The 70,403-nt window shown below is 48.6% G+C and overlaps 2 protein-coding genes and 1 long non-coding RNA gene across 6 annotated transcripts; all 3 read left to right on the top strand.

The window, feature by feature from the left end:
• The first annotated feature begins 9,477 nt into the window (after positions 1-9,477).
• LOC128418326 (uncharacterized) lies at positions 9,478-17,097 on the top strand. Its single transcript, XR_008331691.1, has 3 exons — positions 9,478-10,542; positions 13,858-13,938; positions 16,668-17,097. It is a non-coding gene; the product is annotated as an uncharacterized LOC128418326 (long non-coding RNA).
• A 6,040-nt stretch (positions 17,098-23,137) lies between these two features.
• LIPE (lipase E, hormone sensitive type) lies at positions 23,138-50,769 on the top strand. 4 transcript variants are annotated; one of them, XM_053397857.1, is made up of 11 exons: positions 31,417-31,625; positions 32,671-32,753; positions 32,910-33,442; positions 35,935-36,025; positions 37,177-37,322; positions 38,064-38,249; positions 39,850-40,144; positions 41,631-41,858; positions 43,332-43,502; positions 47,861-48,246; positions 49,417-50,769. In XM_053397857.1, the coding sequence occupies exons 2-11, from the start codon at positions 32,696-32,698 to the stop codon at positions 49,945-49,947; spliced, it is 2,625 nt and encodes an 874-aa protein (XP_053253832.1). In that variant the 5' UTR covers positions 31,417-31,625; positions 32,671-32,695; the 3' UTR covers positions 49,948-50,769. The 4 variants fall into 4 exon arrangements, with proteins under 4 accessions (XP_053253831.1, XP_053253830.1, XP_053253832.1 ...); XM_053397856.1 differs by lacking the exons at positions 31,417-31,625; positions 32,671-32,753 and adding an exon at positions 23,138-23,262; XM_053397855.1 differs by lacking the exons at positions 31,417-31,625; positions 32,671-32,753 and adding an exon at positions 23,439-23,781.
• Positions 50,770-60,356: 9,587 nt separating this feature from the next.
• LOC128418322 (zinc finger and BTB domain-containing protein 26-like) lies at positions 60,357-64,919 on the top strand. The gene is made up of 2 exons (XM_053397862.1): positions 60,357-60,558; positions 62,867-64,919. Exon 2 carries the CDS (start codon positions 62,878-62,880, stop codon positions 64,057-64,059), a length of 1,182 nt encoding a protein of 393 aa, XP_053253837.1. The 5' UTR covers positions 60,357-60,558; positions 62,867-62,877; the 3' UTR covers positions 64,060-64,919.
• The last annotated feature ends 5,484 nt before the right edge of the window (positions 64,920-70,403 follow it).

Raw genomic sequence — 70,403 nt, forward strand, 5'->3', positions numbered from 1 at the left:
CCTGAACTTCCCTCCTCATCTTAGAAACCTGTTTTTACTTTGCCACAGCTCCCCATCACTGCATGTGAGTGGACCAGTCAAGGCTTAAAACCGGGGGGGGGGGCCTCAGGCTCAGGCCGTGGTGTCATGGCCTGGGGTTGAGGGGTGGGGGTCAAAGACCCCTTACTATTTCCGCAGCAGGGTCCCTGTCTCCAGAGTCCTAGGTCAGCAATGTCTAGGCAACACGATGACCATGTACATATGCAATAGACAATCTTTTATAGAATTCCAAATGAAACAAGTCCAAAATGAAATCTTTAGTCTCCAAGTCTCTGAAAATCTTTAAATGAAGCGAGGTACCAGACTTTGTACGATGAAAGACAAGCTGTGAAGCTTTGTGTATTCAGCAAATATGATGTCCAACACTGAACAGTGATTCCGGATATTGACTACTGTTTCGGAGAATTCTTCATCGGCGTGGTGGGAGGATATAGAATTGCTTCATCAACCCATCTTATTTCGAATGAATGTATGTAAATGAAAATATCAAAAGCTGTGGAACAGTGCTCATGTAATAATGTAGTCACACTGTCTCCAGAGTCCTAGGGCCACCTGATCAGCATGAATGGGAAGCTTTTTAGCCCCTGTGAAGGAGTCTCTTCCCCCATTTTGTTGACTGGAGCCAATCTGAGGGGAAGGAGGTGAGACTGCCGCTGAGGACGGGCTCCTAGAGTCATTCTGGAGAAGGAGTGCAAGAGCAACACTCAGGATCCATCCTCCAACTGCCTAGAGACGGATATGGGAGAGACATGTTTTGTTGCAGCTGGGGCAGAGGAAGGCGTCCAGTTGTGCAGCTGCAGATGCACCCTAGCATTTCTTCTCTCTGTGCTCCTCCCAGAGGTCATTGCTCCTCTGGTTCACTGCTACAAACATATCCACAGTGAGCTTTGCTCTAAGTGGCTCACCACTTATTCTTAAAACAGGGCGGTTAGGGGGTGCAGATATAGACGCACAGAATCATAAAAATGTCGGGTTGCAATGCAATGCAAGAATATTGGACGCGCAATGCAAGAATATTGGACATGAATATGTTTAAATGTTAGAAAACTGGGCTCCGCGTTGGTGGTTTGGTTGGTGTGAAAGTGAAGAGCCTTTGGCTGTAAAAAGTTGATGACAACTGCCGTGGGCTGCAAGCCAGATGAAGGAAACTGATCGCCAAGCACTCCTCTCTCTCCCTAACTGTTACTCATTAGATCTGTCAGCCATCCTGTATCTCTGAAACGGTGTGTCTAGACCGGTGGAATCTGAACTTGGCGTGGCAGGTATTCCTTACTAGGCTGGTATTGAATGTTGCTGCTCACTGGGTCCCCCGCAGAGAAAGCGGGAGACACAGGCCAGGTAAGGCGATCGTTTCCTTGGAAGTTGGCACAGAACAGGGTATTGCCTTACCCAATCCCAACGTTGCATACTAGCTTTTCATTAACAGCTTGGAGCATTTTATGACCTTTTGAAGAATAGCTAGAAAGCTGCCGCTCCTTTTTGCCAATATTACAGGAGTGACGCACTCATGATTCTTCAGAGAGAGAGGTGGTGATTGTCAGTGCAATGGCACCATGAAATCTGACCGCAGAAGCAAGGAGGCAAATTCCAAAGTGTGGCAAGGCGACCCAAGTCTTTATAGCCACACCCTTCCTAATGTTACAGACACACCTAGCATTTTAAGGACATTTGTGTCCCTCCAAATAGTTTGTTAAGGGTATGGGGGAATTGTAGTTTGGTGAGGGGTGAACTACGGTCCTCAAGATTCTTGAGTGTGGGATGTCATGTGGATGGTGTGGCTGTGACCTTTGGCTATAATGCCAAAAAGAACTTTTGACCCATGTAAACATCATGGCTTTAATACCAAGGCAGTTTTTCCCTGCTGATTGCTGAACATTCAGTCTGATGAAGAGTTTTGGTCTCAAAAGCTCTTGATCTCTTTCAAATTAAGGGTGGCCGTTTAACCCTTTGCCATGGGTGCCAGTTTAATTTACGACTTAGAAACGTAGAATCGTAACCACAGCGGCTCGTATACTTGTGGCCAAGGGATGGAAAGAACACAAGGCTCCAAAAATAACAGATTGGCAAATCAAATTACAGGAATTGGTGGAGACGGCTCAATTGACTAGTAAACTCAGAGGAAACTCAGCAAAAATTTGTGGGAAAATGGGATGGTTATAGAAGATATGTTCAAAAATACAATAATAGTTTTGACTCCGTGCTAGCATTCGAGTGATAAAGGAACTAAAAGGAGGTGGATAGCAATTAAGGATTTATTATGTTTTCAGAATGTATTAGAAAAATATATAAAGGTTTATTGTTTTGTGTACATTCAAATGTAAGATAAAATATATGCAATGGGACTTGACAGGAAGTCAAAGTTGAAGAAAATATTTTGGAAGATAAAAGGGAAAAAATATTTACTTTCATTATTATCATTTTGTGTGCAGGTGTGGGTGTGTGGGTGTCTGCACATATGTGTGTTGTTGTATGCAATGTTTGGGAGGAAATAAGACGGTAAATAACAAATAACAAACTAAATATCGATGTATGTAATTTTTATTTCTTAATTATATTTAGTGGTAGTATGGCCGTATTGTTTTTTGTAACATAAAATCATTCAATAAAAAAAAAGTTTAAAGGGGAAAAAAGAAACGTAGAACCATAGTTTGAAGGGACCCATGGCTCATTCCTGAAATGTAGGAATCCCAAGAAGTCTTCCTTCCTTGACGGTGTATTAGGTGGGTTCCTCTTTGAGAAAACCTGATTTATTTAGCATACAAAGGATTGGAAAATAGCAGACCAGGAGATGATGGCATTACCTCTTCTGTGAAATAGGTGGTATCACTCTTTGTCCCTGCCCAGCCACACCACTACTCAGAATCTGGTGGCTACGTAGAATTGTGATAATCTTGGCTTTATTGTGATTAATAAAGAGCAAGTTCCTAGACCTCATTGATACATAGATGACAAAGGCCTAGAAAAATAAAAGTACCTGGGAGAGTTGAAAGGGACGACAAGGGTCATCTAGTCCTACCCCCTGCAATGCAGGAATGTTTCACCCCACCATGGGGTTCAAACGCACGATCCTAAGATTACATGCACAACTGAGCTATCTGATGGGGGCATTTGCAAAATTCCAAGAACCTGACAATCGTTTTAGTAGACCTAATATAGAAATAGACAAGGCATAGTTGTGGTTTTGCTAATTCCTGCTTTCTGGAAATGGCAGAAACACTGACCCATCTACACATAGTTTCCAAGTCCACTCTAGACCTATAACTCTATGAATAGCAGAAAAACATTTCTGGGTTAGTTTGAAAACACAAGCGAAGACGTTTCCTATGTATTGCCTTTGATGTTAGGTTGCCACGAAGTGGCTACATTTGGAACTGCAGCCTCCCAAATCACCTTGCATTAGATTATTGCATCTTGGCAGGTAAGATGGTTATTTTAAAAAGGGGAAGAAAAAAACTTTGAATGTTGCGAAACCTGATGTTTTGTTTCCACAGCAAAGGAACAGGACTCCAAGGTATCAGGAAGAGGAAATAATAAAAATTAAAACTGTCATGTCTCACCCAATTACTTGGAAAGAAGCTTCACGTTAATGAAGGGAAATTGCTTCAAAGTAAACAGGAGCGTTGGGCTGAATCATGCCTAGATTATGATTCAGGCATAAGGCAAAAGGCCAGGAACTACCCACAATGCATTTCTAAGGCTGAGTGCACACCATAGATTTAAAGCACGTTTAAATCTGATTATACATTATACCCCTTCTCCCTCCCTCCCTCCCAAAAAAAGAATCACGGGAACTATAGTTTGCTAAGGATGCTGGGGCTTGTGGCTTTGGGAGGGGTAAACTACAGATCCCAGGATTCTTTGGGAGGGGGGAAATTAGATAGTCTGCACATCTGATAAGATCCAATTCAGTGGGTATATCAGATTTTCGTAAGGCACAGCTGCAGAACGATGAGAAAAGCTCTCAGACGCAGTGGAATTGATTGGTGCACAATACAATCAAAATAAGGGTCAAGTGAAAATATGGGAAAGCCCGTAATCTAAACTTCGTGTAAGTTTTGTGCAAGCAAATGTGCCCAATTCATCACCCTTCATCACCCCTGACCATTGGCCATGCTGGCTGGGACTGATGGGAGATGGAGTCCAAGAATCGTAGAATCTTAGAATTGGAAGAGAGCCCAATGATCATCTAGTCCAACCCCCTACAATGCAGGAACATTGTCAAACTACAACTTCCACCATCCCTGACCATTGGCCATGCTGGCTGATGGGAGTTGAAATCAGACAACATCAGGGGGGGGCAGAGCTTCCCCACCCCTTCTCTCCTTCATGGGAAAATAGTGAGAGCACAACTGGATTCTATAGCAAGGGTGACAAGATGAATAGATATCCTGGGAGCAGCTGGGTGCTCTTTTAGTTAAGGAAAGAAGCAAGCATCCGATTCCATTATTATAAGCCTCAAAATTCTATAGCGTGTCAAAATTAACAATCACGCCATTCTTTTGCTTGTTTGGGCAGGCATCTCCCACGAAACAGGATGTTTTGTCCTCAAAGAGGATCTCGGCAACACTAACAAAACAATAATAATCCCCATACCAGGAAACTGGCCCAGGGGTGAGTGCCATCAAAGTCTTGTTGACACTGGTGGGGCATCGTGCTTGGCTGGTTTGCCAGATGGGCACCAAAAGGGAAGGGGGGAATATGTGGGTCCCAGCCAGGGGACGGATCCGCAGCTGAGATCCAGTCAGGTCCTGCTTCCAAGCATTTGGTTGGCCGCTGTGAGAACAGGGTGCTGGACTTAGATAGGCCACAAGCCGGATCCATCAGCCAGGAACTTCGTAGGTTCTTAATTACCCAATCAGCTTCTTGCCCTGGGAAGGGACACCATTTTGCCCTCTGCCTCGGGCAGCAAAACAACTCGGCTCAGGCTATTGGGTTGTCAACTTGCAACCTGACCACTCCACCTGCGCCTTTACATTTCCAGCTGTGGTGAGATATGGCAGCCGCCACTTCCCTGCCTGTCCTCCCTCCCCAGTCTTTTTGTCTACCCCCTCCCTCTTTGCTATAGCAGGATTTCTAGATAGGCTGTCCAAGCGGGGAGGAGGAGGAGAATGAAAGGACCGGGACAGCGAGTGAAGAAGCCACCACCAGCATCTTGCGAAAACTCTACACAACTGGTTGTACCAGTGGCAACACACAAAGTTGTCTTTCCCAGCCTCCTCCTCCTCCTCTTTATTAATTTCTTCAAAATAATAATCTGTTATACTATACTATGATGTTGTTACACACTAGCCCAGTCTCTGGGCGGTGCGAGATCCCAGGGGTTCCAGGCCAGGGTTCATGGTTCCTTTTGGGAATAAGGCACAGAGGAGACTGTAGTGTCTTTAGGATATATGGTTTATTTACCCGTATGTACCATCTGAACCTGCGTTGGAGGGGTTCACAGCACCAACACCCCTAAAAGGGTCTTTGTTCTCCTATAACCGCAGCCTTGGATTCAAGCAGAAACCAAAATCTTGCTCTCAAGCATTGCTTTGACTCTCTCCAGCTTGCTCCTTTTCCTATCACCGGCAAACTCTAAACTCTGCTTTGTCCTTCTAACTAACTGCAAGCTAGAGGAGGGGCCCAGGTGAGTAGCGGGGAGGGGCAGTGGGGCAGTGGCCCCGGGCACAAAATTCTGAAAGGGTGCAACCAGGTACAACAGCTGTTTGCCCTGCCCTCGGACTGGCCAAGCTGGGAGGTGGTGGAGCAGCCAAACTGAGAATGTGCACAGCCACAGCCACCACCAGAAGATGTGCCAGCAGCCATGTGCCTCGCGGGCTCTGCACACACACCCGGCACGTGCCTCCACCCCAGCTGCCTGGTCCACCAGGGGGTGCAACACTTGCCCTGCCCCGGGCCCACAACCCACGCTACACCACTGGAGGGTCCCCACACGGAGTCTCTTTACTTTGTTCTCCTCGGTGGCCCATCAACCAGGATATCACCTCATCAATCATAGACTCAGTGGAGATTGCACATTACGGCTGACTGTGGCCCCACCCTGGGAGAATTCTATGCCCCCACACTGCCGCCTGCCCTCCGTTTTGCTTCCATATAGAAATGTCACTCTCCAACTGCAGACCCTCCAAATCTCCCTATTTTTCAGGGACGTCCCTGATTCAGAGAAGCCGTCCCAGTTTCTGATTTGATCCTGGAATGTCCCGCTTTCTCTTAGGGCATCCTTATTTTCATCAGAGAAATGTTGGAGGGTATGGATTTTTCCAACCCCTGAGCCGTCTGAAGGCAATCCTGTATAGGGAAGTTTTTAAAATGTTTTATTATGTTTTTGTATGTGTCAGAGGCTGCCCAGAGTGGCTGGGGCAACCCAGTGAGTTGTGTGGGGTATAAAGAGTAAAAATTATCATTATGGTACGGGACCTCCCTCTTTTCATCGGAGAAATGTTGGAGGGTATGCAATTGGTTTCTGTCAATCATGTCAAACCAGCCAATCCACTCTTAAACTACAGCCCCATCCTTGAATTTCAAAGGATGGCTGAGCTCCTCTTTGTGTACTGAAAGTGCAAATTAGGTAACTTGGCCTTTCGATGCAGACTGAATTGAATGACTTCCCCATCTGTACTTGGGACTTGCCGCAGGGCATCAAGTGCTTTTTGCCTGGCTGGAATATGTCCTTGAATGCCTCTTGCCTGCTTCGGTGGAATGGGGTGTGTGTATGCTTGGAAACCTCTTCGTTCCTGAAGTATAGTCCATTGTACAAAGCAAAGACTCACATTTCTTGCCCCGTCCACTTTTCCTTTTGGCCCCACCTCTTGGCCCCAGGTGAGGGTGGGGGTCGGCCTTGGACTGGGGGGGAGAGGAGAAAGGTACCCTCCCCTCTTCTTTTGTATTTTTATCCTCTGATAGCTTTGCTTTCGTTTGAAAAATTCCCCGAGCTGAAACTCGAAGCCCAAAAGTCCGGGAAGTAATATGATCTACTCTTTTTTATTTGTGTCTGTCGCTCTGATCTGAATTTGGCAAGCCGCGCTATTTGCCAACTGCCAGGTACAAAAGCTGTATGTGTATACAGGTTGAGGGGAGATTTCCCTCTCCACAAAATATGCATCTCGAAACTTCCAGGAGCTTTTGAAAGCTGCTCTCTCCAAATAAACAAACGTGTTACAGGAGAGCGTTTCTGCTCCAGTGATCCAGGGCCTGCCCCGAAATAATCCCTTTCTTCCCCAACTCTTCCCGTAAATGACATCAAGCAAAAAGGGAGTTGACTCAAAAAGCGGCGCAAGCGGAGAGATTCCCTCATCGCTACAAATTTGTGCCTTGCAGACTTTTGCAGACACTGCTCTTTGCCATGGGCCGATTCCTAGCTTTGACTCTCCTGCTCCTGTCGCTCAGCATCCTTTGCTGCATGGCCAAGGATAAAGGTGAGAGGGGAGGATGGAAACTGGGAGGTGGAGGAATCGCTACTTCGATTCTGCCTGGGCACTGAGGTCCAGTTCTGAGGGCCTTCTGGCGGTTCCCTCACTGCGAGAAGCTAAGTTACAGGAAACCAGGCAGAAGGCCTTCTCGGTAGTGGCACACACCCTGTGGAACACCCTCCCACCAGATGTCAAAGAGAAAAATAATTACCAAACTTTTAGAAGACATATGAAGGCAGCCCTGTTTAGGGAAGCTTTTAATGTTTAATAGGTTATTGTATTTTAGTGTTTTGTTGGAAGCTGCCCAGAGTAGCTGGGGAAACCCAGCCAGATGGGCAGGGTATAAATAATAAATTATTATTATTATTATTATTATTATTATTATTATTATTATTATTCCCCCTTTGGTGGGTGCAGGTGAACTGCGGAATCCGCTGCTGCAGGACGCAGCGACGGCCACCAATTTGCATGGCTTCGGAAAAGGATTGGACAGATTTGTGGAGGAGAAGTCTGCTGGTGGCTACTAGCCATGATGGCTGTGCTCTGTCTCAACAACTGGAGGCAGTAATGCAGGGGCGGATCCTGGTAATAGGCTGCCCTGTGCGAGGCCATTTGACGCCCTCCCTCCAGCCCTCTGTGGCACCGGCTTAAGGCAGGTTTTGAGAAGGACGCATGAGGTTCTGGCAAGGTCCTAGAACCCTCCTACCTCTTTCCCCAAGCCCGGTAAGGGCTTTGCTTGCCTCTCTTTGGGAAGGAGGCAGGAGCCCTTACTGGGCTTGGAGAAGGCACCTTCCTTGGCTGCATGCCCGGTGTGATGGCAGCGTTTGTGCTGCTGTAAATCTGCCTCTGTAGTAATGTTCCTGAACGCCAGTTGCTGGGAGGCGCAGCAGGGGGAGAGTATTTTTGTGTTTGGATCCTGCTTGTCGGATTCCCACAGGCATCTGGGAACAGGATGCTGGACTAGGTGGGCCATTGGCCTGATCCTGCAGGAACCAGTGGCGTAGCGTGGGTTGCCAGTGCCCCGGGCCGCATGGAGGGAGGAAAATGGATGGAGTACACATGTGTATTCAGCTGCGTCACAAAGGAGACTGCAGCCACAGAGATAAGAAAAGAAGAGTCATTCCATTGTCTAGGGAGGTCACTTCTTGGTTCTCATGGAAAGGGGTCAGCATGGCGCAGAACATCCTGCTTTGCCAGCCAAAGGTGCCAGGCTCAATCCCTTGCCCTTCCCAGCTCAGGGTGGTCCTGGGTTGGGAGGGCTTGAGGTTTGCCGCTGCTGGAGAAACGCTGTTAGAATAAACTAGCCTTCCCCAGTCTAGGGCTCTCCATGTAGAACCACAGAGTTTCCACTTCACGGGCGAGGTGGGATTCAAACCCAGATCCTAGTCTGACATTCCAACTATTACACCACACTGGCTGAAAGACACATGCCAGCTAGGAAAAAACAGTCAAGGAAGGCACTGAGCAGGACCGGTAAGGGGCATGGTCTGGCAAAATGTAATAACCAAGGAGAATCCTGGGGGCCGGATAGAGATGTCTGGGGGCCGCATAAGGCCGCCAAGCCACCCCACCCATGATATATGAGGTGGAAAGATAAGAAACAAGTTTCCCGTCCCCTTCTCCCCCAGGACCATCCTTCGATGGCCATCTGTCGTGGATGCTTTAGTTGAGATTCCTGCATTGCAGAGGGTTGGACTAGATGACCCCTGGGACCCTTTCCGATTCTATGATTCTTCTCCCCTCTCCAGACACCTGCGCCCCTCCCAAAACCTTTCCAGAGGGTGGTGGGCTCCTTCTCAATGAAAAATGCAACAGGAGCGGGCAGAGACTGCTGCGAGAGGGAAGAGTCACTCAGAATATCTTAATTGTTTTAATGTTTCAATATTGTATTTTAATCTTGTTCTTAAGTTGTATTCATTCAACTTGTTTTTATTATTGGTTGTTAGCCACCCTGAGCCCGGCCTTGGCTGGGGAGGGCAGGGTATAAATAATAAATTATTATTATTATTATTATTATTATTATTATTATTATTATTATTATTATTATGTCTTGGGACGCAAGGAAGTTCATGGCAGCAAAAAATCCCCCATCTTCTTTCCTCCAGCATCATTCAGGAGAGGGCCATGATTCTCCTGAGTGGCTTTGCAGAGGGCACAGTGCGGAGGAGCAGGCGGAAACTTATCCTTCTGTGTCTCAAAATCTAACTTGTTGCTCCGTATAAATAACCCGCCCTTGTTCTCAGAGTAGCTGTCTTGCTGTTCGGAGTTGTGATAGGAATTTTGAGGTCTTAGATATATGGTAATGTTCATAAGCGTACCAACCAAGCACGTACATAGATCAGCACAGGAAGACCGACCTGGAACCATTTTGATTCCTCAACTGAGCAAATGTTTTCTCTGCAAGGTCAAAGTGGGAAACCTCCCCATTGTCTCTTTCCTCACAAATCCTGTCTTAAGGGCACATTTAAGATATGAATAGGGTGTGAGCCTGTGACCTGGCCCAGGAACTAAGTATTTATCATTACAAAAGACTGGCCAGGCTCCCCAGGCAATCCAATCAAGTAACCTGCCAGACAGGAGATAAACAAGGACAGGAGAAAAACAACATTCAAATTTTCTGTTTTAGACCGCCTTTTTTGTGATGTAGGTGTGATGTATCTGAGGGGTGGTCTTAGGTTACACCCCTTCTGCGATGTATGTATGGTGTTTCTGGGGGTGGTCTTGATCTACAGGGTGGCAATTTCAAAAGTCTTTATAAGGCCTTGCACACCATTGTTCTGGGTTCCTCCGCCTTTCCTGCGAGTGAGGGGAGCACCCTGTTGCAACAGATCAATAAAGATCAAGCTTACTAGCTGCTTTGCTTCTCAATATTCTCTGGTTGGCCTCTGTTATTCTCTCCTACCAATAGGGAACCTATGTAAGGACTCTATATGGGCTCTTGGATACCCCATAAGGGAAAAGGGCAATTTTTGTTTACAACAGAGTTTACCCAATTGACCATCTTTCCCCTTTTCTCTGCCAGGTAGAAGATTCCCTTCAGGCCACAAGGGTGGAGAGCCAGCCCAGGAGGGCCACCAACCCTGCAGCTGTTCCGGTGAGTTTCTTGCACCACCATCCCTGACAGTTGAGAATATGGAAACTCTCTACCCCAAGTTCCTCTTTCGGTTTCCTCTACAACAGCTGGCCTGGCCTGTTTGTTGCTGAGGTGTGGCATTCAAAAAAGATCTGACCTGTAACCTCTTGCAGAAATCACTCAGGCTCATCGCTTGGTTTGAGAGCTCCACAAACCAAACCCGAGTCCCCCCACTGTAATCGGACTCTGAAATTTCCCAGTGTGAAAAAATTGAGATGGATGATGGTCATCGTTCGTTAATTAAGAACAATTAATGTTGACGGTTAATAATGCAGCAAGATGCCGCCGAACGCCAAATTAGGCTTCGAAGAGGTCTTATTAAAAAAACCAACCAATTACGCAAGCATTTAAATATAAAGCACCCATAATTAAAATGCACAGACAATCCCATTAAAAATTAAAATGTGAGCATCCGTAGTTAAAATGTGCAATCAAGCAAACCGATGCAGTGCCATATTTTTTGCTCTATAACACGCATCTGACCATAACACGCACGTAGTTTTTAGAGGAGGAAAACGAGGAAAAAATATTCTAAACGAAACAGTGGATGTATGATTTTTATGGTTCATGCTGTGGCCACAGACATGTGATCTGACAGTGAGTTTGGGGTAGCCCAATGCAAAAATCCTGAGGATCCATGTGGATACATGCTTTGTTACCACGTTTTTGCGCCATTGCGGCCCCATGAAACAGTGGGTGCGTGTGTGTTTTTTGGTGCAGGCTATAGCCATGGAAATGCTATGTGATCTGATGGTGAATTTGGGGTGACCCAGTGCAAAAATCCTGAGGATCCATGTGGATCCGTGCTTTGTAACCACGTTTTAAGTGGGGAGGGAAGGAAAAGAACTCCAGGGACAAGGAGCACGCGTGGGGTGTGTGGAGAAGGAGCTTTTCTGCGAGCTGAGCGGGGAGGAGGGAGGGAAAGAGCACTGTTGCTTTAAAGGTATACTTAAGGTATTTGCCCTGTGCCTGGGTTTTTTTCCATTTAACAGTTTGCAGCCTTTTCCTTCCGCTCCTTGTTTTGAGGCAGAATAGATTTGAGCAAGTGAGGAGGACTTGGATTGCAGGGGATTCGCCATTAGCTGTGTAAAAGCGCTCCTCCTTGCAGCCTGAATGATAAGCAGCCACCAGCAGCAATAGAATGGAGCACAAAAAAGCGGTAGGGGCACTAGGACCCAGACAATGCTCAAATCTATCCTGCCTGAAAACAAGCTGCTCCGTCCCAAGGGGGATTTGCGAAGTTTTCCCCTCTCTCCCATGCCCTCCCCAGCCATTTTTTTTACTTCCTGGTTTTCACTGCGCTGGCTCAGAGCTCGAGGTTGGTTTTATTTTGCTGCTGGTTGCTTAAATTTTATCTTTCCTGCCATCCCTCTGCAGCCTCATTGCTCTGTTTAGAGAGCACAGACTTTTGCTAGCGTCTGTCCCTCCTCCCGTGTAAGCGGCTGCTGCTGGCTTTGCTGCCATGACTCTCCTTCCCTCCCTCCTCCCCGGCTCCAGGTCGCTTTAAAGCAAGCAAAGCGAGAGCCTCGTAGAGTGTGTAAGCAGCTCCCGCTTTGCTTGACTGACGGCAGCCATGGCTCCGATCCGTGCATTCGCTCCGTAACACGCACAGGCATTTTCCCTTACTTTCTAGGAGCAAAAAAAGTGCGTGTTTTGGAGCGAAAATTACGAAGCAGGGAAATCCTGCTGGAGAGGTGAAGGAAATGTCTGTGTGAAGAGCCGGTGAATTATACTGGGGGTTTTCTCGTCATCAGTGAGTGAGGCTGGGACTCAGCATGGTCTCCTATGGATTAATTCAGAACATAACAGTGGAACCTCATCTATGAAGAATGGGGGAAACTGTGTGACCAATCTATGGCCCTCCAGATGTCATTTATGGCCCTCCAGCTCCTATCATCCCCGACCATTGGCTATGCTGGCTGGAGCTGATGGGAGTTGAAGAACATCTGGAGAACCACCCCTGGCTCACTCCCACAATGGAGAATTGGAAGAGGATGGGGCAGCGGAGGAGGAATTGCACATGGTCTGGCTCGCTTTCATGAGACATCTCTGCAGTCAACACCCCTAACATAGGAACCTAAGAGCCAATGGCCTATTTAGTCCAATACCCTTCTTCTCACGCCCAGAGGCCTATGTGAAACCCTCAGTCAGGACCCAAGCACAAGACCACCCTCCCCTCTCATGGTTTTCGGCAACTCATATTCAGAAGTGTTCCTGGTTCCAACTGTGGAAGCAGAGCCGAGCCACAAGGACCAGTAGCCATTGCCTGCCCTCTCCCTGAATTTGTCCAGCCCTCCTTTAAAGCCATCTAAGTTGGTGGCTCAGGGACGCAGGTGGTGCTGTGGGTTAAACCACTGTGAGCTCCCGTTGCTCGGTCCCAGCTCCTGCCAACCTAGCAGTTCGAAAGCACACAGTGCAAGTAGATAAATAGGTACCGCTCCGGCAGGAAGGTAAATGGCGTTTCCGTGCACTGCTCTGGTTTCGCCAGAAGCAGCTTAGTCATGCTGGCCACATGACCCTAAACGGCCTTGGTCTTGTATACCTGAAGGAGCATCTCCACCCCCATTATTCTGCCTGGACACTGAGGTCCAGTGCTGAGTGCCTTCTGGCGGTTCCCTCACTGCGAGAAGGCAAGTTACAGGGAACCAGGCAGAGGGCCTTCTCGGTAGTGGCGCCCGCCCTGTGGAACGCCCTCCCACCAGATGTCAAAGAGAAAAACAGCTACCACACTTTTAGAAGACATCTGAAGGCAGCTCTGTTCAGGGAAGCTTTTAATGTTTAATAGGTTTTTGTATTTTAATATAATGTTTGAAGCTGCCCAGAGTGGCTGGGGAAACCCAGCCAGATGGGCGGGGTATAAATAACAAATTATTATTATTATGACCCGAAAAAAACTGTCTGCGGAAGTGGACAAACGCTTACTCCCTCGGCCTGTAGAGCAAGATGAGCGCTGCAACCCCAGAGTCGTTCACGACTGGACTTAATTGTCAGGGGTCCCTTTACCTTTACCTTTTAAGTTGGTGGCTATGATTGCATCCTGTGGCAAGGAGTTCTACAGTTTAACAATGTGCATACAGTTTCTTTGGATGTCCACAAGTTCTAGGGTTAGGAGCAGTCTGCGATATTCTGCTTGCGTGCCCTAACCCTTTCTGCTTATGAGGGGTGGGTGGGGAGGACCATAATTTCACTCCTCCATCCCAAATCTTGCATTTGCCTCTTCCCGCTGCCAGTTACCATACCTAATTACTCATCCTTTGTTGTCTTATGTTGTTTTAGACCTGCGTGGGCCCCGGAATCCAAAGAAACATGGACGGCTGTGTCCTTGCGATGGCATCCTTACCGGTTTGTCTCTGCCAGGTAACAAAATACCTTTAGACAGGGCTGGTGGTGGAGATAAGATGAATGGGAAACATTTCTCCTCCCTCCCCCCAAAAAAAGAGTTTAAAGGGGAGGAGAGATAATTTATTGTGTATCCTATGCAACTAGAATCTCATTGATGGGAAGGAGAGAGTCGTAGTCAACACCTGGGTCCCCTAACCAGATCAGTTTCAACTCTGTATGGTTTGTGTTTGTATCTATTTGTGGCCCTGTAAGCTTAAATTGGGATGTGGGTGGCGCTGTGGGTTAAACCACAGAGCCTAGGACTTGCTGATCAGAAGGTCGGCGGTTCGAATCCCCACAACGGGGTGAGCTCCCATTTCTCGGTCCCTGCTCCTGCCAACCTAGCAGTTTGAAAGCACGTCAAAGTGCAAGTAGATAAATAGGTACCACTCCAGCAGGAAGGTAAACGGTGTTTCCGTGTACTGCTATGGTTTGCCAGAAGCGGCTTAGTCATGCTGGCCACATGGCCCGGAAGCTGTACGCCGGCTCCCTCGGCCAATAAAGCGAGATGAGCGCCGCAACCCCAGATTCGGTCACAACTGAACCTAATGGTCAGGGGTCCCTTAACCTTTAAGCTTAAATCAGCCATGCCTAACCATTGGGAAAGGGTTGTAGCTCCAAGTTACAGCATCTGCTTTGAATGCAGAAGATCCCAGGTTCAATCCAGGGCTGGGAGCAACCTTGTTGTGAATGAGCTTTATGTGACCCCTGTAAAAAGTGTTTGTTCTACAGATCAAAGCGACAGAAAGCATACATTGGGCAGGGGCTAAACTAGGCTTTATTTCACCTGGGTCAAAGATCCAGTTTGGCACACTGGCCCCAAGCGCATTTGTGTAAACACAAACACAAACACAGAGGCTGGGAGCCTTAAGGGCGCCCCTCTGGAGGCTTCATGGGGGGGGCAGCTGGCCCCCTCCCCTAGCTACAGCACTGCATCAGGTAAGGTCAACTGCTCCCTAATTGTTAAGGGATTAATATACTAATAGTAAGACCTTGATTTTGGCCCAGTAGCAATTCAGCAATTCAGATCTCTGAGCAGAGGTGTTTTACGTGGGGGGGGGGAGGCGGGGGCTCGTACACACTTCCACTTCTTCCACTTGCCTATAAGACAAGTGTCCAAATGGTTTCCCCTTTGATCCGCTCCTTTCCCAGGGAAAACCTGCTCTTTACAGCTTGTTGTTGTTTAATCGTTTAGTCGTGTCCGACTCTTCGTGACCCCATGGTCCAGAGCACGCCAGGCACTCCTGTCTTCCACTGCCTCCCGCAGTTTGGTCAAACTCATGCTGGTAGCTTCGAGAACACTGTCCAACCATCTCGTCCTCTGCCGTCCCCTTCTAGATCGGAGAAAACGTCAATTTGGAGAAAACCCAAATTGCCATTTGCTCCCGTTGAGCACTAAAGAGTGGTCCCCCCCCCCCGGAGGAAAGCAGCAGGACAAGAGGAAGTTTGGATCAACCCAGTGTTTTTCTCCTGCCAGCAGCATTCAGTGCTAGCTGCAGCATCCAGATCAAATGCGAGGGAAGCCCCACACAGAGTGCATAGCAGTTAAAGAGGGGTAATCTGTGTAAAAGGGGCAGGAACATAGGAATGTGTCTTATACTGACCGCTGGTCTATCTAGCTCAGTGTTTCTCAAACTTGGGTCTCCAGCTGTTTTTTTAGGGGGACTACAATTCCCATCCCTTTGTCCATGGAGTTTTCTTGGCAGGAATACTGGAGTGGCTTGCCGGTTCCTCCTCCAGGTGGATCACGTTTGGTCAAAACTCTCCACTATGACCTGTCCATCTTGGGTGGCCCTGCACAGCATAGCTCATAGCTTCTCTGAGTTATTCAAGCCCCTTCACCATGGTAAGGCAGTGATCCATGAAGGCTCCAATACTTTGGCCACCTCATGAGAAGAGAAGACTCCCTGGAAAAGACCCTGATGTCGGGAAAGATTGAGGGCACAAAGAGAAGGGGACGACAGAGGACAAGATGGTGGGACAGTGTTCTCGAAGCTACAAACATGAGTCTGACCAAACTGCAGGAGGCAGTGGAAGACAGAAGTGCCTGGCGTGCTCTGGTCCATGGGGTCATGAAGAGTCGGACACGACTAAACGACTAAACAACAACAACAACTCCCATCATCCGTAGCTAGCAGGACCAGTGGTCAGGGATGATGGGAACTGTAATCCAAAAGCTACAGCTCTCCAGGTTTCCAGACAGGCCATTCCCAACCCTCCTTGGAGATGCCAGATGTTGAACTGAGCAACTGAATTACCGTATTTTTCGCTCTATAACACGCACCAGACCATAACACGCACGTAGTTTTTAGAGGAGGAAAACAAGAAAAAAAATATTCTAAACGAAATAGTAGATATATGATTTTTGTGGTTCATGCTGTGGCCACAGACATGTGATCTGACAGTGAGTTTGGAGTAGCCCAATGCAGAAATCCTGAGGATCCATGTGGATCCATGCTTTGTAACCACGGAGGAGGGAAGGAAGGGGAACCATGGATCCTCTGCTCACGACTGCAGCAGATCCCCCCGCCACCCGCAGGCATTCGCTCCATAACACGCACAGACATTTCCCCTTACTTTCTAGGAGGAAAAAAGTGAGTGTTATGGTGCAAAAAATACGGTATGCAAAACAGATGCTTGATCACTAAGCAAGAGCATCAGAAGGGAAGATATAAACTGTCCCCCCCCTTCTTCTTCTTTTGCAGAACAGCTCCATCACCACCACCGTGGCATGTCCAAGCGGCATTTGCACCAGAGAAGGCATCGGTGCCAGGCGTTTGTGAATAAGTGCCACATGATGCGGGTGGCCATACCCTTGTAGCTTTCTCTCTTTTTTTACGTAAATTTTTATTAGTTTTTTAACATATCATTTTCAACAGTAATTAAACATACTTTTACATCTTATTCCATTTTTTTGGACTTCCATCAGTCCTGTCTGAAAATTTTCCAATCTAATCTCTCAGTGTGCATTTCTTATCTTCCCTATTACATTTCAAACTCATAACCAATATCTCTATCTTTTTCTAACACTTCGTATATTTCTCCTTACAAAACTTATTGTAGTCCTACTAGCGTAATTTGTTGATGACAGTTGCTCTTCAAATAATTCATATACTTCTTCCAATCTTCTGTAAATCTCTGGTCGAATCCTTCCTGTCATTTTGTCCAACTCTGCATAGTCCATCAATTTTGTCTGCCGTTCTTCTTTCATCAGAATTTCTTCTTGCTTCCATTTCTGGGCTAACAATATGCTTGCCACTGTTGTTGCATATAAAAACAATTTAACATCTTGTCTATTAATGTCTTGGCCTATAATACCAAGTAAAAATGCTTCTGGTTTTTTAAAGAAGGTATATTTGAAATATTAAATACCCTTGTAGTTTTCTCTGTCCCGACAAGCACACAGCTTAATTCTTTGTGTTAACCATAAAACAAATCCCTCTTCGGTACTGGCTGTTCTTACTTTGTTCGTTTCTCTACAACTGTCCTGCGAGGTAGGTGAGGCTGAGAGGCAGCGACCGGCCTACGTTTACCCAGGGAGCTTCATAGACAAGAAGGGGATTGAACCCTGGTCTCGCAGGTCCTAATCCAACACACCAGCCACTACCATACCCTCCAAGTATCCTGATTCCCCAGGGACGGGTTTGTGAATTACAGAAGCCATCCCAGTTTCTGATTTGATCCCAGAATGTCCTGGTTTTCCCGTTTTCCTCTCCTCCACACAGGGCCTTATTTAGGTTTGATGAGGCCCTCAGCTACTGAAGGTAATTAGGCCCTTTTATATCCAGCCGTCCTTTGTCAACAACAAATTGTTGCTGTTTTTTTTGTGTTGAATACATGCTATAAGGTAATTTATGGACCTAATAGGTATCTAAAGCCATTTGCATATGTTACCATGCAACCAATCCATGCAGAATGTAGGCACCCTATATATAGAAATGAGCAAACCAGTGATATTTTAGGGAGCAGGCTAGCAGGCGGGGCCCATAACTTACACATAGGAGCCTACACAACACAAAACACTGTTGCTGTATGTAGGTTTTATTTTATTTGTTTTTTATCTTATATTTTGGAAATGTACATCCAGTTGTTTTTTTTCCTTTAATTTTTTGGGGGGTCCCCAAGAGAGTGGGGCCCTAAGCTACAGCTTGTTTAGCTTATACGTAAATCTGGAACTGCCTCCACATCTTGGAGAGCAATTTAAAGTGGCAGAAAGATCAGACCACCCCACTCCTGTCCCTCTTGGAAACAAGAGTCATTGCTGTGTGTTTGTGTGCGTGTGTGCATGTGTGCATGTGGAGGCACAAAAACAGAGTCCTGTTTATATTGAAAATAAAATACCTGCACCAAATGAAGGAACAGAGAGGACCAGTCACCGCTGCAGTGCTGGCGTGGCAGAGGTAAGGCGGCAGCCGGCGGCACAGTGGCGGAAGGCAGAGGCCGGGCACCTGTTGAGAAAATTTTGTGAGTGCTCATGCCCCCAGGGCCCTCTGGAGTTGGTGCCAGTGGCTCGCAAGAAGCCCCAAAGCAGGGCCTAAGCACAGCACCTCTCTCTATGTACTTGTGATTCCCAGCAAACCAGTATGCAGACCTTTTACTCTGACCCAGAAAAGCTTCCTTTCCGTGCTGCGTGGCAGCCGTGTGTCATCCGAGGGGCAACATGATAAAATCTGGCAGCAAAGCATTTTGCCTCCGTTTAAGGACAGCTCACAAATGATTAAAAGTTGTCCTCGACCCACAAAAAAAGCAAAGGTTACAACTTAGGTTTGCAAACCACAACCACGTGACTTAACCACAGGAAATTGTGAAGTCGTAAAACTGGAGCTGCAAGCATTAGGTGATTTTGTTGGTTGATTAACAGAATGGTGGGCAAAAAGAGGTAAACGTTGAGGAGCCAGAATCTAGTACGAAAAGAGTATTAGAACTGATTCAAGAATTTGGTCATGTGGCAGGATTTAAGCTGAACAAGTCAAAAACTAAAGTTCTTGAGAAAAACTTAACACCGATTGAGAAAGAGAGGTTTCAGAAGGAGACTGGTTTAACATTAGTTAAGAAAGTAAAATATTTGGGGGTTAATATGACTGCTAAGAACTTAAACTTATTTAAAGATAACTATGAGAAATGCTGGACAGAAGTGAAAAAAGACTTAGAAATATGGTCAAAGTTGAAGCTTTCCTTGTTGGGTCGAATTGTGGCTATAAAGATGAATGTATTGCCAAAAATGTTATTTTTATTTCAATCATTGCAAATCTTGGACAAGATGGACTGTTTCAAGAAGTGGCAGAGAGATATTTCTAGATTTGTCTGGCAGGGCAAGAAGCCCAGAATAAAATTTAAAATATTAACTGACGCAAAGGAAAGAGGCAGATTTGCCCTGCCAGACCTTAAACTTTATTATGAATCAGCAGCATTCTGCTGGTTGAAAGACTGGCTGCTTCTTGAGAACACAGACATTTTGGACTTAGAAGGTTTTAATAATGTTTTTGGGTGGCATGCATATTTGTGGTACGACAAGGTTAAAGCACATAAAGCATTTAAGAACCATATTGTCAGGAAAGCTTTGTTCAATGTTTGGATAAGATATAAGGATTTAGTGGAAAATAAAACCCCAAGGTGGTTGTCACCAATGGAAGCAAAGGCTCAGAAAAAGCTCAATATGGAGGCCAAATGGCCGAAATATTGGGAAATATTGGAACAAGAAGGAGACAAATTGAAATTGCAGAGTTTTGAGAAATTAAAAGATAAAGTGCGAGACTGGCTTCATTATTATCAAATAAGAGAGGCCTGTAATTTGGACAAAAAAATTGGCTTCCAGGTGGAAAAATCAAAACTGGAAACAGAACTGTTAGATCCCAAAACTAAGATACTTTCAAGAATGTATAACTTGCTGTTAAAATGGAATACGCAGGATGAAACGGTTAAATCTGCTATGATTAAATGGGCACAAGATGTTGGACATAACATTATGTTTGCTGACTGGGAACAGTTGTGGATCACCGGTATGAAATTTACGGCATGTAATGCCTTAAGAGAGAATATTATGAAAATGATATACAGGTGGTACATGACACCAGTCAAGCTTGCAAAAATCTATCATTTGCCCGATAACAAATGTTGGAAATGTAAAGAAAATGAAGGTACATTCTTTCACCTTTGGTGGACGTGCCCAAAGATTAAGGCTTTCTGGGAGACGATCTATAATGAAATGAAAAAGGTATTTAAATATACCTTCCTGAAGAAACCAGAGGCCTTTCTCCTGGGCATAGTCGGCCAATTGGTGCCAAAGAAGGATAGAACTTTCTTCATGTATGCAACAACAGCAGCAAGAATACTTATTGCAAAGTATTGGAAGACACAAGATTTACCCACCCTGGAAGAGTGGCAGATGAAGGTGATGGACTATATGGAATTGGCGGAAATGACTGGCAGAATCCGAGACCTGGGAGAAGAGTTGGTGGAAGAAGATTGGAAGAAATTTAAAGACTATTTGCAGAAACACTGTAAAATTAATGAATGTTAAAATGATGTTGGATTGAAAATAAGTGGTATTAGCAACAAAGTTAATAAGAATATGCAAAAATGGATTGATAATAGATGAAAATATAGAGTTATAATATGTTAAGATATAGAGTTAAGATAAATGAAAGAGGGTAAGGATTTGTTGATTTGATTATGTAAATGGGAATACAAAAAGGGGAGGTGTGAGGAGGTCAAGGAAACAAGCTAATGAGTTTAAAGATACAAAAAATGGATTTGTTTTTAATCTTTTCTTACTTATTCGTTTTTTGCATTTTGCATTTTTATTTTTTATTTTTTCTATTTTATGTATTTTTGTATGTTTTTTTCACTTTTCTCTTTTTATATGTTTTCTTGTTACTTTGTAAATCTTTGTTTTTTGTAAAATCTCAATAAATATTTTATATAAAAAAGAAAGAGGTAAACGTTGAACTCAGGCGTGGGGGGACAAGAAAACTTCTGGATGTTCACAGGCTACAACTCCCACCATCCCTACGTAATGGTCATGACAGCCAGAGCTGAAGGGATTTGGGGATCCCACAACATCCTGCTCTAGAGCCTTAAATTCTGAGGAAGCATCTTTTAAAAGTTGAGGAAGAGAGAGAGATTTGATAAAAATGTGGACAATCTGTTTTTGGATCACTAAGTTATCTTTTAGGGAACAGTCAGAGGCTAATTCTCCTTCCTTGGCTGTGTGTTGCAGGGGGACTTAATCCCAATAAAATGGAATTGCTATAGCTCAGGAGATCTACTAATCAGGATAAAAGTCTAGGCCACATCCTGGATGGGATCACGCCCCTTCTGAAGGACCAGGTACATGTCAGCATCGCCCTTGAGCCAGTACCACCAACTGGACTCATCCACTTCAGCCCCGACTGGGCTAGGCAAGCTGGGTAGCACTTCCAGAGACCACCTTCTGCACAGGAACAGGTCAAAGTGCTGTGGACTCACAGTTTAGAGTTGTGAGCACCGGATTCACTCCAACAAGAAGACAGTCGTCGCACAGCAGAGTCTAGCAGAGTCTAGCAGAGTATATAAACGACTTGGAGAGCAGCTCTGTAGAATATCTTCTTTATTCTATCTACAACTATAATACAACTATATACAGAGCTAAATGAAAAAGCTGAACTGCACTGAGTGTCTGCAGCTGCTCTTAGCAGCAACCTTATCTATACACAAGATCTCTAACACTCAGTCTCTCTCTCTCCGACACACTGACTGACTGACTGACTGACTGATTGATGTGGTGCTGGAGCAGAATAAGTAGAGAGCAGAACACGCCTCCTCCTCTCTGGAGAATCAGCAGAGATCATCAGGAGATTTTTGGATATGGGAGGGGTGAAATGATCCCAGGCTGGGCACTGTCTGTGAAGACAATGTTGACATCTGTTGCTTTTCGCCAGCTTAGGCTGCTTCAGCAGCTGCGGCCCTATCAAAAGATGGCAGTGATTATGTCCAGGTTAGATTACTGCAATGTGCTCTATGTGGGGCTGCCCTTGAAAACGGTTTGTAAACTGAAAGTGGTACCTGTGTTTGGTGCAAAGATTGCATGACACCTGTTCTGCATAGTCATTTCCAGGCACTATTAGACAAAACATGCGCATTAGGCAAAATTGCAGACTAAAATGCTGGAGACAATTTTAAGAAAAACATGAATTGCTGCAGAAATGCGTATAACTGAATTTAAGATTGGAAGTCTAACACAAAGGGTGAGGGGTGGTGGATGGTGATGGGAATTATCTGTGGGATTGAGTGTAGGTATGTTGTAGGTATGTTGTATGAAATGTATGTTTGTATGTGTATTAATGTTGAATTATTTTAACAATAAAAATTTTTTAAAAAATTAAAAAAAAAAGAATTTAAGATTGCAAAGGTGAGAAACCAAGAGAACAAAAACCAACAGATCCAGCCATCCCTACGCATTTCTTCCAAGTCTGGCTGTGCACAAAAAGAAAGAAAAAACTTTAGCAACTGCTTGTGGGGATCTTGTTCACTTATTTTTTGCAATTGTAACTGTATATTTTTTTTTAATGTGCAGTGTGCCCTGGATTTTGGCTCAGAGAAATCAGGGCAGCACATGTAAAGCACATGACTTTCCCTCCAAAGAATCCCGGAGGACTGTAATTTGTTAAGAATGCTGAAAATTATAGCTCTGTGAGCGGAGAACCACAGTTACCAGGATTCTTTGCAAACTGTCTTGTGTTTTTCGGATGAAGGCTGGTATGTAAATTTAATAAATAAGAAATAATAATACTTACTTTAGAGTAATTTACGCATAGGATTGCACTGCAGATCATAGCTCTCAACTTTTCCCTTTTCTTGCGAGGAATCCTATTCGGAATAAGGTAATTTCCCTTTTTTAAAAAAGGGAAACGTTGACAACTATGCTGCAAATACAGTAAACAACAAAACAACAAAAAACCGTGCAATTGCAGGGGAAAAAAGGAACCCAGAATGGGTATATTAATTATATTAGGCTGCGCGGGACATTAGAAAGCGTCCCGAGCTTAATCCGCATCGATCCCCTGCTGGCGTCCGCGCTTCGGCGCGCTCGGCCCCTTTAAAACCGGGCTGGCTCGGGGAATGCGGAAGCAGGAGCCGGGACGCCGTTGCCGCGGGAACCGGCTCGGGTGACGTCGCAACCGCCCGCCCCTCCGTCCCCGCCCACGGCTCATTGGCGAGCGCCCGTCATGTGGCGCTACCGAACGTTCGCTCCGAGGCGGAAGCCGGTCTGGAAGGGGGCTCACAGGGGGCCGGCGGGGGCAGGAGACGGAACCCCGTTGGGTAAGTAAAGGGCCAATCAAGGGGAGGCGGGCTTGCCTTTTGAGGCGTTGGCTGGTCCCGCCGCGGTCTGCTCCCTCTCCCCCCCCCAAAAGTTGTAATGGTGGGGTCTGAGTCCGCTCTTCCTCGTTCTGTGGGAGGGCGCTTCCATTAGGGAAGTGGGGGGGGGGGGAGGCGGTGGGAACATTAGGCGGTAGACAGTTATTGTTGGGGGGCGGCGGTTTTCAAATAACGTTGTCCCTTAAAGGCCAGCTCACTTTATGGTGGCGTTTGTGACAGTTCCATGGGCCGTGTTGTGTGATTGTTGAAGGCTGAGAGAGGGTGGCTGCAGCCCAAAGTCACTTAATGAGGGCGTGGGAGGATTTGAACCCAGGTCTCTCAGTCAGTCTGGCGCCCTTAACCTCTGCAGGTCAGGGGGCATGGGGTTCTATCCCCCCTGGAGGCAAATCTACACACACATATATAGGCATTGCAAGGGGTGGATTGTCAGAGGAAAATCGCATGCAAGAATCGCAGGTGGAGGTATGTAGTTTGGAGCAGGAATGCATGCAGAAATTAACGCTTTGACCTGTTACGACAAACCCTTTTGCAGTAAAAAACAATAATAACATAAATAAGGAGCAGCGGCAGGAGATCAAACAGTCAGCTTGGTAATGTTGGGGTGTGTGTGTGAAGAAATCCAAGGGTAATCGACTAATACTCTCTCACACAAGGCTAGGATAGTAGATCCTGTGAAAACCCCAGCTGGTGGACCTTTTTTCTCCAGGGATGGTCCTCAGGGGTTCCTCAAGTTTTCTGAAGGATCTGTGGTGATTCCCCGGTGCAAAGCTTAGGCCCAACTGAAAATAGCAAAGGGGTGGTCCCAAACTATTTTTTAATAAATGTCCAGCAGGTTCTTGTGACACGTTCAATTTGGTTTAAGCTTTTGTGGACTGAAGTCCCAACTTCATCAACATGAATAAAATGTTGTTCTGAGTTATGGGTATATGCAGGATTACTTATCATGCATCTGATGAAGTCAATTGTAGACCGTGGAATCTTAGGCCATAATAAAAGACTTGTAAACTGCTTAGAAGCTTTTTTTATAATCGGTAAAAAAATAATTGTTAAGTAAATTTTAAAATGTTAGTTTTTAAGGTGCCATAAGAATTGGGTTGTGTTGTGTTTTCGTTTTTTGCTGGGGCAGGCTAACGTAGCTACACCCTCTGGAAGTTGTTGCAATCAAGTCCTTTATGGGGCTTATGTTGCTGAAAGTATGATCCATGGTATCTTGGCAGGATTTGTATTTATTATGTTGTATCTTAAGGTCCTGAAGGCAATGTACATGGTTCTCTTAGCATTTTATCATCACAACATCCTTGTGAGAGGGATTAGGCTGGAAGATAGTGGCTGACCAAGGTCATCCAGTGACCTTAGTGGCTGAGTCGGGATTTGAACTCAGGTCTCCCCAATTCTAGCTACTATATCACGTTGTCCCTCAGCGACATCTGCTAGAAATTAACTGTGTGATCGACTGTGATGGTCCTTTGGAAGATGGGAGTGGGCTCTAGAGCTCAGTGCTTGTTGGGTCCTTTAGAATACAGTGTAAGAGAGTGTCAGATTTAGTTTAATTAAAATGTTTACTAAATTACGGCTTTTCTATTTATCACATTAAGCAGAGTGTGTGTACTAGATATTCTGCCTCTAGAAGTTCATATATGTTATTGATCAGTAGTGAAATCTTTGCAACCCTGATGCCAAGATGTGGGAAGGGAAATTCTTAGCATACCTTCCAAGTGTGTTTTTGTGTGTTTGTTGTGTGTGTGTGTGTGTGTGTGTGTGTGTATGTTCTCTGTGTGTTCTGCTCTGTGCCCCATAATTGGGTGGCATCTGGGCTTCTGGGTAAGAATGTTGTTTCTGTGTATGCTATGTTTGCCTGTGGAAATTCTCAGTGAGATTCTCAGATACCAGCTGCATATGTCTGAAAATTCTATGAGATGGAGGTGAATTAAAAATTTGATATCGGGGCTTTAGGAAGAATTATGTAAGCTTTCAGGTTCTGATATAGATTTAAGCTGCTGACCATCTGTGTGCGGCAGTCTGGATGATAAGCACTAGTTTCAGAGTCCTACCCAAAGTAATTTCTGAACTCTTAGTCTGCCATCCTAGACACTGTTACCTGGGAATAAGTCCTGTATAACCAATAGGACTTACTTCTGGGTAGACATGCGTAGAATTGCACTGCAAATGCAAAATCTCTGCTCTTAAATGCAAAACGTTTTTGCACTGTTCCCTTGCTGGGATGAATTTTGGATGACAGCTTCTTGTAGAAGTTGTCAATATTAGTTCCTTCTGTCAGTAAAGGCCCAAGAATGACTGAACTGTGCCACATTCTCTTCTGTTACTGTACCTTGAGATTCCATCTTGTTCCCTCTCTTGGCTGTGTCTTCCAATTACTTTTTAATGAACAACCTTGCCACATCCCTGAGAGCCCTGATAAAACGGCAATTCTAACAAGGTTTCTTTTATTTTTAAAGTTGTACACCGAGTGACTGGGTATATGTTCAGATCGCTTCAAAGTTCACAATATTACATTCCTCTCAGCCAGGAGTTCTGGTGATTTCTTACTGCCCTGGGGACCCCCTGCCCCACAAACATTGTTGGCATCTGTCTGTCTCGAGAGACAATGGAGTGCGCCTCTGGGGGTGAAGTCAGGCCATGATGTTTCTGTTGCGTTAAACAGACCCAAAGTGACCTTTCTGAGGCGCAAGCTTGGGCAGTGTGTATGGAGGTCCTGCGCTGCCCAGACGACAATCGCTCCCTCTTTAAAGAAAGATATATCTGCAAAATCGGTTTCTCGAACCAATGCCTGTCCTTAATTGCAAGGATTCGTTTCAAGGTTTAGTAATGTTTTTGCATATTTCCCTGGCACCCTACCCTCCAGCCCCTGAGCAACCTACAGCAGTTTCACAGAACTCGTTTTGTCACTTTTTGTCTAGTCAGTGAATTAGCTTCTAACATGTCATGCTGAGTTGGTACCGCTGTTATTACAGTTCTTCTTCCTCGGTAATGGCAGTGCGATTGGTTTGCAGAACTTGTTGAGGCCTGCGAAGGCGTTGCCTGAGGCGCCACATTCCCAATCTACGAGCGTTGCAGAAGCGGGCACCCTTTTGCTCCTGGCAGAATCTCTGACCAGCCTTTTCTCTGCCCTCACAGTCACGCCAAGGGGCAGGGAGGAGGCCGGCAGCTCAGCTGGCGGCCACAAAGGGAGATTTGTGTTGAGCGCGCCTGGCACAGCTTGCTCCTGTGCCCCAGAGGTCACCTGATGATCTTAGCTGATGCGGGCATTAGCCCTGGCAGAGCCGCGTAAGATGCTGTTTCTCGCTGGTTTGTGTTTTTGCTAGAAACTGCGGCAGTGGAGCACCTGGGGTGAGGAGGTGGCGAGGGGAGGGGAAGGCCAGGAACGGATGCGGGTCTGTCGTCCGCCAATCCGAGAGCCACGTGGACATGGTGTGACACGGAGGAGGCTCGGCTTTCACCGCAGGTCGTCATTCCTTAAGCTAGCCCCCCTTCTCTCCCCCCTGCACAGCAGAGGTTAAAGGGCAAAGGTTTCACACCCTGCCGAGAGGAGGAAAGAAAAGGGAGATAGTTGACTTCCTCCCTCCCCAATCCCTGTCCAGTTCCAGCTGCGAGGCTGTTCCCTGCCCTCTCTCCCAGTCCCCTGTTTTCCATGTTTTTGGCATTTGACATGGGCCCCCTTTGCTGCCTGTGCCCCTTGCTCTCATCCTTCCCCCATGTATTTCCTAGTTTACCCAGAAACATTTCTTCCCCAACAGATGCCAAAGTGGTGACTCAGCTGGGCAAGTCTCAAACTCCACGTCCTGGGAGGGAATGGTGAAAGCCTGGGCATCTCCCGGCAGCGCAGATCTTTCAGCTCTTGCTCAAAACAAAGTTTTGCCTTCTGCATCTCTATCCCATCTTTGGAACTCCATGCCGCAGTAGAACATGGGTGGGGAGTCTGTGGCCCTCCAGATGTTGTGGGACTGCAACTCTCACCATCCCAACTAGGGACTGATGGGAGCTGGACTACGACCACATCCGGAGGGCCACTCGATTCTTGTGCAGCTGGTGCAATAAAACAGAAGGGGCGGTTTCCGTTCTCTCCTAGGAAGAAAACTCAAGTTAATGATAAAATGGATTTGACCCTTTGTTGTTTAAAAGGATGCTGCGTGTCTCTTAGGGTGAGGCCCACTATAAACCTAAAAGTTGGGGGAAACTTGTAACACCTTTGCTGCTCCTGGATCTCCTGCATCAGCCACCAGGGGCTGGGAATACAGCAGTGACAGGGCAGTGAGGAGGCCCTGGCTTGTGGGTTGCTAAATTCCTTGGGACCCAAGTACTTAAATGAGCCCCTTCCCCAGTATCAACCGTCTCGGACCGTATGATTGGCAAGTAGGGCCTTGTTGGTAGTGGCACCATTGGCGGCTCGCCTGTGACGGGGCCTTTTTTGTGGTGATTCCTCATTCATGGAATAACCTTCCTAATGAGGTACGTCTGTCTCCATCATGATTAACTTTCAGGATGCATTTGAGAACATTCCTCTTTGGCATTTGGTGGATGAAGGAGTGCTGTTCCTGGCAATCCTGAGATCACTGGATAAAATAATGCTTTAAACTGATTTTAGAATGTTTTAGCTGTCTTAAAACGCTTTTTTAAAAAAAAGATGTGTATTTGTTTGCCACCCTGGGCTTCTTCAGGAGGAAGGGTAAGATATAAATTCAGTAATTAGTAATAAGAATGACGACATCAACAACATCTGGTGGCTTTGAAAGCGAGATCCAGGCCGGGAGAACCAGCTGCAGACTGGTGGTTGGAACATGGGAGGACAAAGGGGAAACTGATATATATAATATGCCTCATAGCTCACTTTTGTAACTATGGAGTTATTGTCCATTTTGCTGCAAGCTGCCTCAAGATTTTGGCTGCTAAGAGAGGTATAAATACTTCAAATAAATAAGTTAACTTCAGCGGTTGAGGTGCCCCTGCTGCACTGCATAGAAAGATACTTATTTCTTTCCAAGATCCAGGATGATGAAAACTGGTTCTGCCACTTTGCAGCAGAAGCTGACTGTGCACAGTGCTGTTTGGCTAGTGCCCGTGTCGTTACAATCCCACACCTGGGAGGTTTCACCACCTTTAATGTTTAAAAAGGCCATCTTGGAAGCGATGACAGATGCCGACGTGAATAACTCGGCAGCCTAGCCCCAAGAAAAGAATAAATGAATTAAAAAGGCGTTGTGGAATGGGCAAGGTGAGATAATTCAGTTGGCATTCAGATTCCTGGTACGCCTCTCCCTCTGACAGAGTGTCAAAAGAGGGGGGGCAGGATGGCTCAGTTTGTGTGTGAGAGAGAAAAGTGCGTAAAAACCTTTGCAGAGGTGCATTTGCCTGCACTATGGACACCTTATGAGCACATGTGTTTTTGAAGCGTGGTGTGTGCTTATGATGAATCTGGGATTGTTTTTTGTGGAATCAGAGTGGAGGAGGGAGCAAGGCGTGAGGAAGGAATTGTGAAAGTGTGTTTGTGGGGAAGGCATAACAAAGGTCAGAAACGGAGCAGAATTGCAAATTCCTGTTAATCAGAAGGGAAAGAGTCAGAGGGCAGAAACGACAGGTATTTTGTAGTGAGGAGCAATATTTCATTTGGTATTCGAATAAATAAAGATATTCCAGCCCCTGCATGAAAAGTTGGCATGGGCCGCTTTAAGAATGGGGCTGAAGTCTGACCATTTCAAATTGTGCCCCACGTTGTCTGATTTAAATAGAAGTCTCAGGACCATTTGCTGGCGAGTCTGTGATCCCTATTAGTTTTTTCTGATCTGGCTCAACGAGTGCAATGCCCCTTTCTTGTCCTTAGCGCTCTGCACAAAGGCTGTTGCTCTACAGCAGCCCAAGCTCAGATGAGCTTCAAGGAGCCCCATGGGACCTGTCTGCGCATGGGGAGCATGTGGCCCTCCTGGAAAGAGTTGGTCTAATTGGCACCGCTCTTGAAAACATGGTCACGGGAGCCCCATAAACAGCCCTGGCTCCCTGCCCTGTGTGAGGAAGAGCAGGGGCCTGTTCTGTTCTTCTGGTGCAAATAGCGTCATTCTTCTGTTACAGAATCAACCAACTCAGTTCCTACAGTATTAAATGCAAACAAATATAATAGGTCTGTGGTTGCTGAGGACCGGGGTTTTGGAATCTTTGTTGCCACACTATTTCACAGAGTTGGAAGAGACCCTGGGGGTCATCTAGTCCAACCCCCTGCAATGCAGGAATCTCAACTCCATGACAGATGGCCGTCCAACCTCTGCTTAAAAACCTCCAAGGAAGGAGAGTCCCAACTGTTGAACAGCTCTTACTCTCAGAAAGTTCTTCCTGATGTTTAGCTGGAATCTCCTTTCTTGCAACTTGAATCCATTGGTTCGGGTCCTGCCCTCCAGTGCAGAAATATATCATGTGGTGTAGAGTATAATAATAAGAACTGCTAGACTCTCTGCGTCCTTTTAGGGGGGGAAAGCACTAGGTTTCTGGTCCTCATTGATTGCAGAGGAAGAAACAGGCAGTGGCTGTGTACACAGTGCTGCTTACTCTGGCTCCGGCGTTTGAAGCTGTAGTGTGCATGGCATTAGCCCCAATCCATATCTATCCTGTAGTTTCTTGGGAAATGACATTGTTTGTTGTGTTTCCCCTCGAACCAGCTTCCACACAGTTCAGAAATATATGCCATGTTCCCTTTGCAGTTAGGCTGAGGTGTGTACATTTGAGGCAGCCACTGCACATGCTCAGATGACAGCTTCAGGAATAGGAGGCATGGGCGTAGCTAGGAATTATGTTAGGGGGAGCAGGACTTTTGTTAGAGGGGAGCAGAAGAGAGCTATCTGTGGTGCAATTGGTCAGTTAGTTAAGTATTTTTATTTATGTACTTGATTTAGGGGGGCAGCTGGGACACGGGTGGCGCTGTGGTCTAAACCACTGAGCCTCTTGGGCTTGCCGATCAGTAGGTCGGCGGTTTGAATCCCCGTGACAGGGTGAGCTCCCGTTGTTCGGTCCCTGCTCCTGCCAACCTAGCAGTTTGAAAGCATGTCAAAGTGCAAGTAGATAAAGAGGTACCACTCCAGTGGGAAGGTAAACGGCGTTTCCGTGTGCTGCTCTGGTTCGCCAGAAGCAGCTTAGTCGTGCTGGCCACATGACCTGGAAAAACTGCGGAAAAACTCCGGCTCCCTCGGCCTGTAAAGCGAGATGAGCTGCGCAACCCCAGAGTCGTCTGCGACTGGACTTAACTGTCAGGGGTCCTTTACCTTTTTAGGGGAGCAGCTCCCCCCGCCTATGCCCACAATTGGAGGGGTTCTTGCAACTCAGGAAAACCCAACAGACAATGCACTTTGGGTGAAAATATCTCCCCCTGCTCTCCGGTGTGTACAACAACATGCAAGTGTGACTTGAAAAGTGGGGTGGGGTGTGGGAGCAGCCGTATTTTAAACATCCAGAATATACAGTGGTACCTCGGGTTACATACGCTTCAGGTTACATACGCTTCAGGTTACAGACTCTGCTAACCCAGAAATAGTGCTTCAGGTTAAGAACTTTGCTTCAGGATAAGAACAGAAATCGTGCTCCGGCGGCGCGGCAGCAGCAGGAGGCCCCATTAGCTAAAGTGGTGCTTCAGGTTAAGAACAGTTTCAGGTTAAGAACGGACCTCCGGAACGAATTAAGTACTTAACCTGAGGTACCACTGTACACACATAATTCCAGCTGGAGGGACAAGCATCCGAGGACTGAGACCTCCATTCCCCACAACCCCTAAATTTCTGCCACTCCCACTTGTTGCTCTCTCCCCAGTTTTCCCAGCCCAGCTTCCATCGCAAAGCATCTTCCCCATTGAGGTCCTTTGCACTCTCAGAAAACAGTACCTAATAATAACAATAATAACCCAAAGCCAGCACCTTCCACCCTCCCCGCAGCTTTGCTGCGGGCACCAAATATATCCGGTGAAGAAAACAATTCATGCACACCAACCACTCTGTGCCTAGTTTATTCCAGCCATGGGTTTGCGGAGAGGGAACTGGCAGCGGAACCGGAATGTTGGAATTTTGATGCAGCGCCTGAGCATTCCAGAACGCTGCCGAGGGGGAAACAGAGATGGGCTGAGACGGCAGCTTGGCCCTCCTTCCCCTTCCCAGTCAATCCCAAACTCTCCCTCCCTCGTCCCCTCCTCCGAGGCGGGGCCAGCCTGTTGACTTCCCCAGCCCTCTTTTAAGCCGGCTGGCTGGGCAGGCAGCCAGTGGCCGAAAGGCAACTCCAGGAGGCATCAGGAAGCCCTGGTCCTTGGTGGGCAGCGGTGGGTGAGTACCCTCGACAGAAGCCCCTCTCTCTTCCTGTGCTGAGCGTCTCCAAGAACCGGCTGGGGTGTCAGCTGCCTCCTGTCCCCTGGTAGCCTGAGACCCAGGCTCTTGCCTCCTCAGCGATCCGAGACCTCTGCTGCTGCCGCTGGCCTCCCTGGCAGGGCTGTTGTCAGGATTTTTGAGGGTGCAAAGAGCTTTGGACGTCTTTGAAGTGCTGGAGGCTGCTCCTAACTATTTGGAAGGCCTGTTGATAGGATGATGGTTATTTATTAAATGTGGGTGGGCTGTTCCTGTAGGGAGTGCTTTGGGCACCTCTCTGTGAGGGTTGGGAGCTTGCCAGTCACAGAATTAGAGTTTGGGAAGGGACCCCCCCCCCGGGTCACCTGGTTCAATTCCCTGCAATACACAGCCATCTCTGGGCAGGCTCAAACCACCAGCAGTCAGAGGCATGTCCCATCGCTCCACCAGAAAGGGAGCAGGTTTTTGCCTGTACCTCACCAGGGTCAGCAGCTTAAGTTGTGCGCTCACCTTAACACCTACCTGCTCTTAGAAGTGAGCTGCAATGGCGGGGGGGGGGGAAAAAGAGGGAACTCAGGGCCCCCAGTGAGATGCGGGCAACATCTGCCTGTTCCATCTATTAGGAGTAGGCTTGATTCTCTTTTTGGGGTTTTTTAAAGTTTTATTTCCGAATTTCAAAAGTTTACAAATTGATACATGCTTCCAAGTAGACATCCACTTCCCATACAGCTTCACCCCACTGTAGTTCCCCCATAATTTCTAAATTTGCTGCATATTATAAATATTCCACACTGTGCTCCCAACAAATACTCAACTGCTGCTCTTCATTCAAATCCTGCCTGCATTTTTTACATGTTTACACGGAGTGGGCTTGGTTCTCACCTGCACAGCTTCATCAGGAGAGGCCACATCAGGCGTTATTCCTGGGTGACGGAACCGTTGAGAGAGAGTGGGGTGGAGCCCTCTGGAAACGGGCTCTTCCATAGATTGATATTGTCTTAGTAAGCGATGCCCGCTCTGCTCACAGGGCTTCCGGCCTGCGCGGAGGAGACATGGAAGCCGAGGAATCAGGGAATGTGGAGTACGTAGCTGAGGCAGTGACAGGGGAGTGTAAGTAAGGGGCCAGACGTCCGGCGAAGGCGCGCTCTTCGCTTGGTGAGAGGCTCCTTGCGCTCAGTCGCAGCCGCATAACTTCTCCACCCAGCTCCCTTCATACCCGCCTCTCTCTGGGGGGGACCCCCTCACAGCTCTCCTTTCCTCTTCCAGGCCCCCCCGTCGCCGACACCATGGATCCTCGGCCCCTGTTCCAGACCCTGCATGCGCTGGCGGAAGACAACGTCAACTTCTTCCAGGAGAGCACCAGCGAGACGGGCCGGCGCTTTGTGGCGGCCTTCACCACCATCCGGGAGCACGCCCGGTGCCTGGAGCCGGTGCTGAGCCACTTTGCCACCATCTACCACATCTTCGACCTGGACGAGCACACGCCGGCCAATGGCTACCGGAGCCTGGCGCAGACGGTGCGCTGCTGCCTGGCCCACATCGTCCACAAGAGCCGCTACGTGGCTACCAACCGGCGCAGCATCTTCTTCCGCACCAGCCACAACTGCGCCGAGCTGGAGGCCTACTGCACCGCCTTGACGCAGCTGCGAGCCCTCGTCTACCTGGCCCAGCGCCTTCTCACCCAGAACCGGCCCGGCCACCTCTTCAACCACGAGGACCGAGGGCTCTCTGAGCAGTTCCTGCAGGAGTACATCACCATGCACAAGGGCTGCTTCTACGGGCGCTGCATGGGCTTCCAGGTGAGGCGCTTAGCCCGCATGGAGGTCCTAGGCTTTGGGGAGGTGGCCCCTGACCCGTTGCAGGCATCAGTGAACCCCCATGTTCCTACCTGTCATCATTTCTGTGGTCTCCTGCTCTAAAAAGAGCTTGGTCTTTCCCCCTTGATGTCCTCGCAGCCTCTTTAGTGGGACATCTAACTGCACAGTGCCTAGGGGGCATGAGCTGCTTTGGACTGAGTCAGACAATTGGTCCATAAATAATAATAATTATAATTACAATTAATTATACTCTGCCCATCTGAATGGGCTGTCTCAGCCACTCTGGGTGGCTTCCAAAATAATATAAAAAATACAGCCAAACATCGGGCATTAAAAACTTCCCCATACAGTGCTGCCTTCAGGTGTCTTCTCAAAGTTGTTTATCTCTTTAACGTCTGACGGGAGGACATTCTACAGGGAGGGTGCCACTACCGAGAAGGCCCTCTGTCTGGTTCCCTGTAACTTCATTTCTCACAGTGAGGGAACCACCAGAAGGCCCTCGGAGCTAGCACAGTATCGCCTCACGGACTGGCAGCAGCTCCCCAGGGTTTCAGAGGAGGGCGGGGGGACGTTCTCATCCCTACCTAGAGGTGTCAGACACTTATCCTGGGACCTTCTGCATATAAGGCAGTGGAGCTGCAGCCTTCCTCCTCCTTCCCCTCAGCCCAAACCCTGTGAAGTTGCTGACTGCCCTCTCCAACCCCATCTACAGCTTAGCTGAATTTGCCACAGCTGTGTGTGTTTGCTTGCATTCATCCCTTGCTGGCCTGGCCTGACTTCTCCCTCTGTTGTTCCTCCATAACTGGCTGCATTCAGCTGTATTCTCCTGGGGGCAGGGACCTGTTCTCACCCCCTCGTGTTTGCTTTGTGTTTTTTGTTACTGATTTTTACGTAGCGGCCATCTCATACTGCAGTAGTAATAATTGCCAGGAGAGCACGCTTCATCCCAGGAGAAGCTGGTACCCTTTCCTCATGAGACCTCTGTACTCCTCCCAAGAAGTTCACCTTGTTCTCTGCACGCCGGTCCCCAACAGCTCCCTTAATCTGATTTGCCCAATACAGAGCCCTCCGTGTTTGTCCCGAAGGAGCCTCTTTGGCGAGAGCTGCCTGCCACACAGCGGAGTCAGGGCCTCCCTGTCACGGAAAGCCGGCTCTGGCCTTCCCCTTTCCTTCTCTCTTCTTTTCCACGCAGGCGTTGGCCTTGGCTGTGTGGCCCTGAGCCATGGGTCATGCAAGTCCCTCTGGCTCTCTCCCTCCTCCACCCCGACACACTTGCCAGTCATCGTCCTGTCTCACAGGAGACAAAGTTTCCCTGCTGAGTTTGGAGCTTCCCTGACTCTCTGACTTCACCCAGTCCATGCAGCCAGGAACCCTGGCAGGACTTGGCAACAGGGATCCAGCAGTTGTTCTTCTTCTGCCTCATCCTTTTCCCGCATGTTTGGCTCAGGCTAGGAGAACCAGGCCCGGCCAGGCCTCTGCCTGCGAGCAACCAGTTCCCCAAATGCAACATCCTGTTCCCCGTCTCTCACGGTTTGGTCCTCTGGCTATAGATTTCTCAACTTGCTTTTCTCGGGCTTGGAACCAGCAGCCGTGTTTAGGAAGCATGGTGTGGCCATGGATGTGCTGGACCGGATTCGGTAATGGACTGGATTCGGGTCAACAAACCGAAGCTCAGTCCAGACAAGGCTGTTAGTGGGTGATTCGCTAGACAGGATGGATGGGAGGTTGCCTGCTCCTGATGGGGTTACCCTCCCTCTCCATTGATGTTGCTTGAGGCCCAGGTGGCCTTTGGTGGTGCAGAGTGCCTTCCATCAGCTTTGGCTGGTGGCCCAGCTCTGCCCCAGTCTGGATGGGGATCGCCTAACTTCTGCCGTCTATGCTCTGTAACCTTTAGGATAGTTCGATGCCTCATATGTGGGGCTGCCGGTGCAGAATTCAGCAGGCAGGCTGCTTACTGGGGCAAGACGGTTTATGCATACTGCACCAATCCTGGCCGGACTGCATTGGCTGCCAATTAGTTTCTGGGCCCAATTCAAAGTGCTGGTTGTAACCTATAAAGCCTTGAAGAGCTCAGGACCACTGTGCCTCAAGGACCGCCTCTCTCCATATGAACCTACCAGGATCCTGTGATCATCTGAGGCCCTTCTTTGAGGTCCAGAGGGTGGCAACTTGAGAACAGGGCCTTTTCTGTGGTGGCTCCCCATTTGTGGAATACTCTCCCCAAGGAGGCTCGCCTGTCACCATCATCATATAGCTTTAGGCACCTGTCAAAAACATTCCTCTACAACCATATAATAAGCCTTTTGCTTATTAAACTATCTGTAGCCCTTTAGAAGTGTGTGGGGTGTTTTTAGGATATCCCCCCCCCGCTCCAATTTGGGTTGCCCTGGGTAAGAGAAAGCAAGAAACAAATGTGATTATTTAATTCATTAAGAGTTTCTGCCCAGCCTTAATGTTGACCTTTTCCTTCCCAGTTCGCTCCCTCGATCCGGCCTTTCCTGCAGACCATTGCCATCAGCCTCGTCTCCTTTGGGGAAAATTACAAGCGCCATGTGTCCGGCATTGGTGAGTGGCAGTGGGGGGAATGGCAGGCATATCTTGGCACATCAACAACATGGGAACTGTGTTCCTCTCCCCATCATGTCCCCCTGAACACCAAAACGCTTGTTTCCCCTTCCCTGTAATGCATAGGTGCCTCCTTTTCCCAGGCCAGTGGGTCAAAATGCTGTTCCTCTCACATTATTTGTATTATTTTGACTGTGTGGTGTCATGTTGGACTAGGACCTGGGAAAGACCGGGGTTCCAGTCCCGCCTAGGCCATGGATGAAGTTCACTGGGTGACCTTGGTCCAGTCACTGTCTCAGCCTAACCTGCCTCACAAGGTTGTTGTTGAGATTAAATGAGGGTGGGGTGGGAAGAGATCCATGTATACTGCCTTGAGCACCTTGAAGACAAGAGTGGGCTATAAACAAATAAATATCGTATTTTTCCGTGTATAAGACTAGGTTTTTCCCCCTTTAAAATAATGTAAAAAATTAGGAGGTGTCTTATACACGAATACATCTCCCCCCGTTTTCTTAAATCTGAGTCCCCTAAAATAGGGGGCATCTTATACATGGGGGTGTCTTATAAGACGGAAAAATAGGGCAGTTACAGTGGAACCTCGGGTTACATTACCCTTGGGGTAACTTCGAGTTGCGAAAGCAGCAAACCCAGAAGTGTTTTGCCGTGCGCACATGCACAGAAGCGGTCTCTCCGGTTGCGAAAACTTCGGGATATGGCCGGACCTCTGGAATGGATCCTGTTTGCAACCAGAGGTACCACTGTATTTTGAAGTATAGGCCAAACGTCTCCCAAGGGCAGAAAAGGTTGTCTCAAGTCAGGAAGGATTCCAATCGCTGTAGAAGCGGTAGAACAAGCGCATTTTTGCAGCGCATAAGTGCCACAGGCACATCCCCACTATGCGTAGGAAGTCCAGTGTCTCTGGAAAACATGTCAACATTTGACCTCACTCTCTGCTACCAGCAATGAGCTTCGTGGTACCACATATTTTTATTTTTCTCTCTCCTGCACTAGACGCACAGGGGGATATAATAATGTGGGCAGCCCCCTTCTTGAAATTCGAAGCAGAGGTTTTCCCCATAGCCATCACCCAACCACTTTGATCTCTCTCCCTCTTCTTCCTCTTTCTCTCTCTCGTGCCCCCCCCCATTCAGGCGTGGCCGCCAGCTCTCTCTTCACCAGCGGGAAGTTTGCTATTGACCCCGAGCTCCGTGGGACAGAGTTTGAGCGCATCACTCAGAACCTGGACGTGCACTTTTGGAAGAGCTTCTGGAACCTCACTGAGATGGAGCTGCTGGCTGTGAGTCCTGCCTCAAACGACAGGAGGTCGGACCTACTGGGGGGGAGAAGGGACCTTGGATGAGAGAGAGACTCTGCCTGGGTCGGAGGGAGAGGTTTGGAGGAGGCATGATCAGATGGCAGGGAGCGTGAGGCGAAGCAGAGGTTGTGGGAACTGTGAAAGATGGATGGAAGGACAGGTTTAGGGGGGGGGCACCTATAGCAACAAAATGGGCTGTCCAAATTTTGGACAGGCGTCTCCACTCCCATCACTTAGCCCGGACACTGAGGCCCAGCTCTGAGGGCCTTCTGGAGGTTCCCTCACTGCGAGAAGTGAAGTTACAGGGAACTAGGCAGAGGGCCTTCTCGGTGGTGGCACCCGCCCTGTGGAACGCCCTCCCATCAGATGTCAAGGAAATAAACAACTACCTGACTTTTACAAGACATCTAAAGGCATCCCTGTTTATGGAAGTTTTTAATGTTTGATGTTCTATCGTGTTTTTAATATTCTGTTGGAAGCCACCCAGAGTGGCTGGGGAAACCCATCCAGATGGACGGGGTATGAATAAATTATTTGTTTGTTTGTTTGTTTGTTTGTTTGTTTATTATTATTATTATTATTAGTGATGCAGCACTGTTGCTGCCATGCATGCTGCGTACCTGGTCCCTTGTGGGCCACCTCTGCCCTGGATATTCCCGTGGGGAACTGCTCTTTGGATAATTCACTCCTAGGGCGCTCACACAGCTTCTGCCCTCTCCGCAGTCCCTCGCCAGCATGGCCTCCTCCCAGGTCCGGTTATGCCGGGCGCTGCTGGTGCCACCACACTCCTTCGACCTGCCTCTGGTTGCTGACCCCCAGCTGACAGTCACCATCACCCCTCCAGTTGCCCACACCGGACCAGGAGCCGTGCAGATGAGACTCATCTCCCACGAGCTGCGGGAGGGACAGGTAAGCAGCTGGGAGCAGCCGCGGGTTGGCTTGAGCTAGGGTGGATGCGCAGGGTCAGACCTCGTAGTTTCGAGGCATATGGAATCCTGGGCTTTATTTAGCCTCTGATTGCGGCCCCTCAGACCTCTCTCCCTGGCCCTTGGGGCTCTCCCAAGCCACGCCCTTCACCAGCCCTGCCCTGCCCCCTCAAGGGCTTTTGCCTTGCTGGAATATGTCCTTCAACAGCCCTGATGCCTCTCGCCTGCCTGGATGGAAAGTGGTGGGGGTGGTAGTGGTTGGGGTCTGTCATTTTGCATGGCTGGAATGTATCGTCACATCCATGGCACAAACAATCACACACGCCGCTTTTGCATCCGATCGCAGCCACCTGTGCCCTGAGAAGATTGCCTGCAAGGGAACTTGTTCCGCAGGCTGAAAAAGCTTCTCCAGGCGTACGGTCTCATCACGAGGCCAAACCATTCCCAGGCAGGACCCTGGCTGAGCGGGACTGCTCTGTAATTGGATGCCGTCCCACATGCCAGTTTCCCTGACTGCAGGAAACCTGGAGTCAAGGACAAGGGAGCTGGTCTGTCCTTCTCTCTGACATACAGCTTTTTAACCACTCTGCTGCCTTTCAGAACATAGGAGACTGCTGGATCAGGCCAGCAGCCCGTCCTGCCCAGCACCCTGTTCTCATACTGGCAGACCAGATGCCTCTGGGAAGCCGACCCAAACTCAAGAGCGCTCTCCTTTCCTGTGGTTTCCAGCAAATGTTGTTTTGGTCATTGTCTCTGTTGCTGGTGGTGCATTTAATTGTATGGCTCTCATTGTTAGCTGCTTGAGGCTTTTTTTAAGCAGAAAAAGCAGCATATACAGTGGTACCTTGGTTCTCAAATTTAATCCATTCCAGGAGTCCGTTTGACTCCTGAAAGAGTTTGAAAACCAAGGCGCGGCTGCCAATTGGCTGCAGGAGCTTCCTGCGCTCAAGCAGAAGCCACGCTGGACGTTTGGCTTCTGAAAAACGTTTGCAAACCGGAACATTCAATTCCGGGTTTGCGGCTTTCGGAAGCCGATTTGTTCAGGAGCCAAGCCGTTCAACTACCAAGGTACCACTGTACACATTTAAAATAAGCGCCTCGTTTTCAGTGCTCCGGTTCCAAGGTTACCCTGAAACTCAGACTTCTGTCCTTCCTCCTCCCCCTTTCCCCCCTCAGATGCCTGTTACCTTCCTCCGGGGTTTGATCCTGGCTTGCAGGACAAGAGCAAATCAGGGTTTGCTGCAGACGACTAGGAGAACTGTGGTTTGCCTCAAATCAGGAACCTGGGGCAGGGGGGAGGGCAAATTCCATGTTCCGCAACGGTTGAGGGTTACCCAAATGCAAAATTCATTTTTTATTTAAACGGAGGATCATTCAACCATCCAATTCCCTGCTTGCAATCTGGAGCAACAGATTCCAGGAATGCGTCACAGCAGTCTTGTTTGTCAAGAGAGCCCTTTGAGATTTTGACGGCCCCAGGGACTGGCACCACCAGGCGGCGGCAGGTGGATGCCAGCTGGGCGCCTCTTGCCTCTCGGAGCCTGGCACTGCACCCTCGACCGCTTGGCTTTTCCCTTTTCTAGGACAGCGAGGAGCTCTGCAACCTCATGCGCCCCGAAGGCCCCCTGGCCCTGGAGCTGCGCTGGAGGACCAAGCCGCTGCCCCGCTCGCCTTACCTGGTGGTGCATTTCCACGGCGGCGGCTTTGTGGCCCAGACCTCCAAGTCGCACGAGCCCTACCTGAAATCCTGGGCTCAGGAACTGGGCGCCCCCATCCTCTCCATCGACTACTCGCTGGCGCCGGAGGCTCCCTTTCCTCGGGCCTTGGAAGAGTGTTTCTATGCCTACTGCTGGGCCATCAAGAACTGCCACCTGTTGGGTGAGAAAAGGAGGGCTGGGGGGAAGGAAGGAGGTGGGGGCCAGAACTGGGCTTTGGCCACAGTGGCCAGAGAAGGAACCAGCTACTAAGATCACAGGAAGCTGCACTGTGCTGGCTCTGACCTTTGTCTGCCTAGATCAGTGTGTCCCTATGCCAGGCATGGACCACAGCTCCCATCTTTAGCGTTGCCATACATCCGGGAAAACCAGGACATGTCCTCTTTTGCGGGGCCAACATGCCCATTCGGGCAGATTTTTAAATTTTAAAGGAAACGTCCGAGTTTTTTGGTGGCTTGGACTGTTCCCTTTTTTGCTCTTCAAGATATGGCAACCCTAGCATCTTAGAATGGAAGAGTTAGAAGGGACCACGTCAGTCCTCTAGTCCCTGCAATGCAGGAATCTTTTACCTCTACTTGGGACTCACACCCACGACCCTGAGATTAATTGTCTCACTTTCTGCCAACTGAGCTTTCCCAGGAATGACCCTGACCATTGGCAATACTGGCTGGGAACAGAGAGTCAAGGAGCCTTTGGGGCAGGGACCCAGGTTCCCCCCATCCTTGCCCTGTGCCCAAATATCAGACAGAGCTCGGTTTCCCAGGCGTCCTTCCAGAGATGGTAGGAGGGACATTTCGCATGCAGAGCTGGAGACCTCCAGATCTGAACGGCATCTCCCACTAGCGCCCCAGCAAGCATGGTTCCAGCAAGCAACATCTGGGGGGGGGGGTCATAGTCAGTGTAAGGTCTACTCTGTGTAAATGCCTTGTTTGCATAGAGCTAAAAATAATAATGAAAGCCTTCTACCAGCTTTTGCCCCGCTTCCTGCGCACAATGGGTTTCCAGCGCCAGCCACCCAGCCAGGCTTCTCTCGGGGCTCACATCCAGGGCTTCCCATGTTGCTTTGTTTGTTGACTTATTATTTCATGAAATTTATGCACCGCTGGGCTGTAAAAGTAAAAATTAAATCTCAAAGCTGTTTACAGAAAGAAGGAAGCAATCAAATTACTGCTGCGAGCAGTTGAAAGCTGCTAATTAAAGCATTTTTGAAAAATAGTAATAATTAAAAATCATGATCTACGAGAAAAAGATTAAAACACGTATCAACAGTCTGCATCAGTGGTTCCCAATTAGCTAAGTACTGTGAACCTCCTATTTTTTTCAAAAGCCAAGCCAGGGAACCCCCTACTTTTGAAGAATGTTGATACCTCTATGGTAGTTTTTCGTTATGTCCCACGGAACCCCTGGGGTCCACAGACCACCAATTGGGAACCACTGATCTACATGGGCCTAAAGAAAAAGGTTTATAGAAGGTGCTGAAAAGAATACAGCGAAGATGCCTGCCTGGTGTCAATAGACAGGGAGTTCCGAAGTGCGGGCACTGCCACCGCCTGCGGTGTCTGGCATTTAGAGATGGTTCTGCTGCTGGGTCTCTGCCCTGCTTACCTCGAGTGGTTCTGACCTCTTTTCTCTCCCCCGCCGCTTGGCAGGTTCCACAGCCCAGACGGTGTGCCTGGCGGGAGACAGCGCTGGCGGAAACCTGTGCATCACGGTCTCCATGCGGGCGGCCGCCTTCGGGATCAAGATGCCAGACGGGATCATGGCGGCATACCCGGCCACCCTCATGCAGGTCTCGGCCTCGCCCTCCCGCCTCCTCACCTTGCTCGACCCGCTCCTGCCTCTGAGCGTGCTGTGCAAGTGCCTCAGTGCCTATGCCGGTGAGGGCAGGGGGTCTCGGGGGGCAAGAGGGGTATCACTCCTGGTGGGCAAAGGGAAGCGGCGGTTGAAGGTCCTAGGGTTGGTTAAGCTTGGCTGTGTGGTTGGTTGGCATCTGTCTGTCTCGGGAGACCACGGAGGAGTGCGCCTTTGGGGGTGAAGTCAAACCATTGGAGAGTTACAGCGCCTGCTGTGGCTGTTGAGCCCGATAAGGGAGAGACATGTTTTGTTGCAGCTGGGGCAGAGGAAGGCGTCCGGTTGTGTGGCTGCATGCGTATTCTCACCACACTCCTCCCAGCGGTCCTTTCTGCTCTGGCTCTGTGGAGGCACGACTTGACTGCTTGTCTCCAGGGACGTCTGCAAGGGATTCCCACGTGGCGGAGTTGACACTGCCAGACTTCCTGTCTCATTTGCAGACATCTTTGAAATACAGAGTTGAAGGCATCTGGCTTCAGACGCACTGTGGCGTTTCTGCTGCTGCTTTTAAAACGCAAAACTGTTTTCTCTTTATTTCACTGCAGCCACGTAAGGCAGCTGTCAATCCTTGTATAAGATAGATAGGTAATTTATTACGGTCGGAGACCAGCTTATAAAACACACTTGGGGGTACAGTCACAGAAGGAAAACAAACAATTAAAACAATGTACAACAATAAATTAGGGACGCGGGTGGCGCTGTGGGTTAAACCACAGAGTCTAGGACTTGCTGATCAGAAGGTCAGCGGTTCGAATCCCCGCGACGGGGTGAGCTCCCGTTGCTCGGTCCCTCCTCCTGCCAACCAAGCAGTTCGAAAGCACGCCAAAGTACAAGTAGATAAATAGGTACCTCTCCGGTGGGAAGGTAAACGGTGTTTCCATGCACTGCTCTGGTTTGCCAGAAGCGGCTTAGTCATGCTGGCCACATGACCCGGAAGCTGTACGCCGGCTCCCTCGGCCAATAAAGCGTGATGAGCGCGCAACCCCAGAGTCGGTCACGACTGGACCTAATGGTCAGGGGTCCCCTTTACCTTTACCTTACAACAATAAATTTAAAATTAATAAACGCAATAAGCGTATAGACACTTGAAACTTTAAGATAAACTACCGCAGGGAGCTGACCCAGATTCACCCATGGAACCGAGTTTGGGGATTTTCTTCACGAACTAGTTTGAGTCGGGAGATGGTCTGCGCCTACAGATCTGTACACAGAATCTGGCGAACATCCGGGTCATCTTCTGATCTTTGCCTAACAGGAAAAGGTCGAATTTTTGCTTTTCCGGGAGGTCAGCGAGCCTCACCAGTAGGCAGCGCATATACTAAAACTCGTATAATACTTGTACCCCAAATAAATCCAGAACATGAAAGAGGTGGTGAGGAGTACCGGAAGGGAGCCGGAAGGTTATAAGGGCATGGCAAAAATCAGGGTGTGTTTGTACAGTTTTAGGGAACACGTCTCGGCCTGACTGTGGGTTTCTTTCCCCCTCTTTCTATTCCAAGGGATGGAGCCAGAACAGTGCGAGTCTCCCCCCCTGGAGAAACTGAGCCCCGTGAACATGGTGCGCCGAGACACCACCATGCTCTTCCGAGACTTGCGCCTGGGAGCCTCCTCCTTGTTTGGTTCCTTGCTGGAGAACACGGGCAAGATCAATGGGGCTGATGCCCCGATAGGTAAGAATCAGCCCTCCCCCATTGCTCCTCTGCCTCGCCATCTTTTCTTGCTCCTCATTCCCCGCCGTCCTCTGACCCATCTTGTCTCTGCAGGGAGCTGCCCCTTCTCCTGGGGCCTGCGGGGCTCCTGCCGGTGCCCCCTGGCCCAGCTGCTGGCGATGCTGTCCCTGGCGCGGCTCTTCCGATCGCAGGGCCCGACTCTTACTAACCCGGCAGCTGGTAGGAGCCGCCTCCTGCCCCTAACGGCATGCAGCGCTGCTTGAGGCGAGGAGAAGGGGGCAGGGCTGCATCAACGCCCTTGCTGGCCAGCCCCAGGGGAGGCTTCTGCGGCTGGCACAGGGTGGCATGTGCATTGGCATCATCTGAACAGGGTACAGAGCTGGCTGGCTTGGGGTGTTGTTGCTGCTGCTGCTGCTGGTTCGGCATGGCATTTATGGGAAAGAGCTAGATAAGGCTTTGGAGACAGGGAACCTCAGATTTCGCACTGCTCTATTTTCATTCTGCTAGGAATGCGGGTGGCGCTTAGGGATGCGGGTGGCGCTGTGGGTTAAACCACTGAGCCTAGGACTTGCCGATCAGAAGGTCGGCGGTTCGAATCCCCGTGACGGGGTGAGCACCCGTTGCTGCTCCTGCCAACCTAGCAGTTTGAAAGCACGTCAAAGTGCAAGTAGATAAATAGGTACCGCTCCGGCAGGAAGGTAAAAAGTGTTTCTGTGTGCTGCTCTGGTTCGCCAGAAGCGGCTTAGTCATGCTGGCCACATGACCCGGAAGCTGTACGCCGGCTCCCTCGGCCAATAAAGCGAGATGAGCGCCGCAACCCCAGTCGGTCACGACTGGACCTAATGGTCAGGGATCTCTTTACCTTTATTCTCATTCTGCAGTATTGATTCTGGCATGTTTGCATGCAGAAATCTCAGCTTTTCTCTCTGCATTTCGCTCTTTTTCCCAAAAAATTTTTTATTGATTTTTCCATGTATTTAAACAAATAAACAAACATAAATCTTAAATGTAATAATTCCATTTTTCTTTACATTGTTGGGTGACTTCCCCGACTCCCCAGGCTGAGTTTCAATGTATATCATTGTAACAGTTTTCCAAAACAATTTTCACATATAATTTACTTAATCAATTAACAGTTTTCTTTCTTTTCATTTTTACTTTAAACATATTATTCTATAACATCACTTGTTTAAATACTAGGCCAATCTGGTACTTGCAAGTATTTCTATTTAAGTTATCATAGCATATTTAGCTAAATAGTCTTTAAATTTCTTCCATTCCTTCTGGTACTCCTCCTCCTTCTGGTCATGGACTCTTTCGCTCTTTTAACGGTTCCATGAATCGCTAGGTTGAGAGGGGAAGGAAAAAGTGTTTGTTCACTCAGGCTGGATCTACACTGATCTGTAAACACTTTAAAAAAAGAATATAGCTCTCAATGCAAATTTCCATTGAGGACAGATCGCTGCTCTACAGTGCCCTCTGCTGTCACGTTTTTATAACACAATTTTAAACGTTTTAACTGAGCAGTGTAGATTAGGCCCCAGATTTCCAGTTTTGATGACCTGAGCCAAATTGGACCATTGTTTCTCTCTCTCCTCTCCGTCCCCCCAGCTGCCACCTCACCTGCTGCACTACTGAAGGCTAGAACCTTGTTTCCTTTCTTTCTCCTGTTCTTTTGGCCGTTCCTTCAGGCAAGAACCGAGATTCTCAGAATTCTGCAGGGGTTTCTGTGTCCTGTGTTTTTAGGCCACATTCCTCATGGCAGCTGCTGCTTGGGGAAGTCTCACCTGAGCAAACTGACAGAGTTACGGCCTGATACACTGGGCCAGCATCGCATGCAGCACAATCCCTGTGCAAAACAGCCTGGCATTGATTGGCAGCTGCTGACGCCAATGGGCCTCAAGGAGGCTGCCTTCCTTCCCGTCATTGGCTGAATCTTCTCCATGGTGCACGCTGCTGGGGAAGGGAGCAGGAAGGGGAAATTATGTTTGCATCCTCACAGGGAAGCGGTAGAGCCTGTGCTTCTTTGTGCAGAAGGTCCCAGCTTCAACCCCTGGGATCACCGGGTAAAAAGATCTTTACTAACAGACCTGGGAAAGACACTTGTCTGAGGCTCTGCAGAGTGACAGCTGGGGAACTGAGCTGGGTTGGTGGGTCGTCTGTTTGGGCCAAATTCAGCTTTTCATGTTCCGTGCAAAGGTGTTTCTGGTTCCATTTTCACAGGCAGTGTATCTCTGATGATCGCTGGGAATCACAGGCAAGGAGAGAGGGCTGTTGATCTCAGGTTTTGTTTGTAGGCGTCCCATGGGCAACTGGCCAGTCCCTGTAAGAACAGGGTGCTGGACCAGATTGGCTCTTCTGTTCTTCTACCCACAAAGCAAGCTGTGCCCTTGTTTTGCACAGGGACACCCACTTTTGTGCTTTAGTCTGGATTTTTGGAGGTGTTATGTCAGGCATGTTCAAAGTCTGTTGCGGCAGTTTATTTTCTGGGGGGAAATCCTAAAAAACCTTCAACAACTTCAATCCTAAAAAAGGTTAACAACTTTGGTTGCCCTTTTGGTCGGCCCTCACAGCCCTTCACTTCATCAAATCTGGCCCTCTTTGAAAAAAGTTTGGACACCACTGTGGTAGATGACGATGATTTAAATTTGTATATCAGCCTTTCATGCGAAGATCTCAGGGCAGTTCACAGCATGAAATACAGACTAAAACCACAAAGCAGATAATAAATGCTATAATTTATTATTATAACAATGGTTTTATAACTTGCTGGAAGCCAGCCAGAGTGACTGTGGAAACCCAGTCAGATGGGCAGTGTATTATTATTATTATTATTATTATTATTATTATTATTATTATTATTACAAAATAAATCAAATTCTCCTCCCACAAAAACACATTTAAAAGGACATGGATTGGCTAATTAAACAAAGACTAGGGAGAAGAGGAATGTTTTTGCCTGGCGCCTAAAGATATGCAATGAAGGCGCCAGACGAGCATCCCTGGGAGGAGCATTTCACAAATGGGGAGCCACTGCAGAAAAGGCCCTTTCTCATGTTGCCACCCTCTGGACCTCTCATGGACACAAAGAAGGGCCTCAGGTGATGATTGCAAAGTCTGGGTCAGTTTATATGGGGAGAGGCGGTCCTTGAGGTATTGTGGTTTGTTTGTTGTTATTGTTTAGTCGTTTCCGACTCTTTGTGACCCCATGGACCAGAGCACGCCAGGCACTCTGTCTTCCACTGCCTCCCGCAGTTTGGTCAAACTCATGTTCGTAGCTTCGAGAACACTGTCCAGCCATCTCGTCCTCTGTCGTCCCCTTCTCCTTGTGCTCTCCATCTTTCCCAACATCAGGGTCTTTTCCAAGGAGTCTTCTCTTCTCATGAGGTGGCCAAAGTATTGGAGCCTCAGCTTCAGGATCTGTCCTTCCAGTAAGCACTCAGGGCTGATTTCCTTCAGAATGGATAGTGCGGTTTGTTTACAAAACTGCAAAGAACCATGTGATAGCAAGGAGGAGACAGTGGGGGGGAGCATTTGCGGGGGGTCCTAGCCAGGGAAGGTATGGGGAGATGTGTGACGTGGACAGTTAGGGCAGTGTGCTCCCTGCAACAGGACAACATTCTGCCCCCTTTGTAAACTGAAGCATTTTACCGCAGTCCCCAGGGGTGCTTCCTAGATCAGGTGTCGCTTTCTCTCCTCGGTATCAGGTTTTGCAGCAAGAAACAGGAAACGAAAGCAGCTGTGGGCTGGGACCACAGAGGAGAAGGGAGCAGGTTTATCCTCATTCACCCTATTATTATTTTTTTAATTATTATTATTAATTGAATTTCTATACAGTGGTACCTCGGGTTAAGAACTTAATTCGTTCTGGAGGTCCATTCTTAACCTGAAACTGTTCTTAACCTGAGGTACCACTTTAGCTAATGGGGCCTCCCGCTGCCGCCACGCGATTTGTCTTGTCATCCTGAAGCAAAGTTCTTAACCCAAAGTACTATTTCTGGGTTAGCAGAGTCTGTAACCTGAAGCGTCTGTAAACTGAAGCGTCTGTAACCCGAGGTAACACTGTACCGCCTTATACCTGGAGGTCTCAGGGAAGTTCACAGAACAAAATCAAAATATAAAACCACAAAATATATAACCAAAATAAAAACAACAACCCAATAACCACCTCTCCCCAAACCCAGAAGCTGCTAGTGTGTGTGCGCAGAGAGGGAGGGAAGAGTTATTGAGTGAACATTGGCTCTAGGGAAACAGTGAACGCTGGGATTTGTGCTGAGAGGGGCAACGACGGGTCTCACTGTGGTCGAAACTGCACTGTGAGGCACTCATTAACCAGTCACTCCCCACCCGGCACACAGAGCCTGTGAGGAAGAGCATCTCCGAGGTGGGCCTCAAATCCAAGTCGCTCGCCAGCAGCAAAGAATCCCGCAAGAGCCAGACCTACCAGAACCTTTCCAGCGCCTCAGATGCCTCTCCGGCCCAAAGCCCTGCCCAAAGCCCCACCCTGGCCCCAGACCCAGACCCTCCAGCGGCCAGCTTCTTCATGAGCGACGGCGAACGCGAGGCGGTGCCCCCCAGCTACGACGGCACCCTGACCTTCCCCGACGGCTTCCAGCCTCTGCGCTCCGACCAGCCGGCCACCTGCATGCCCCTGGAGCTGTCGCCCATCGTCAAGAACCCGTTCATGTCGCCACTGCTGGCGCCAGACGCAATGCTGAAGGGGCTGCCGCCCATCCACATCGTGGTGAGTGAGGCTGCGGGGTAACGGCGCCCATCTTGGCCCCCTGGACAGGGGCTGGGCTGGTTTGGGGCTCGCGGGATTCGGGAGGTCAACAAGTTTGAGAGGCGGGTGCTAGGGTCAAGTCAGCAGTAACTCACAAGGTGTCAGTGAAGTTCAGACTTCATTCAAAGAAACAAAGCAGCTCGGGCCTAGTGAGCCCAGAAATCTCCCTAGTAGGTCTTGTCCCAATGAGGCAGGTGCAAAGGCTTTGCATCTCTCTCTAAGTCTCCTCCTCCCCCAGGTCCTTCCCTCGCAATCTGGAGGGCTTGGGGAGCTGGTTGCAGCAGGAGTGGGGGACTCCCTGGATTCTTCAGCAGCCGGTCTCATCTCTCCCTCCTGGCCCCCTTCCTCTCCTGCCTCTGATTCTGGACTGCTCTCTGCCACAGCCTCTCCCTGCTCACTAAACCCTGTTACCTCTCCAGCTTCAGACACCTCCTTCTCCCAGTCTTTTCTTTCTTCCCCTTCTGACCACTCATTGTTGTCCCACCACCAGTCCCTGGGCTCTGAATCTTCTTCCCCTGGGGGTGCCCTTGGGGGCATTCCCCAAATGATGCCTTCTGCATCCAGCCAGTCCATGACAACAGGATACAAAAGTTAGCCGGCCGACCTCCCTCAGGCTTCACAAAACTGCGCAGTTGGTTGGCAGGGTGTGGGGGAACAGGGCACAGCAGCACATGTTAAGGAAGCCTTTGCCAAGGACTCCCATCGGCCCCAGTCCAGGCTAGGGGCTGATGGGAGTTGGGGTCCAAAACACCTAAAAGTCACCAAGTTGGCAAAGGCTGTCTTAAGGGAAGAGGCTGAAGTGGTAGGGAGTTCTCTGGGGCGGCGTGGGATGGGGAGAGAAGCAAGGGAGCGCCTACGTTGGGCATTTCAGCATCTCTTCTCCAGAAAACAGCCTACCGGATGCCTCAGGGGGAGAGTCACCAGGCAAACCCTCTGCAGGAGTCTCCTATCTCTTACCCTGTCCTTTTGACGTTCCTTTGCCCCACCCTCCTGTGGACCCCCACATCTCCCGCCGCCCCCCACCCACACGGCAATTGGGCAGGGTTGTCGCAGGTTCTCCACCCCCCTGGTTTACAAGTGGCAGCCCGGAGCCGTGCATTCACTCTGCCTCCCTTCCCTGCCTCTCCCTAGGCTTGCGCTCTCGACCCCATGCTGGACGACTCGGTGATGTTTGCCCGGCGGCTCCGAGCGCTGGGGCAGCCAGTGACTCTGCGGGTGGTGCAGGACCTCCCCCACGGCTTCCTGAGCCTCTCCCAGCTGTGCCGCGAAACACGCCAGGCCTCTGCCCTATGCACGGAGCTCATCCGGGACATCCTGGTCCCCCAGGATTCAGCCACGCAGCAGCCCGCGGCCACTGCCTCCCACCGGAAGCACCGGAAGCTGGAGAGGACCTCCCACAGCACCGGGGCTGCCGCCAGCCGAGCCGCCAACCACACCACCGCCCAGGAGAACAGCGCGGCGACGGCCGCCGAACACGAGGGGCCAAATGGCGCGGTGGTGGGGAGCGGTGCAACGCCCGACGCCCAGGCCAGAGCAGCCCAGGAGCACCAGGAGGGCAGCAGGTCCCCCGAAGGCCAGCAAAGTGGGGCCACAGACAGGTCCACACCCGCCTCGGGTCCCGGCCCCTCCGACGGCACGGTGGGCAGGGGGGTGGGGGCCTGAGCCCTCCTGCATCACTGGAACCGCTTTGTTTGAGAAGGTGTGGTGTGGCTTCATTTTGCAGTGGAAATCCCTCTTGGTGCTTTTTTTCTCACTCCTGCCATTGGTGGGTTGCGGGAGGCAAATGTCCCGTTGCTTCCAAAACCCGGGGGCCGGTTGCCCCGTGTTCTCCGTTTTTATACATGTTGGAGTGTTTTTAAAAGGGCAGAACCCCGCTGCCAATGGATCCTGGCAGTCCTGGAGTTTGTGCGCCTCCTTCTTGCCCACAGCCCCTTCCACAATCCTGCTCCTTTCTTCGCACACCAGCAGCCCCCCCCCCCACATTCCTATGCACATAACACCCCACTGCCGCCCAAGCACCCCCAAGGACGATCTGTGCTGGGGGTGCGACTTGGCACAGATGAGCACAAGCACTGACCTCCCTTCTCCTTCTCGGGAGGAAACAGGGGAGCAGGGCAGCTTCCCGGTTCTTGCAGGGCTGCCCAGAACCCCTCCTCTCCCTTGCACAATAAGCATAAAATCAGCCACTGCCCAGTCCCAACCCTCGATGGGGCGTCCCGGCTGCCACTTCTCAGTATTCACTTTTGTTCTTGGGGGACGCATTCCACCACACTGTGACCTTCCTGTCCTCTAAACTCAACAAGCTCCCATCTTGCCTTTCACTGTTGTTGCTGCTGCTACAAACCAAACCGGGGTGGGGGGGGGGGGAGAGATGGTGCTTCTACTCTCCTGAAAAAGGGCTGTGGTGTTCCCTCCCCACCTGCAAGGGTTGCGGCGGGGGGCGGGGGAACTATTTTTGTAAATAAAAGCTAGTTCAATTTTGAACGACTCGTCCTCTGTCCTTTGGATGTGTGTGTCCGTGTCCCTTCAAGCAGTACCAGTAAGGCTGAGAGAGGCACCCTGCGGGCGGAATAAACCTCCTACCCCACCCGCTGCACTTGGCCAAAGCAATATTGTGCTAATCAAGGCAGCAGTAGCACAGGTAGTGTGTACAGAGAGTGAGGAACCTTTGCCCCTCCTGTTGTCACTGAAGTACAACTCCCATCAGCCCCAGTGAGTTGGCCCCATGGTCCAGGGGTACTGGGAGTTGTAGTGCAGCAGCAGCTGGGGGGCCAAAAGTAATTCTGCATGGCACCTGGGATATGAGATTCCTGCATTTTGGGGGTGGGTTGGGCTAAATGGCCCTTGAGAGTTCCTCCTAACCCTACATTTCTACAAAAAGCAACTAGCCTGTAGCATTTTGTCTAGAAGCATCTAAAGGTAAAGGGACCCCTGACCATTAGGTCCAGTCGTGCCCGACTCTGGGGTTGCGGTGCTCATCTCACTTTACTGGCCGAGGGAGCCAGTAAACAGCTTCTGGGTCATGTGGCCAGCATGATTAAGCCATTTCTGGCGAACCAGAGCAGCGCACGGAAACGCCGTTTACCTTCCCGCTGGAACGGTTCCTATTTATCTACTTTCACTTTGACGTGCTTTCGAACTGCTAGGTTGGCAGGAGCAGGGACCGAGCAACAGGCGCTCACCCCGTCACGGGGATTCGAACCGCCGACCTTCTGATCAGCAAGCCCTAGGCTCTGTGGTTTAACCCACAGCGCCACCAGCGTCCCCCTAGAAGCATCTAGCCCACTGTCATCTCCACTGACTAGCCGCTGCACTGCCAAGATTTCAGGCAGGGGGTATTGCTCCCATTCCAACCTGGAGATTTGGGGGATCTTCTTGCAAAGTGGATTCTCAGCCACTGAGCTACAACCCTTCCCCTTGGGTCTGGGCATATCTGTGTGGCCTCAAAGATGGAGAGGAAGAGGAACTGGATTTATAAAGCTTCCATGCCTAGTTGCCTGAAAGGATCACTCACCCAGCAGTGATTCAACTTACAAGGATCACTCTCCCAGCAGTGATGCAACTTACAAGTGTAAAAAGGCCCTTTCCGACTGAGTCAGGCCTATGATTCCTTCTAGGCTAAAGCTCTCCTTCGCATTTCAAGCAAAGGTCTTCCCTAGGGGCGGGGAGATGTGGCAGGGATCGAAGCTGGCATCTGCCACATGCATTTCTCCCAACTGGAACAGAGCGGAGGGTTTGCAGCCCTAAGGAATTGCACAAGCGACTTCTGCCTTGCAGAAGGGCTGCAACCGTCGTGCCTCCGCATGGCATGTGGCAATTTGAGGGTTTCTTTTGCAAGAGTGGAATGTGAGGGCAATTGGAGCAGGGGGGGTAGAGGGGAGAGACGAATCGACAGGCTTTTTGGGCAAGGGGAGGTGCAGGAAGACCCAGTTCCAACGATTGAGAAAAGGGGACGGGTTTTCACAAGGCACTGCAGAATTGAGCCAGTTCTCAACCACAGAGCATAGTGTGCTCAAGTCTGCAGCAACTTCTGGGTCCCTTGGGTTGGGTCCTCTATAAAAGCCAGACCACTTCTTCATCATTTGTGCTGGAGTGCTGCTGGCTGAGCCCCACCAGAGGTCCAGAGGGCATCTTTGGCTCTCCTTTGCTGGGAATCAGGCAGATTATAGCACTTCAACTGTCATGGCTGCCCCCAAAGAATCATGGGAGCAATGCTTCATAAACAACAGTTCCCAGAATTCTCGGGGGGGGGAGCAATGTGCTTTAATGTATGTGTGAATGTGACCCAAGTCTTGTGTTTTACACCTGCCCTGCAAACACTTGTAAGGATAGGCTAGAAAGAGATCTCAGTGGGAGACAGTATTGGGGGTGGGAAGGCCTATAAAATCCTAGGGCCAGCTGCCACTGCAGTACAACCTACCTGTAGTAGGTTAACCCAAAATGTTGTCATTGGCCAAAGGTCCCCCAGCGACCTTCACAGCTGAGTGGCGATTTGAGCCTCATCTCTCAAGCCCTAGGGAAATAGTCTTAACAATGCAGCCACGATCACCTGCCATTCTCTCAATTCTGTGCAGCAGTGCAGTTAGGTATTTGACAATGGGCAGACTTCTAGCATCTTAAAAAGCAGATACATCACCTTGCTAACAAAGGCCCGTATAGTTAAAGCTATGATTTTCCCAGTAGTGATGTATGGAAGTGAGAGCTGGACCATAAAGAAGGCTGATCGCCGAAGAATTGATGCTTTTGAATTATGGTGCTGGAGGAGACTCTTGAGAATCCCATGGACTGCAAGAAGATCAAACCTATCCATCTTGACAGAAATCAGCCCTGAGTGCTCACTGGAAGGACAGATCCTCCAATACTTTGACCACCTCATGAGAAGAGAAGACTCCCTGGAAAAGACCCCGATGTTGGGAAAGATGGAGGGCACAAGGAGAAGGGGACGACAGAGGACAAGTTGGGTTGGACAGCGTTCTCGAAGCTAAAACATGAGTTTGACCAAACTGCGGGAGGCAGTGGAAGACAGGAGCACCTGGCGTGCTCTGGTCCATGGGGTCACGAAGAGGCAGACACGACTAAACAACAACAACAAGACTTCTAGTCAAGAGGGCAGACCGTTTTTGCCCTAGCCCCAAATAATGCCAGCCTCTGCCTGGAATAACAAATAACAAAGCTCAAAATGTGTTAGGGGTCTATAAACATCTTATGAGTGCAGAAGTCCCTGTAAGGGATTTGACCGGTGTTAACACATGTTGTGCACACATATACAGTGGTACCTCAGGTTACATATGCTTCAGGTTACAGACTCCACTAACCCAGAAATATTGCTTCAGGTTAAGAACTTTGCTTCAGGATGAGAACAGAAATTGTGCTCCTATGGCGCGGTGGCAGCAGGAGGCCCCATTAGCTAAAATGGTGCTTCAGGTTAAGAACAGTTTCAGGTTAAGTATGGACCTCCGGAACGAATTAAGTACTTAACCTGAGGTACCACTGTATATATTTCTCAGCTTGCCAGGTGTCCGCCCTCTTGCATTGCAACAAAAATAGATTGCAGGGTCCAGAACGGCTTTTGTCCTAGTTGTATCGAATCCAGGATTAAAATAATAAGCAATGTGTTGGCATAAGGACACTGGGCTCTGATGATTAATTCTCTCCTCCCTGTCAGAGGTCATGTTAGCTCAAGATCGGTGTGTTGCAATGTCCTTTCCTTCCTTCCTTCCTTCCTCTCTGCCTGTTGGAATCTTTTGTTGTGCTCAGAAAAGTCTTCTACAAGCAAGATTATTATACTTTAGTAGGCAAGGCAAAGCAAAAACCTCATTTTAATGGGAAGATTGTTGTTGTTGTTGTTGTTTAGTCGTTTAGTCGTGTCCGACTCTTTGTGACCCCATGGACCAGAGCACGCCAGGCACCTCTGTCCTCCACTACCTCCCGCAGTTTGGTCAGACTCATGTTTGTGGCTTCGAGAACACTATCCAACCATCTCATCCTCTGTCGCCCCCTTCTCCTTGTGCCCTCCATCTTTCCCAGCATCAGTGTCTTCTCCAGGGAGTCTTCTCCAGTGTGGTGTAGTGGTTAAGAGCGGTAGACTCGTAATCTGGGGAACCGGGTTCGATTCCCCGCTCCTCCACATGCAGCTGCTGGGTGACCTTGGGCTAGTCACACTTCTCTGAAGTCTCTCAGCCCCACTCACCCCACAGAGTGTTTGTTGTGGGGGAGGAAGGGAAAGGAGAATGTTAGCCGCTTTGAGACTCCTTCGGGTAGTGATAAAGCGGGATATCAAATCCAAACTCTTCTTCTTCTTCTTCTTCTCTTCTCATGAGGTGGCCAAAGTACTGGAGCCTCAGCTTCACGATCTGTCCTTCCAGTGAGCACTCAGGGCTGATTTCATTAAGAATGGATGCGTTTGATCTTCTTGCAGTCCATGGGACTCTCAAGAGTCTTCTCCAGCACCATAATTCAAAAGCATCAATTCTTCGGCGATCAGCCTTCTTTATGGTCCAGCTCTCACTTCCATACATCACTACTGGGAAAACCATGGCTTTAACTATACGGACCTTTGTTGGCAAGGTGACGTTTCTACTTCTCAAGATGCTGTCTAGGCCTGTCATTGCCCTTCTCCCAAGAAGCAGGCGTCTTTTAATTTCGTGGCTGCTATCACCATCTGCAGTGATCATGGAGCCCAAGAAAGTAAAATCTCTCACTGCCTCCATTTCTTCCCCTTCTATTTGCCAGGAGGTGATGGGACCAGTGGCCATGATCTTCGTTTTTTTTGATGTTGAGCCTCAGACCATATTTTGCGCTCTCCTCTTTCACCCTCATTAAAAGGTTCTTTAATTCCTCCTCACTTTCTGCCATCAAGGTTGTGTCATCTGCATATCTGAGGTTGTTGATATTTCTTCCGGCAATCTTAATTCCAGCTTGGGCTTCATCCAGCCCAGCCTTTCGCATGATGTATTCTGCATATAAATTAAATAAGCAGGGAGACAAAATACAGCCTTGTCGTACTCCTTTCCCAATTTTGAACCAATCAGTTGTTCCATATCCAGTTCTAACTGTAGCTTCTTGTCCCACATAGAGATTTCTCAGGAGACAGATGAGGTGATCAGGCACTCCCATTTCTTTAAGAACTTGCCATAGTTTGCTGTGGTCGACACAGTCAAAGGCTTTTGCATAGTCAATGAAGCAGAAGTAGATGTCTTTCTGGAACTCTCTAGCTTTCTCCATAATCCAGCGCATGTTTGCAATTTGGTCTCTGGTTCCTCTGCCTCTTCTAAATCCAGCTTGCACTTCTGGGAGTTCTCGATCCACATACTGTTTGAGCCTTCCTTGTAGAATTTTAAGCATAACCTTGCTAGCGTGTGAAATGAGTGCAATTGTGCGGTAGTTGGAGCATTCTTTGGCACTGCCCTTCTTTGGGATTGGGATGTAGACTGATCTTCTCCAATCTTCTGGCCACTGCTGAGTTTTCCAAATTTGCTGGCATATTGAGTGTAGCACCTTAACAGCATCATCTTTTAAAAATTTAAATAGTTCAGCTGGAATACCATCACTTCCACTGGCCTTGTTATTTGCAGTGCTTTCTAAGGCCCATTTGACTTCACTTTCCAGGATGTCTGGCTCAAGGTCAGCAACCACACTACCTGGGGTGTACGAGACATCCATATCTTTCTGGTATAATTCCTCTGTGTATTCTTGCCACCTCTTCTTGATGTCTTCTGCTTCTGTTAGGTCCTTACCACTTTTGTCCTTTATTATGGTAATCTTTGTACGAAATGTTCCTTTCATATCTCCAATTTTCTTGAACAGATCTCTGGTTCTTCCTATTCTGTTGTTTTCCTCTATTTGTTTGCATTGCTCGTTTAAGAAGGCCTTCTTGTCTCTCCTTGCTATTCTTTGGAAATCTGCATTCAATTTCCTGTATCTTTCACTATCTCCCTCGCATTTTGCTTGCCTTCTCTCCTCCGCTATTTGTAAGGCCTCGTTGGACAGCCACTTTGCTTTCTTGCATTTCCTTTTCATTGGGATGGTTTTCGTTGCTGCCTCCTGTACAATGTTACGAGCCTCCATCCATAGTTCTTCAGGCACTCTGTCCACCAAATCTAAATCCTTAAACCTGTTCGTCACTTCCACTGTGTATTCATAAGGGATTTGACTTAGATTGTATCTTACTGGCCCAGTGGTTTTTCCTACTTTCTTCAGTTTAAGCTTGAATTTTGCTATAAGAAGCTGATGATCTGAGCCACAGTCAGCTCCAGGTCTTGTTTTTGCTGACTGTATAGAGCTTCTCCATCTTTGGCTGCAGAGAATATAATCAATCTGATTTCGATGCTGCCCATCTGGTGATGTCCATGTGTAGAGTCGTCTCTTGTGTTGTTGGAAAAGCGTGTTTGTGATGACCAGCTTGTTCTCTTGACAGAACTCTATTAGCCTTTGCCCTGCTTCGTTTTGATCTCCAAGGCCAAACTTGCCAGTTGTTCCTTTTATCTCTTGATTCCCTACTTTAGCATTCCAATCCCCTATAATGAGAAGAACATCCTTCTTTGGTGTCACTTCTATAAGGTCTTGTAAGTCTTCATAGAATTGGTCTATTTCAGTTTCTTCAGCACCAGTGGTTGGTGCATAAACTTGGATTACTGTGAAGTTAAAAGGTCTGCCTTGGATTCGTATCGAGATCATTCTATCATTTTTGAGATTGCATCCCAGTACAGCTTTCGCCACTCTTTTGTTGACTATGAGGGCCACTCCGTTTCTTTTACGGGTTTCTTGCCCACAGTAGTAGATGTGATGGTCATCCGAACTGAATTCGCCCATTCCCGTCCATTTTAGTTCACTGATGCCCAGGATGTCAATATTTATTCTTGCCATCTCATTTTTGACCACCTCCAACTTACCCAGGTTCATGGTTCTTACATTCCAGGTTCCTATGCAATATTTTTCTTTACAGCATTGGACTTTCCTTTCGCTTCCAGGCATATCCGCAACTGAGCGTCCTTTCGGCTTTGGCCCAGCCGCTTCATCAGCTCTGGATCTACTTGTACTTGCCCTCCGCTCTTCCCCAGTAGCATGTTGGACGCCTTCCGACCTGAGGGGCTCATCTTCCAGCGTCATAACTTTTATATGCCTGTTGTCTTTGTCCATGGAATTTTCTTGGCAAGGATACTGGAGTGGCTTGCCGGTTCCTGCTCCAGGTGGATCACGTTTGGTCGAAACTCTCCACTATGACCTGTTCATCTTGTGTGCCCTGCTCGGCGTAGTTCATAGCTTCTCTGAGTTCTTCAAGCCCCTTCGCCACGGCAAGGCAGTGATCCATGAAGGGGAATGGGAAGATTAGTCTTTGTATTTTGCTCATTACAAAACTCTCCCCGCCCACACAACCTGCTTTTCATCCTGAGAGCCTCATTAGTGTTTTTAATATCCCCCGCTCCTTAAATTAAGTAGAGTCATAGAATTGGAGAGTTGGAAGGGATCCTGAGGATCACCTATTAGTCCAACCCTCTACAATGCAGGAAAATGCAGCTGTCCCATACAAGGATTGAACCTACATCTTTGGCATTATCAGCACCACACTAACCAACTAAGCTTTCCAGGCTGCTGCATATATTTGCTGGTAGAGGTCCTGTATTCCTGGCAAGCAAAAGATGGGTCCAACTGTTTGGCAGCTAGTGCAGGACATGGAGCAAAGGGAAAGGCAAGGAAATGGTATTTCAAAGAACCATTGACACAGCAGTGCCAGATTTCCCCTGCACAGTTGAGGGGGCACCAAATGGAGAAGACGCATAACAGAGAAAATCCATTTGGGAGCACCAAATTTTGGCCTTACGCAAGGCGCCATATGATGGAGAGATTACCAAAGTCTTCCCCTGGACACACACACGTGTGTGTGGAAATAACATGTTGCCCTGCTTTTCCTGAGACGGGATCTAGTTTTGATCTTTTTGTCTCCCCATATATTAACTGTACTATTTCTTAGCACGTAACTTGTACAGTTTTATTCTTTCGCATTTTCCTTTTAGGAAATCTGATTTGATTTCGTCATTGCTGTCCTTCGATCGTTTCAAAGTTTTTTAAAAAAAATCATTTAAAAACCAAACAAAAACATGTTGCAACAGATTTAGGGTGGTGCAGGCGGTTCCCTACACAGGGCGTCAAACTGAGGAGGTGCAAAATAGTAAGAGTAGTAGTAATAATAATAATAATAATAATAATGCCACCTATTTAGGGTTACCAGATGTCCCCGTTTCCCGGGGACAATCCCCCAATTTGCGAATAAGTCCCCAGACAAATTCCATCCCCGGAATGTCCCCGGATTTCATCTAATGTCCCCGGGAAACGCAGCAGTGGCAGTCTCAGCAGCCTGGAGCAGTTGGCTCTGCCTGGCTTCAGGAGCTGCTTGGAAGTCCCTATATGATGGTGGTGCAGGAGCTTTAAGATGCAGCTTCTGGGCTGCCTCCACCTTCCCTGACCCCAGCAACTAAGCTGTGAAGGGAGGCTTCACGCTGCCTATCGGAGCAGCCTCCCATCTCCTACTTGCGTGCAAGCAGGAGCAGGCAGGGATCTCTCAGCTGTGAAGGGAGGCTTCACACTGCCTATCAAAGCTTGCGCGCAAGCAGGAGGGGGCAGGGATCTCTCAGTTAGGCAAGGGGAAGCCTCCCTTTGCAGCTGAGGGATCCCCACCCCCTCCTGCTTGCACGCAAGTAGAAATGGGATTGGGCTGCTCTGATGGGAAGGGAGGCATTACGCTGCCTAAGAGATCCCTGCCCCCTCTTGCTTGCACTCAAGTAAGAGTTGGGCGAAAGGGAGGCATCGTGCTGCCGGAGCCTCGCTGCTGCCACTCTCGACCTTCCTTCTCCGCCTTCCATGCCTGACCCACCGCACACCGCTCCCCCACCACCACCGAAGAAGCCAACAACTCAGGGGCTGCCCATGCTCATGGAGAAAGGAGATACAGTGGTACCTCAGGTTACATATGCTTCAGGTTACATACGCTTCAGCTTACAGACTCTGCTAACCCAGAAATAGTGCTTCAGGTTAAGAACTTTGCTTCAGGATGAGAACAGAAATCGTGCTCTGGCGGTGCGGCGACAGCAGGAGGCTCCATTAGCTAAAGTGGTGCTTCAGGTTAAGAACTGTTTCAGGTTAAGAACGGACCTCTGGAATGAATTAAGTACTTAACCCGAGGTACCACTGTAGAAGCCTTGGAGGAAGGGGAAACGTGGCGGTTGAGGTCAAAGTGGTGGCCACCCCTCTGCCACCGCCATCGCTGCAGCATCAACGTCCCGAACGTGTAGTATTTATTCATTTAAAGTGTCCCCGGATTCATTGAAAGAAATCTGGTAACCTTAATCTATATGCATGATGCATATCTACTCAAAAGTGAGTAGGGGCACCAAATATTGTCTTCACTCAGGATGCCCTATTACCCAAGTCTGTCCCTGGTTGTAGGAAGGGGAAATAGAGGTGCCAAATGGGGAGGTGGAGAAGACACATTGGGGGCACTGCTTTTGCACATTGCTGCTGTGTTTTATATACAGTGGTACCTCGGGTTAAGAACTTAATTCGTTCTGGAGGTCCGTTCTTAACCTGAAACTGTTCTTAACCTGAAGCACCACTTTAGCTAATAGGGTCTCCTGTTGCCTGATTTCTATTCTCATCCTGAAGCAAAGTTCTTAACCTGAGGTACTATTTCTAGGTTAGCAGAGTCTGTAACCTGAAGCGTCTGTAACCCGAGGTTCCACTGTATTGTAAGCCGCCTGGGACCCCCGGATGAAGGGCGGCATAGGAATTTCATAAATGACATTGTGAGGGAATTTCTGTGGAAGGAAGCAGTGGTGTGGAAGGTGGCATGGAGGTGGGGCTGGCTGCTTTCAGGAGGCTCCTGCCAACGGGCCAGAGGCTCCCGTGGGGTTCAGTGTGAGGTGGGGCGATGCCTCGTTGTCCCCAGGCATCGGACTCTTTCCAGGCGGAGGGATACGGTACCGCTTCTACTCGCACGACCCCTTCACTCCCCCCTGTCCCCTCGCAACGAGCACCAGCGGCGGGTCGCTCCGCGGAGCAATCCCTGCCCTTGCCCGCCTGGGGGAAAAAGTCCCGGACCCTCCGAGAGGGCGGATTCCAAGATGGCGGCGCGGCCGGGTTGCCGCGAGTGGCCTTGACGGAGCCGGTGTGAAGCGACCGCCTCGGAGGCCCTGAGAAGCGGCAGCGGTCCCCTCCCCACGCCCGAAGCGAGACGACAAGGCGCCGGTGGTGGGGCCGGCGAGCGGGCCGCGGTTACGGGTGAGTAGCGGCGCATCTCACGTAACTTGCGTCCGTCTGCGAACAGGAACGCAGGGGCGTACGGTGCGGGAAGAGCGTAGCAGGCGTCTGTGAATAGCTCGCTGGGATGGGGAGAGAGCGAGGAGCTACACGAACAGCGCGGCGGGGAGATCAGGGCGCCCGGCAGGGGTCGCTGCGCGCGCAGCTTCGGAGTTCGAAGAGGCGCAGATGGGCGAGGGCGGGGGCAGTGAGGCGCTTTACGCAAGCGGAGTAGAACGCTTTCGAGAATAGTAGTAAGGAGACACATGCGCGCCGGTGGGAGGCTCAATGTTTCGCTGAGGTTTTCATTGTGTTCTCGGAGAAAACAGCCTTAAACAAACGGTGCGTAAAATCCCCATTTAAAACTAATAAGCATTCCCGTGCATTCTAAGCATCAGGATAAATAGTCTTTTTTTTTACATTCCTTTCCCAGTCAATATCCCTCCAAAGTGAGGGAAAATAAATAATTTCATTCATAAAAGGGTCCTAGCATTCGATGCACAAAGAGGTGATCTGGTGGAATAGGCAGGGATCACATGTTATTCGGCAATCATTTCCTGTCTGTGCCTGCTGGATTTTAGCTATAGTGGTGCTTCAGCTGTCAAGTTCACAAAATATTACCATTTTGATGTAAAGCCAAGAGGGGTTGTGCCAAATCGGATCTTACAGGTACAGTACCCAGCTTTATAGATGTTATTGTTACTTAACTTGAAATTATTTCTTCTGTTTATATAATTTATTACCTTGCCTGCCCTATGTAAACGATCCTTACATAGCCGCGAGCAGCAAACAAGTGTGTGAAAGTAAATGAGTGGGCTAGTAGCATCATTTGCAGGCTACTCACTTTTGTAGGTTTATTTTAAAAGTTGGCTAAAGCAGCTCTTGTGGCAGCTTAAAAGGCTAGTTAAATACAATGGGCCAATTTGTTTGTGACGTTAAACTATATGCTTCCATCATTGTTACTACTATTATTACATTTATTACCTGCCCTTCACCAGCAGGTCCCAGGACAGGTTACAGTGTTTTAAAATTAAAAACAGTTAAAACAGATCACAGTACAGTAGTAGTATGCTGTCCACTGGGAGACTGGAAATAGAAGATTGGTTTATTTGAAACCAAACACAGACAAAAAAGTCTCCAGAGTTCTGTGTTGTGAATTTAAACAGTAGTTTGTTGAAACAAACCAGGATCAGGTAATGATTGTAATCCTTTTTGTTAACAAACCATATTTTAAAGTAACCAAAGTTTTCCAAGTTTGGAAATATTTAGAAATTCTGGGTGGGTTACTCTCAATTTTCTCCTCCTGGCCATCTCTGGTTAACCATCAAGGTTATTGTAGTTTATTAGAAGCTCCGGTAAACAGGATGAACTTGCAGTACAATCCTTTGTATGTTTACGCAAAATTAAGTCCCACTGTGTTGGATGCAACTTGTGGAAGTGGCTAACCTCTAGGTGTTGTAGGAACCCAACTATCATCAGCCAGCAGGGCCAATGCCAGGGATGATGGGAGATTTTGTCCTGCATCACCTGGAGGGCCACAGGTTAACCACCACCTTAGCCTAGTAAAAATAATAAAAACTATTCCAGGCAAGTATTCTGGAAAAGGAATTCCACAAACCAGATGCCATGAAAGAACACTGCCTGCCCCCCAACCATCTGCTTAATCTCAGGGGTGGGGGGAGTTCTGGAGAAGGAACTACAATGAAGATTGTAGTTGGTGAACAGCCTTATATAGGAGAAGGTTGATTAGAGCTCTAAGTTAAAACTAACTCTGGATTGTGCCTGGAAACATTTAAAGCACCAAAGAAATATGATCCCATGGTGAACCCTAGTTAACTGCCTTGCTGTTGTGTTCTTGACCATTTTATGACAAAAGAGAGAGAGTTGTAAACTTGCTAAACTTTTTTACAAGGCAGTAAAGTATTCGTTAAATCTGTAAAATCTCTTTGGGCACATGAATGAAGACATGAAATTTCACCCTTGGTATTAAAGTATCTTATAACTACTTCAATACTTGATGAGATTGCACAGCTGCTTGATGCAGTTTGTAGTAACATTATTTTCAACATGGAAATAGCCCCTGTGTGAGTTTTCTTAAGGGCAAGTCTTTTTATTCCCCTCCACCCAATCAAACTGAATCTTCTCTTCATCCTAGTCGCTCCTAGTCTGAAACAAGGATCAGGTGCCTCCCAGTTCACATACATGGATATCCAGGTGTCTGGATTCCCTTTTAGTGTGTTGCATATAATTCAGTTGTCCCCTCCTCCCATGTCTTGTCCTCCCTTCCCAGGCACATCAAAAATGGCCCCAGCCTGCGAACGGCTGCAGTTTCGATTTCCTGGCTATGGCGATGGGGTGCTGCACCGTATGGACCAGCTGCGGCAGCAGAGGCGCTTCTGTGACGTGACAGTGCAGGTGAACGATCTGCGGGTTCCCGGGCACCGTGTGGTCTTTGCCGCTTGCTCCCCTTTCTTGCGTGACCAGTTCCTGCTCAATGACTCACAGGAGGTGTCCGTCTCACTCTTCCAGAGTCCGGAGATTGGGCGCCAGCTTCTTCTCTCTTGCTACACAGGATGCCTCGAGGTGCCCATCAAGGAACTGGTCAACTACCTGACAGCTGCTTCCTTCTTGCAGATGGGCCACGTGGTGGAGCGCTGTGCGCAGGCAGTCTCCCACTACCTAGTCCCCAAGGCAGACACCCTGCTGCGTGAGGAGCAGGCGGAGGGGAGCTATTCCCAGCAGGATGGGGAAGAAGAAGGGGAGGAGAAGCAACCTCCTTCACCCACGGGGGAGACAGATTCCGAGGATGTCAAAGTGGAGGTGCCTGAGTTCACCCCACGCGACTCCCACGGCCCCTCTTCTCCTGCAATCTCCCTCTCCCTCATCAACTCCGCTGTGGAGATCACGCGCAGCTACCTGCAGGGTTGCTATGACGACGAAGCAAGCAGCGAAGGACTCACTTTCCCTCCAGCAGCTCCTGCCCCTGTCCCTCAGTGGAGGAACTACCCGCTGCATCGTCACCGGCACGGCACGGCCATGGCGTACAGGGACTGGCGGGCGGGTGGCGGGGTGGCATCGTGGAAGGTGCCGGGGCTGGAGCGTCCGTACCGTTGCCCCCGCTGCAACAGTGTGTTCCAGCAGCTGGGGAACTTTGTGAGCCACGTGCAGGAGCACAAGCTCTTCCTGTGCCTCCGCTGCGGCAAAGTCTTCTCGCAGAAGAGCAACCTGACGCGCCACATCCGCGTCCACACCGGCTTCAAACCCTTCCAGTGCCCCGTCTGCCGCAAGTGCTTCACCCAGAACGCCACCCTGCAGGACCACCTCAACCTCCACAGCGGCATCAAGCCCCACAAGTGCAACTACTGCGAAATGCACTTCACCCACAAGCCGGGCCTGCGGCGCCACCTCAAGGAGATGCACGGCAAGAGCACCGTCCAGAACAGCCACGAAGAGATTGAAGAGGTCACCATTGACTTTGATTGATGCGAGAGGAGGGCGGGAGGGGAGGCTGCAAACCGAGCGGTAGATAGTCTTCTGTGAGGCCGGGCAGAGTCTTTAGTCAGTCCAAAATTCCTTTCAGTGAAATATGGGCTACGTGAACTGGGTAAGGGGCACCCTGCAGACAGAAGCAGTCAGCGCAGGGGTGCCGCAGGCCACACTCATTGCTTTTCAAGTAGTAAGGGAAGTGCTGTGGCTATAGAGTGTTTACTGTAGAAGAGCACAGAGGACAAGGACTGAACCGTCATCTGGATAGGAGACAAAATCGCCCCACTGCAATGAGAGGCTATTGAGTGAGGACGCTGCCTGAGTATGTCTAGGCCCGTTTTATAAATGGGTTCACGTGAGGGGAAGCCACTGCCTCAGACAGTGGATTTTGGGTGCCCTTAACGGCAGCAGTGGGGAGACGAGAGAGCTGGCTCATGGGGCACAATCCACTGGGCAAGCCCCAGTGAAATGAAGGGGAGCCCTGCAAGAATGTGATGGTGCTTTGGTATAGCTCCCTTTCAGTGTGTGTGTGTGTGTGTGTGTGTGTGTGTGTGTGTATGTATGCGTGTGTGTGTGTGTGCATAAGACCATCATGGCGGATTAGTGTGTAATGGGATTGCGATTTAGATTTCCTACCTCACACATGTCAGTGTGTGCTCTGGCCCCGGTGTGGCCGCTGCAGAATCAGCCATCTGACTCAACACCAGAAGAACTTAATCAAATAGGGATGACAGGAGATGGAGGTTTACAATTGATTGATGAATTAAAATTAACGTCATTGGGTTCGGGTGGCAGACACCCAATAATTCTTGAAATGATTGCTAATCTCATAATAAAATATACTACATGACACTAAAGTCGGTCTCCTTACCAAGATGATTGGAAAGTGGTCAACATTTTGCTGCTGTTTTTTTCCGAAAGGGGGCAAGCAAGAAATTAACAGGCCACTTGGCCTAAGGTCTGCCTCTGGTAAATTGAGGGACTACGTTGTTGATGATAGATGTATGGAGCACACTAAAGAAGTAAGTCTTGCTTACTATCAACATGGCTTCTTCGGAGGGAAGTCCTGCCTGACCTGTCTTCTTTAGATCTTTGAGAGTGTCTACAACTCCATGTAAGCTATCAGCCTTGACGCCTATATGAAGATTTCTTCTTGTTCAGAGGAAGTGTGCCACTGGGTACCAGTTGCTGGGGTGTAACAGCAAGGGAGTCTATTGGAATTTTTTGTCTGCTTAAGGTGGACTTTTTGGAGGCATCTTGCTGGTCGCTGATGGAAAATAGATACTGGACTAGATGGACCTCTTAGTCTCATCTCTCAGGTTTGTACATCAGCCTTGCATTTAAGCACTAGCCTGGCTGGTGTAAGCAACCAGAAATTGTATGCTGGCAAGCAAGTAGTTTGGCAGAGAAGGGGTGGAGGTCTCTGTCCCTCCTCCATACCCAGCATAGAAACCAGGTGGGCTTCCCAAAGAGAGGAGCCCCTTCCTCTGTGCCCAGCGTTGAAATGAGGTGACCCACTGCAGGAGAGATGGAGCCAGCCCCCAGCAGACTACTACTACTACTACTACTTTTTTAATTTATTTATTTTGTAGGCTACTAGCTTTCGTAGGATTATTTACAACATTCTCTTTCATCCTCTATTTTCTCTGGGGTAGGAATCACCCGTGATCCCAGTAGGCCCTTGTTGGACATCTGTGCCAACCGAGTTTGCGCAGCGACTGGGGCGATGTAATAAAAGCTTGCCTGCAATATCTTTGCTTGTCTTTATTTTTAAATAATAATCAAACAGTTGCAAAACACCCCTTCTCACCACCTTTCCTCAACTGCATTGCCTAACAGTATTCTATAACTGCACACTACACCGCTTGTTCAACTTAAATACAGTTTTCAAATAATTACCCTATTGCATTGCTGTACTTGGTGCAGTAGGTAAGCTCCCCCTGCTAATTAGTTAAATTGTTAAGATACCTCAGGTGTGCTGAATTGTCAAAAGTTGACAGATGTGCTGCCATGCAGGTTATAATTACAAACACACACCTCTGAGTACCACCATTGACCACATTAATATCAATAAAAACCCAACAGCCCTAGTGTGCTAAATCAGTACAATGCTCATTTTTTATTCTTAACCCAATTAAGATGCATTCTTGAGAGGTGGACAAAAAGATGATGCTTGAGAAACGCTTTCAGCTTCCTGCATCTCGCTGAGGAATTATTGCTCAAGTTCTGAGAACCTTAGTTCTAGGACAAACTTTTCCTTCCCAGCACTTGTGTAACCCATTGCCTCTCATATGAGTTATTTTTCCTGTTGCCTCACATCTGCTGTCGCGAGGACATGTGCTCTTTTGTCCTTAAGCACTGACAGCCTGACTTACCCTGTCAACAAACGAATTTGGAAACCAAATTTGGAAATGACTCAAGATGCCCCAGGAATAATAATGTGGAGTTAATTTCATGCAAGAGATCATGGCTTCAGGTTTGTGTCCTGATCTTTTGGGTCAAGGAAATAGAATGGAACATCCTGAAAGCTCCAGTTTCTAGAGTGATGGGGGGGGGTAATCCTAGAAAGTAAAGTTACCCAATAATAAAAATATCTGAAGAAATGTGCATGCACACAAAAGCTCTTACCAATAGCAAACTTAGTTGGTCTCTAAGGTGCTACTGGAAGGAATTTTATTTTGTTTCGACTATGGCAGACCAACATGGCTACCTACCTGCAATATCCACAGTAGTTCATTAACTTGGGTCAAAGTAAAAGGCACAAAATAGCAAGCAAGATTTTGAGTCGTCATCAGATTGGCTAAGTCTGCATTGGTCTTTGTCTTTAGAGGGAACGTAAGATGTGGAAACATACTTAATTTAATTAGGTTGTCCTAGATGCTGTTCAGATATCATGTTACATTTAGGGATGCTGGGATGAAGAAACAAGTGAAAGCCTATACCCCTTTTTTGAAAAGATTAAAACCATCAATTATCCAGGACTGTCTCCAGCCTTGGCTCCTTCACCAATGTGATTTAGGTGAGGGATGTGCCTGAGAATTGTTACCATCCCCTGCCTTGAGGCTACCTGCAATGTAATCTGATTTTATAGATGCCCAGTCAGTGCTAGAACTCTAGCCCAGCAATCCTCCCTTGCCAGGGTTAGACTCGCAACACGTCCACACCCACCCACCCATAAATATATTTCCACTTTAAAGCTTGTGGAGCTTCTGTTGCTTGTGCTGCTGTTGATGTGGAACGAGGAGAGACGGCAGAGCAGGAGACAGGATGAAATCCTCAAATAGCACCTGCTGCCTCCATCTGCCAGCTGTTACTCCTGGCCTACTTAACCTTGTGGCTGCAACAACTGGGCCAGCCAGTCTTCTGCTGCTGGTGCCCCCAGCATGCTCAGATATCTGAAGAAGTGTGCATGCACACAAAAGCTCATACCAATAACAAACTTAGTTGGTCTCTAAGGTGCTACTGGAAGGCATTTTTATTTTGTTTTGTTTCTTCCATGAATTTGAAATGTGTTTATAAAACCCTGGCGTTCTCAATGCAACCATTCTCCATAGCTGCTGAACTGATGTAACAGGCTCCCTGGGTATCAGCTGGTACACATGTGTGCCACCCCTTCCTGCCCTTTCCTAGGTGCTTTGGGGATCCCTTTGCTACTGGTGCAATAGCCAGCAAGTTGAATGGAGCCACGTCAGTGAAGAAGTTCTTGCTTTGGCTCTTCTTGGTGTTGCATGGGCCCCACAGAATTTGCCAATACAAGAATCTAGAGCCTACTAGCTATACAATGTAGGTGGAAGTTCTTTGCGTAGGGAAGATGAAAATCCCATAGACTCTGCAGACACGGGTAGTGCATGCCCGAGTAATAGCTCTTAAGAGGCTGCAAGATTTGGGCAGCCATCAGATGTGTCTTTGCTGTACAGACTAGAGAGATTGCTGAGTGCTCTACCAACTTCATTGACCCAATGACTCTGAACGGATTCCAAAAACGTTCTTCAGGTGCATTTTCTGTTCTTCCTCCTTGGGTCTCCAGATGTTGTTGGACTACACCTCCCATCTTCCCCAGCCTTCTTCCCCAGTAGTGCAGGACGATGGGCATTGTCCAACGTCTGGGGACCCAAGGTTGAAGGAGGCTGCTTTAAATCCAAGCTCAAGACAAAAACGTGTAGTTGGATCAGCTCACTTATTAACCCATATGTGGCTCACAAACACTTCCCCATACTTGGCTTGCAGTGGTTGCTTTCTTGTTTGCATTCATCACTTTCTAAAAGAACCCCATGTAACAGTTTTGGAATTCATGCCATGTCTTTGTACATGTAGCATTTCCCATTTTAAGGGAATTCCACAATGTCACACAACCATCGGCGATGTGACCTGTCTAATCCATGCAGCAGTCTTCTCGATGTTCGGTGTGGCAAATATTTATTTTCTTTTTTAAGCGCACCTCACCTTTCCTCCAAGGAGGTCAAGGTGGCAAACATGGTTGTCCATTTTATGCACACAACCTACTCCTGCAGGGTAGGTTAGACTGAGAGGCTGTGACTAGACTGGCGAGCTTCATGGCTAAGTAGGAATTTGAACCTGGGTCTCCCAGGTCCCAATTCAACACTCGAACCATTATACCACAATGACACTCAATCCCAAGTTTGATGGGGCCTTTCACAAACCTGTGCAAATGTATTATTATTATTATTAATGCTGCTTAGATACCACAGATGCCTTCTGTTTCAACTTTTAAAAGCCTTTTTTATTCCATCAGACTTGTGCAGTCAATTAAGAACACATAATTCCACAATAGTTAGCCAATTTCTTATTTTAACATTTTCATGTGGTTTTTATTTTATGGGGTTCTATCCAATTGTAAACCGCTCTGGTACTTTTCCGTGGATGCTCATATATAAATATTTTTGGAAATATTAAATAAATGTGCCAAACAGGCTTTTAAGAGGTCTGAGATAGCTCAGTCGGTAGAGCATGAGCCTCTTGATCCCGGTCGTGGGCAACAGATTCCTGCATTACAGGGGGTTGGACTAGAGGACCCCTTCCCTTCCAACTCTACAATTCTGTGATTCTATTGTTTCCCGGACAATATGCTAACTTCTGTATGCATACAGGTTCCTGCGTTATGCAGTTGGTAGACAGGGAATGGAATACTTTGGCTTTACCTGATGCTAAGCTTCTATACTACATGGTTTGCCAAAAGGACCTGGGAATTGTGGGGAAGTACATTTGTGTGTAAGAGAGAGAGTGGTCCCTCCGGGTGTGACTGGGGTGTCAGTGGAGCTCTTGGTAGGTATTATCACACTGTCCCTTTCTTGCCAGCTTTGTACTATTGGCCCTCCAGGTACTGACAACACCCAAGTTCATTATATAGAAGCTTGTTTGAGTCTTTGAAGTGGGAGGGTGGGTGGGAGAGCCAGCAGGCATGAAAGGAGCATATGAGGCAGCGAAATGATTGTTCTGCATCGCCAGGGGCACGGAGGACTAATCATATGTTCTGCAGTGGACTCAAAGCTCAGCACGGCAGCATGGGGACCTGTCTGTACGAAACAGCCCCCATGCAGAGAGAAACGGAAAGCCAGCCACAGACTGCACTGGCACTGAAAGAGTCTCTTTGAAGCCATAAGTCACCAGGATTTGTTTTTCGTTATCCTGTGTCTCCTGCTGTGGAGCTGAGGTGTTGGTGCAAAAGGCTGACTGTGCCACACTGGGAAGGCCCGAGACCTGATCGGTTTATAGAAACAGCACAGTGAGGTGGCAAAACTGTACTCTGCCCTGTGCCACTTGAGACAGAAGGTGGAAGATCACATGGTTGAACTCTAATTGATAATCTTAACAAGGGTACATCTATGGGATGTGCTACCACAATTTGTGATGGCTTCAAGAGCTTTCAAGCAAGATCGGGATGATTTATAGAGGACAGACCTATCAATGGCTGTTGGCCACAATGGCCAAACAAAACCTCCAATTCCAGGATCAGTGTACCTCAGAATTCCAATTGTGGGAGACAATCAGCAGAGGAGGACTGATGTTCCTTTCATGACCTGCTTGTGGGCTTGATGGAGGCACACTTGCAACTGGGATGCTTAACTAGATAGATCTGATCTGAGCCAGCTTAGTTTTCCTTGTGTCACAGAGAAGACTAGGATCCTCTCCGACATCTGATTTTGCATGTGCAAGGACTTGGGGAGGGATGATTTTAAAATGGAATATTCACTATCAACATTTTAGTCTGGAGTGGTACAAACCAGATTTTACCACTGCAGGGTGGGTGGGTGTATCCAGCCTGAATTGGATTGTGTCCACTAGGAAGTGGAGAATAGTGGTTAGAGCAGTGCAAGCGGAAA

The sequence above is a fragment of the Podarcis raffonei genome, chromosome 8 (genome assembly GCF_027172205.1).
Source record: "Podarcis raffonei isolate rPodRaf1 chromosome 8, rPodRaf1.pri, whole genome shotgun sequence".
Taxonomy (NCBI): domain Eukaryota; kingdom Metazoa; phylum Chordata; class Lepidosauria; order Squamata; family Lacertidae; genus Podarcis; species Podarcis raffonei.

Bases quoted from the DNA above. Each gene is read 5' to 3' on its own strand.
- LIPE (XM_053397855.1), top strand. From the start codon at position 23,679: ATGGGGTTCTATCCCCCCTGGAGGCAAATCTACACACACATATATAGG. The intron at 33,443-35,934 runs GTGAGGCGCTTA...TTTCCTTCCCAG, and splicing joins GGCGCTGCATGGGCTTCCAG to TTCGCTCCCTCGATCCGGCC. The intron at 41,859-43,331 runs GTGAGGGCAGGG...TTCTATTCCAAG, and splicing joins GTGCCTCAGTGCCTATGCCG to GGATGGAGCCAGAACAGTGC.
- LOC128418322 (XM_053397862.1), top strand. From the start codon at position 62,878: ATGGCCCCAGCCTGCGAACGGCTGCAGTTTCGATTTCCTGGCTATGGC.